The 72,089-nt window shown below is 33.6% G+C and overlaps 4 protein-coding genes and 3 long non-coding RNA genes across 8 annotated transcripts in view; 4 read left to right on the top strand and 3 right to left on the bottom strand.

The window, feature by feature from the left end:
• Positions 1 to 4,374: 4,374 nt before the first annotated feature.
• LOC128295180 (uncharacterized) lies at positions 4,375 to 5,840 on the bottom strand. Its single transcript, XR_008285515.1, has 3 exons — positions 5,760 to 5,840; positions 5,202 to 5,288; positions 4,375 to 4,581 (listed from the first exon to the last, which is right to left on the bottom strand). It is a non-coding gene; the product is annotated as an uncharacterized LOC128295180 (long non-coding RNA).
• A 13,296-nt stretch (positions 5,841 to 19,136) lies between these two features.
• Positions 19,137 to 20,816, top strand: LOC128295528 (uncharacterized). The gene is made up of 2 exons (XR_008286020.1): positions 19,137 to 19,224; positions 20,435 to 20,816. It is a non-coding gene; the product is annotated as an uncharacterized LOC128295528 (long non-coding RNA).
• Positions 20,817 to 25,161: 4,345 nt separating this feature from the next.
• LOC128295507 (uncharacterized) lies at positions 25,162 to 26,902 on the top strand. Its single transcript, XR_008285971.1, has 2 exons — positions 25,162 to 25,249; positions 26,452 to 26,902. It is a non-coding gene; the product is annotated as an uncharacterized LOC128295507 (long non-coding RNA).
• Positions 26,903 to 45,614: 18,712 nt separating this feature from the next.
• Positions 45,615 to 49,591, bottom strand: LOC108470529 (SNAP25 homologous protein SNAP33-like). The gene is made up of 6 exons (XM_017771877.2): positions 49,393 to 49,591; positions 47,693 to 48,253; positions 46,631 to 46,724; positions 46,332 to 46,459; positions 46,106 to 46,203; positions 45,615 to 46,013 (listed from the first exon to the last, which is right to left on the bottom strand). The coding sequence occupies exons 2-6, from the start codon at positions 48,182 to 48,184 to the stop codon at positions 45,914 to 45,916; spliced, it is 912 nt and encodes a 303-aa protein (XP_017627366.1). The 5' UTR covers positions 48,185 to 48,253; positions 49,393 to 49,591; the 3' UTR covers positions 45,615 to 45,913.
• A 1,318-nt stretch (positions 49,592 to 50,909) lies between these two features.
• On the bottom strand, positions 50,910 to 53,730 carry LOC108489720 (uncharacterized). Its single transcript, XM_017794470.2, has 3 exons — positions 53,261 to 53,730; positions 51,887 to 52,297; positions 50,910 to 51,628 (listed from the first exon to the last, which is right to left on the bottom strand). Exons 1-3 carry the CDS (start codon positions 53,537 to 53,539, stop codon positions 51,101 to 51,103), a joined length of 1,218 nt encoding a protein of 405 aa, XP_017649959.1. The 5' UTR covers positions 53,540 to 53,730; the 3' UTR covers positions 50,910 to 51,100.
• Positions 53,731 to 59,344: 5,614 nt separating this feature from the next.
• Positions 59,345 to 61,754, top strand: LOC108488411 (uncharacterized). Of its 2 annotated transcripts, XM_053031227.1 has the most exons (5): positions 59,345 to 59,614; positions 59,692 to 59,917; positions 60,812 to 60,968; positions 61,191 to 61,272; positions 61,431 to 61,754. In XM_053031227.1, the coding sequence occupies exons 2-5, from the start codon at positions 59,716 to 59,718 to the stop codon at positions 61,581 to 61,583; spliced, it is 594 nt and encodes a 197-aa protein (XP_052887187.1). In that variant the 5' UTR covers positions 59,345 to 59,614; positions 59,692 to 59,715; the 3' UTR covers positions 61,584 to 61,754. The 2 variants fall into 2 exon arrangements, with proteins under 2 accessions (XP_052887187.1, XP_017648182.2); XM_017792693.2 differs by having other exon boundaries at positions 59,345 to 59,917.
• A 2,106-nt stretch (positions 61,755 to 63,860) lies between these two features.
• Positions 63,861 to 72,089, top strand: part of LOC108455528 (alpha-N-acetylglucosaminidase-like) — a 10,983-nt gene continuing 2,754 nt past the window's right edge. The window contains exons 1-13 of the mRNA XM_053030748.1: positions 63,861 to 64,343; positions 64,448 to 64,527; positions 64,997 to 65,208; positions 65,310 to 65,431; positions 66,288 to 66,373; positions 66,683 to 66,777; positions 68,495 to 68,576; positions 68,857 to 68,963; positions 69,123 to 69,153; positions 69,876 to 69,993; positions 70,210 to 70,257; positions 71,446 to 71,554; positions 72,000 to 72,089. The exon at positions 72,000 to 72,089 is cut by the window's right edge and continues 14 nt beyond it. Of these exons, the coding sequence (XP_052886708.1) occupies positions 64,128 to 64,343; positions 64,448 to 64,527; positions 64,997 to 65,208; positions 65,310 to 65,431; positions 66,288 to 66,373; positions 66,683 to 66,777; positions 68,495 to 68,576; positions 68,857 to 68,963; positions 69,123 to 69,153; positions 69,876 to 69,993; positions 70,210 to 70,257; positions 71,446 to 71,554; positions 72,000 to 72,089 (1,396 nt within the window). The 5' untranslated portion in view covers positions 63,861 to 64,127. The remainder of the gene's footprint in view (positions 64,344 to 64,447; positions 64,528 to 64,996; positions 65,209 to 65,309; positions 65,432 to 66,287; positions 66,374 to 66,682; positions 66,778 to 68,494; positions 68,577 to 68,856; positions 68,964 to 69,122; positions 69,154 to 69,875; positions 69,994 to 70,209; positions 70,258 to 71,445; positions 71,555 to 71,999) is intronic.

Raw genomic sequence — 72,089 nt, 5'->3', positions numbered from 1 at the left:
GCTTCTACAATCAAGTACTTTTTCAGTTTTTTTAATTTGGCCACAAAGTATGTAACACTTTGTGATTCAGTCCCTTTTGTTGTGTTCTGTTTTGAGGGGAGGAATAATTGTGTTTTTAGCCCTTATTTGTTTTGTGCGCGTCCAATCAAGTCCTTTCTTTTTGTTTTTATTGCGAATTCGCCCCAAACTTTCTGTTTTAATTTCGATTTAATCTTTTTTTTATGGTTTAGCTATTTTGTCATTAAATTAGTTAATTTTATCATTTTTGCTCTTATTTATCTTCTTTGTTTCCTATTATTATTATTGTTACTAATATCAATCTATTACTATTATTAATATTACTATGTAGTAATGTATATTTTACATACATATATGTATATATATTTATATATGTTGTTAATTTATTACTTTATTTTAATATCTTTATTATATTTACTTTTTATATTTTAATATTATTATTATCATGATTACTATATATTAGTGTATATATATATATTTTTATATATATATATATATATATTTTTAATATATTTATGTATATACTTATGTAGCATTATTATTATGCTTTTATCCCTAATAATTATGTATTATGTAAATATTTTAATATTATATTATGTATATCTATATATTTTTCGTATATATTATGTATATATGTTTTCAATATTGTATGTTATATATATTATTGTGTATATATTTTAACATTATTAGTTATACATCTTTTACACTATTTTATATATATTTCTAATATCATTGTATATTTCTAACATCATTATTATTTATATATATATGTGTATGTATTTATATAGCGTATGAATAGTTTTATATTATTATCATTTCTAATATATATATTATATGTATTTTATATATTATATATATATTTTAATGTTATTAGTTACATATAATTCTTATGTTGTTCCATGTATATATTTTTATATCATCTTATGTACATATATAAATATTATGTTATATACATATATGTAATATGCTTTTTAATACCATATTTTGTATGTATTATTATTATATCTATTTTTATCCCATTATATTTATTGTTAATACTAGTACATATATTTTATTATATGAGTATATATATACTTTTATATATAGTATTATTTTCATACATTATCATATTTATTATTATACCTATTATTTTCACTATTATCACTTATTATTTTATTTTAATATTATTATATATATTCATATATGTTATGTACATATTTTTTTATATCTATTTTATACATATGTATATATTATATATATCTTAACATTACTAGTTATATTTTCACTATTTTATGTATATACTTCAAACACTATATATAGTATATTTCTAATAATATTACTATTTATATATATATATATATATATATATTTTACATACATGCTCTTAATATCTTTATTATGTATATATTTGTTGTTTTTATTTCACATTGGATACTATTATTACGTTTAATATATCGCATGCATTGTTATTGTTTTAATATTGTTGTCATATTTATTATTTGTTTCAATGTATTTCCAACTCGTTTATTTTTGTCTCCGCCTATTTTATATCATTCATTGTTCATTACTTTAAAGATTTTTATTCATGTTTTTACTAATTTCAATAAATAAGGCAATGTTTCGCATTTTGGAACATCGAAGAATTGTGCCCTAACTTATGGGGTTTCGGTTCTCTTGTTTGTTCTAAATAGCTAAATATCCTTTTGAGTTTTTAAATGCACGGATTTCCAATTTAAATCAAAAAACGACCTTGTGCTCGGGAATTCATGGTATTGTGTCCTAACTTACGGGATGTGATACTCCGATATCTCGAGATAAGGAAATCTTTAAACAAATCGATTTAAGCTAATTCAAGAATTTTAAAATCAGTATTAATAGAAAATATCGTATTTCAAGTCCCTTCCCGATTTTTAATTTTCGACATTAAGACACTAACTAATCAATTCGGTACCAATTTTTTGGGCGTGTCGAGGGTGCTAATCCTTCCTCGCACGTAACCGACTCCCGAACTCATTCTCTCAAGTTTCGTAGACCAAAGGCCCTGTTTTAGTAAACTAAAATTGATTTATTAAAACAAAGGTGATCCGATCACACCTGATAAAAGATTGGTGGCGACTCCCGTTTTAATTTTCACTTTCAAACAAAGTCGATCCCCATTTTCAAAAGAATGGTTTCGACAGCTTGGCGACTCTGCTGGGGACCTCGAGAGTCGAGCCTTAAATTGATTATTTTTTGTCTTTTGTCAAAAATCGAAAATCGATTTTAAATTTACTGCATTGCATGTTGTTTGTTATTTTCGCGACTCTCATCATAATATGCTTGCTTTAAGTGGTTTAATTCTTTGAGGTATCTTTGCATATCGCATCGCATTATTGGTCAATTTCACTCTCTTAAGTGGAAGTGAAAAACTACTCCTTCGTGAGGTCTTCACCTCCGTATAGGATAGTGGATCGCTTTCGGGATACATCCGTACCTGCGTCTTCGTGAGGTTTTCACCTCCGTATAGCCGTAGGGAAATGTATTCCCCTGAATCAAACTCGGTCTGTATGAACCTATAATGGGTGAGGAGTGAGGAATCTGTTGGTTCAGGTACCTTTACTTTAGAACCAAACTACATGTAATGAGCCCTAGGAGCCTACCCTAGGTAGAACCACACCAAACCCTAGTGGTTACCTGATTAGGTGCTTATTTACTCACTATTTGCTTTGAATTCTATTCTTTGTATATAATACTAACTTATTTTGATCATTTTCGCATGACATTTTATCATAAAAGGGTGTTGATTTATGTTCGGTTACTAATTAGAAGAGTTTAGTATGGAAAAAGGATTTCTTGATAGAATGGAGGATAATGCGGCCGTCCGAGTGTGGTCTGAGAGAATGCAACAGGAGAAAGGAGATAGTTTGACCGAGGGATATGAATCGGAGTTGTGGGATTTCACTCGCATCAGTGTGACTCAGAACGACCTGCAAGAGTTAAGGGATATATGGAATAGTTGGAATGGCGAAGTCAAACAACTCTTTTACTGTAACTACGGCGACCTACCCTATTTGCTCGATGTAAAGGTGGACAAGTACTTGTTCCGGGCCCTCGCACAATTTTGGAACCTCGCTTATAGTTGCTTCACTTTCGGAGGAGTTGATTTAGTACCTACGGTAGAGGAATACATGGCGTTACTTAATTGCCCGAAGATTCAGGCCGATAGGGCCTATTCAAGACCTGTTAATGTTCCTCCCTTTTTGAAGAAATTGATGAATATTACGGGGATGAGCGAGCAATGGGTTGCGGCCCGCATCAAGCAAAAAGGGGATAGTAAATGTATTCCTTGAAAGAATTTGAGGAATTTTATTCTTGCGCACCCGGATTCGAAGAAAAGGGTTGATGTTTTTACCTTAAGTCTCTACGGTTTGATCGTCTTTTCTAAAGCACTTGGACACATAGATAAAGCCGTCTCAGATTTATTCTAAAGGTACCACACCCGTCCCAGCAATCCTAGCAGAAACTTTCCGATCCTTGAATACATGCCGGAGAGCGGGCGAGGGAAGATTTATTGGTTGCGCACAGCTTCTTTTGGCTTGGTTCCACAATCATTTTTGGAAGGTGGAGAAGGTCTCCTATCGGGTATTCTCTAAGGATTATTAAGAGAATTAGTGGCCGCATCGAGGCTGTAACACCCCCATGCCCGAAACCGTCACCGGAGTCAAGCTTGAGGTGTTACTAGACTTATCTTACCTTTTAAACAACTCTAAACCACTTATTTTAATTTTCGGAATAAACTATTTTTCTGCGTCATGGTTGCTTAAAAATTCATTTCTCAAGTTTCAAAACTCAAAATTAAGATCCGTAAATTTTTCCTGAAACTAGACTCATATATATATCTACTAATTTTTTTTCTAGAATTTTTGACTTGGCCAATTATTACAGTTTATTAGTTAAAGTTTCCCCTGTTTCAAAACTCGACTGCACTGACCTCTTCTTACTACAAACCATGTTTCTTCCTGTACAAAATTCATATGACTAAGCCGTTTGTTTCTCTTAAAACTAGATTCAACAAGGATTCTAACCATATAAATTACACCTTCTAATTAGTTTTTTAAAATTTATGGTGAATTTCCAAATTTGAAACAGGGGATCCAGAAATCGCTCTGACCTTATTTAACTAAAACTCAGATATCTCATAAAATATAATACCTTTACCTTTTTTGCTTATTCCATAAGAAAGCTTTAATTTCATATATTATTCATCTTCAAACTATGTTTCTACAATTTTTAGTGATTTTTAAAAGTTACGTCATTTCTGTTACTTGAATCTGTTTTTAGGTTACTTTCACATTTTTTCATAATTTTCATGTGATAATCACCATTCAATCATACATATTAATAAACATGTATATCATCGGCTATTTTATTAGCTAATCATTAGCAAGTATTTACACATCATTCATTGTTCATATTATACCAAAAGTAGCTAAGTTTCTATACATGCCATACCCAAAACAAAACGTCTAATTATACCGAGTTATTTCTTTGATAGTGTGATCGGCCTCCAACATTTCCTTCGATCCCCGAGTGACTAGATAAGTACTATAAGAAGAAGAAAATAAAGAGATTAAGCACTAGGCTTAGTAAGCTTACAAGCAAATAAATCACAACATTCAACATAATGGATAATTATGCATAATATCATCTAACATCATAAATTTCTTTACTTCCTAATTTCTATCTTCTCCTTTATTCCCTTACCTTCTTTCTTACCTGAACTTTCCTTTTTCATAAGTATAATCTACTTTTCCTTTGATGTTAATTCACTAATTTAACTCGTATCCGATTCGTTGAACCACTCGGAATACTAAGGATACTAGGTCGCTTCTGCTCTATCAATATCCTCGCCAATGTCATGTCTTTGACATGGACTTACATGAATTATTCTGTCTCCAATGCCATATATAATATGGACTTACATGGCTCAATCTGTCTCCAAAGCCATATTTCTAATATGGACTTACATGGCTCATTTACATTACGTCTGTCAACCCTAATATCCTAACATTCCTAGGGTTCAACCGGGGCTTTCTAACACTTTTCTCCGTCACTTCACCTTAAATTCGACTTTAAATATTTTCATAACATAAATATATAAATGCTGGAAGTTGACAGTAATAATGTAAAATAAAAGAATATTGCATTTATTTACTGTAACTTACCTTGATACAAAATGTGACTAAACTTTACAATTTAGTCCTTTACTTTTTCTTTTCCCCGATCTACTCCTGAATTTCGTTCTTCTTGATCTATAATAGAAAATTTAACTTATTTAATATTCACATTTATTAAAACAGTCCTTGACCCAAACTTTTGCAAAATTATATTTTTACCCCTAAACTTTTACATATTTGCACTTTTTCCCCAAGGCTCGCAAATTAAACTTCATCCTATTTTCTTATGTTTTATGACATGCTGATCATTTTTCCCTTTTATGGTAATATCAAAATCACACTCTAACATATACTTATGACTATTGGTATTTTTTTTCCAATTTAAGCCCTTTTACTCGTTTTCACTTAAAACCGAGTAGCATAAGTTGTTTACCATAATTTAAAACCTCATATTCTATCATAAAACACCAAAATACACAAATTTCAGCCATGGGTATTTTTCCAAATATGAACCCTAGGTTGAATTATTGCTAGAATAAGCTTAATCAAGTTACCGGGACTCCAAAAACGTAAAGATCATTAAAAACGGGGCTTGGAATCACTTACTATGAAGCTTGAAAGTTGAAGAAACCCCAGCTATGGAGGAGAGAAAAAATCGGCAGAAACTAATTGAGAAGATGACCATTTTTGTGTTATTTTTCCCTTTTTAATTCATTTAATATCCAAATGACCAAATTAACCCTCCTTACTAAACTTTCAAAAATTCCTTCCATGTCCTAATTTTTGTTCATGAACTTAAAATTGGTCAAATTGTTATTTAAACCCTCCTAATTAATATTCCAAAGTAATTTCATACTAAAAACTTCTAGAATGCAAGTTTTGCAAATTATTCGATTTAGTCCCTAACCTCAACTTAAGCACTTTATGCATAGAATTTCATCACGAAATTTTCACACAATCATGCAATCATACCATGAACCTCAAAATAATAATAAAATAAATTTTTCTACCTCATATTTGTGGTTTCGTAACCACTATTCCGTTTAGGCCCTATTTCGGGATGTTACATTTCTTCCCCCTTTTAGAGATTTTCGTCCCAAAAATCTTGCCTGTGAAGAGATTTGGGTACTGTTTTCGCATAGCCTCTTCGGTTCTCATGTAGCCTCATCTACCCTATGTCTATTCCATAGTACTTTCACAAGTGCAATACTTTTGTTCCTTAATTGCTTTACCTCTCGAGCTAGAATCTTTCTTGGTTCTTCACCGTAAGTCATGTCCGTGAATCTCAACCTCTCGAGAAATCACATGTGACGGATCTGAGCGATAGCGACGTAGCATAGACACATGAAATACATTATGAATCTTCTCTAACTCAATCGGCAAAGCTAACCGATATACTAATGGTCCGACTCTCTCAATTACTTCAAACGGTCCAATAAAACGTGGACTTAGTTTTCCTTTCTTGCCAAATCTGAGAACTTTCTTCCACGAGGATACTTTCAAAAAAACTTTGTCACCAACTTGATATTCGATCTCTTTTCTTTTTAAATCTGCATACGACTTCTGCCTGTCTGAAGCTACTTTTAAACAATTTCTGATAACTTTCACTTCTTCTTCTGTTTCTTTAACTAGATCAACCCCATAAATCTGGCTTTCTTTAAGCTCTGTCCAATATAAAGGTGTACGGCATTTACGTCCATACAAAGCTTCATAAGGTGTCATCTTCAAACTTGACTAGTAATTATTATTATAGGCAAACTCTACTAATGGTAAGTATTTTTCCCAACTACCTTGAAATTCTAATACACAACATCTAAGCATATCTTCAAGTACCTGAATAACTCTCTCTGACTGACCGTCGGTTTGAGGATGGAAAGCTGTACTAAAACTCAACTTTGTGCCCAAAGCCTCTTGTAATTTCTTCCAAAGCGTGAAGTAAATCTTGGATCTCATGCGAAATGATCGATAATGTTACCCCATGTAGCCCGACTATCTACGAAATATAAAACTCGCCAACTTGTCAAGTGAATAATCCATCTGAATGGGATAAAATGAGCCGACTTCATTAACTTATCAATCACAACCCATACTGCATCTTTCTTTCTCGGTGTAAACGGAAATCTTGTCATAAAATCCATAGTAACTCGATTCCATTTCCATTCTGGAACTAGCATAGGCTGCAATAATCCTGAGGGTACCTGATGTTCGGCCTTTACCTGTTGACAAATCAAGCATCTAGAAACAAACTTTGAAATATCTCTTTTCATTCCTACCCACCAATACAATTTCTTCAAATCATTATACATTTTTGTACTGCCTGGATGAATAGATAAATGATTGCTATGTGCTTCCTGTAAAATCTTCCGAATAAGCTCATCATTCTTTGGTACACATATTCTGTCTCTAAAGATCAAACAACCATCAGAACCAATCCAGAAATCTGATTCTATGCTTGACTCACATTGAACTCTTTTAGCTTGTAACTCATTATCATCTTTCTAAGCTTCACAAATCTCTTCAAGAAGTACTGGTTTAGCTCTCAATTCAACTAAAATAGAACCATCATCTGACATGGCTAAATTGGTATTCAAAGCTCGCAATGTAAATAAAAGTTTCCTACTTAAAGCGTCAGCAACTACATTTGCCTTACCTCGGTGATAATCAATCACTAACTCATAATCTTTAAGCAATTCCAACCATCTTCTTTGCCTCAAATTCAAATCTTTTTGAGTCATCAAGTATTTCAAGCTTTTATGATCGGTAAATATCCGGCACCTTTCACCATACAAATAATGTCTCCAAATTTTCAATGCAAATACTATAGCAGTTAGCTCTAAATCATGTGTAGGAAAATTTTTCTCATGTGGCTTCAATTGTCTAGAGGCATAAGCAATTACCTTTCCTTCCTGCATGAGTACACAACTGAGCCCATTCAAAGATGCATCACTGTAAATCACAAATTCTTTACCCGGTTCTGGCTGTACTAAGATAGGAGTTTCCGTCAACAATGCCTTTAACTTGTCAAAACTTTGTTGGCACTTCTCGTTCATTCAAACTTAACATCCTTAGTAGCAGTCTAAATCAGCGGGTAGCTATCATGGAAAATCCTCCACAAATCGCCTATAATATCCGCAAGACTAAGAAAACTTCTAACTTCTAATACATTTCTATGAGGCTTCCAATCAACAATGGTGAAATCTTGCTCAGATAACCTTAATACCTTCACGAGACAATATGTCCAAAAGCCAACTTCTCGTAACAGAACTCACTTTTGCTGAACTTGGCATACAACTGATTATCTCTCAGAATTTGTAAAACTATTCTCAAATGCTCTGCATGCTCAGTCTCATCATGAGAATAAATCAAAATATCATCAATGAACACAACTACAAACTTATCTAAGTACGATCTGAAAATTCGGTTCATTAAGTCCATGAAAATGGCAGGAGCATTAGTCAAGCCAAATGGCATTACAAGGAACTCATAATGACCATACCTAGTCCGGAAAGCAATCTTGGGACATCGACTCTTTAACTTCAGAATCGATAGTATCCGGATCTCAAATCTATCTTGGAAAACACAGTAGCTCCTTCAATTGATCAAACAAATCATCAATTCTAGGCAATGGATACTTGTTCTTCATTGTTACCTTGTTAAGTTGCCGATAATCTATGCACAATCTCATCGATCCGTCTTTCTTTTTCACAAATAGCTTTGGTGCACCCCATGGTGAACTCTGGGTCTTACCAAGCCTTTATCTGTTAATTCTCGCTGAATCGAGCTTTCAATTCTTTCAATTCCAACGAGCCATTCTATAATGAGCAATAGAAATGGGCGTGGTATCCGAATCAACTCAATACCAAACTCAACTTCTAATAGGAGGCAAACACCGTAATTCTTAGGAAACACATTGGGAAACTCACATACCACAAGCATCGATTCAATTTTCAATTCGGATCTTTAGTGTTCAACACAAAAGCAAGATAAGCTTCATACCCTTTTCTCAAATATTTACGAAGCGACGTAATGTAAATTATGGAAATAAACTATCGACTCTTCCGATTAACCGAAGAATTTCACCATTTTCACACTTCAACTAAATGAATTTCTTTCCACAATTCACTATCACATCATGTGTAGTCAACCAATCCATACCAAGAATCACATCATACTCATCAAATGGCAATAGCATGAGATCAGCCGGAAAACAGTAGCCTCTAATCATTAAAGGACAATTTCTATATACTTTATCTACTAATACATGCTTGCCTAATGGATTCGATACTTTAATCACAAATTCTGTAGATTCTATAGGCATACTTATACTAGGCATCAATTTCATACAAACATAAGAATGAGTCGAACCCGGATCAATCAGAGCAATGACATTAATATCATGTAGAGAAAATGTACCCGTAATCACATCGGGGGAGGATGCCTCTTCGCGTGCACGAATAGTATAAGTCCTTGCAGGGGCTCTAACATCTGGTCTCACACCGAATCTCTAGAGGTACCTCATTACTTGCACCTACTCCGGTTGCCTTGGTGATCGCCTCTAGTAGGAGCATTTCGGATCTAGCACTCTGTGTTACCTCTCGGCTAGCCATACGGACATTCTCGTACAAAATGATCTGGAGCACCACATTTATAGTAAACATTTTCGCCACTCCGACAAGGACCATAATAAAGTCTACCACACCGTGGACACCACGATCTACCATGTCCGACATTACCTACACTCGTAGTCGAGGTGGTGCGAGCCGGATCCTTAAATCGCTACCTCTATTCGACTAGATTGCCTATTTGAAAAGCTAGATCTGGTAGAAAACTCTTTGGGCCTCTTGGATGTAGCCTGAAATGATCTGCTCATCTGTCTCTTCTTTGTATCTTGTGTCTCTGTCTCAACTTTGCCTTTTTTTTTTAATAGCTATTCTGCCTTACAGGCTCTCTCAACTAAAATAACGAACTCTTTTACTTCTAGGACATCCACTAACAGTCGGATATCATCATTTAAGCCATCCTCAAACCTTTTACACATGATAGCCTCTGTGGACACACATTCTCGAGCATATTTACTAAGCCTGACAAATTCGCGCTCATAATCGGTCACTGTCATATTACCTTGTTTCAATTCCAGGAATTCCTTTCTCTTCTGGTCAATAAACCTCTGACTGATGTAATTTTTACGAAATTCCTCTTGAAAGAAATCCCAAGTGACCCTCTCCTTTGGTACAACTGATACAAGTGTCTTCCACCAGTAGTAGGCTGAGTCTCTAAGAAGTGATACTACACATTTCATACATTCCTCGGGTGTACAAGATAATTCGTCAAAGACTCTAATAGTATTTTCTAACCAAAATTCCATTCTTTCTGCATCATCATCTTTTGTTGCTCGGAACTCTTTCCTTTGTTTCTGATTCTATCAATGGTGGCTTTTCTCTTACCACTGCATTGTGGATCGGGAAGCTTGAGCTACATGGGTAGCCCGAGAATCATGAGAGGGTGGAGGTCTAACTTAGGATTTAAATGCGAACGAACTCGGCAAACAAATCATTCAAAGCTCGGAAGAGAGCTTCTCGAGTCACTCCTCCCTGATCAACTATTACTGGCCTATTCTCAGATGGCGCTGCCCTTTCTGCGAAAGCAGGTGCATTACTTTCTACATCATCATCACCAGCTCGTCCGAGATCCATTACTATAAAACAAAATATTTAAAAATAGTCAGGAGTCGTCATACTATCAAAATACAAGTATGGCATGTATAGCTAGACTTTTTCTCACACTAACTGTTCCGAGAACCGACTAAACCTACTCTGATACCAATAAATGTAACACCCCCATGCCCGAAACGTCACCGGAGTCAAGCTTGAGGTGTTACTAAACTTATCTTACCTTTTAAACAACTCTAAACCACTTATTTTAATTTTCAGAATAAACTGTTTTTCTGCGTCATGGTTGCTTACAAATTCATTTCTCAAGTTTCAAAACTCAAAATTAAGATCCGTAAATTTTTCCTGAAACTAGACTCATATATATATCTACTAATTTTTTTTCTAGAATTTTTGACTTGGCCAATTAGTACAGTTTATTAATTAAAATTTCCCCTGTTTCAAAACTTGACTGAACTGACCTCTTCTTACTATGAACCATGTTTCTTCCTGTACAAAATTTATATGACTAATCCATTTGTTTCTATTAAAACTATATTCAACAAGGATTCTAACCATATAAATTACACCATATAATTAGTTTTTTAAAATTTATGGTGAATTTCCAAAGTTTAAACAGGGGATCCAGAAATCGCTCTGACCCTATTTCACTAAAACTTAGATATGTCATAAAATATAATACCTTCACCTTTTTTGATTATTCCATAAGAAAATATACATAATAATCTTTAATTTCATATATTATTCATCTTCAAACTATGTTTCTACAATTTTTAGTGATTTTTCAAAGTTACGTCATTTCTGTTACTTGAATCTATTTTTAGGTTACTTTCACATTTTTTCATAATTTTCATGTGATAATCACCATTCAATCATACATTTTAATAAACATGTATATCATCGGCTATTTTATTAGCTAATCACTAGCAAGTATTTACACATCATTCATTGTTCATATTATACCAAAAGTAGCTAAGTTTCTATACATGCCATACCCAAAACAAAACGTCTAATTATACTGAGTTATTTCTTTGATAGTGTGATCGGCCTCCGACGTTTCCTTCGATCCCCGAGTGATTATATAAATACTATAAGAAGAAGAAAATAAAGAGATTAAGCACTAGGCTTAGTAAGCTTACAAGAAAATACATCACAACATTCAACATAATGGATAATTATGCATAATATCATCTAACATCATAAATTTCTTTACTTCTCAATTTCTATCTTCTTCTTTATTCCCTTACCTTCTTTCTTACGACCTTTCCTTTTTCATAAGTATAATCTAATTTTCCTTTGCTGTTAATTCACTATAATTTAACTCGTATCTGACCCGTTGAACCACTCGGAATACTAAGGATACTAGGTTAGTTCTGTCTATCAATATCCTACCAATGCCATGTCTTTGACATGGACTTACATGAATTATTCTGTCTCCAATGCCATATATAATATGGACTTACATGGCTCAATCCTGTCTCCAAAGCCATATTTCTAATATGGACTTACATGGCTCATTTCTACATTCGTCTGTCAACCCTAATATCCTAACATTCCTAGGGTTCAACCGGCTTTCTAACACTTTTCCTCCGTCACTTCACCTTAAATTCGACTTTAAATATTTTCATAACATAAATATATAAATGCTGGAAGTTGACAATAATAATGTAAAATAACAGAATATTGCATTTATTTCTTGTAACTTACCTTGATACAAAATGTGACTAAACTTTACAATTTAGTCCTTTACTTTTCTTTTCCCGATCTACTCCAATTTCGTTCTTCTTGATCTATAATAGCAAATTTAACTTATTTAATATTCACATTTATTAAAACAGTCCTTGACCCAAACTTTGGCAAAATTATATTTTTACCCCTAAACTTTCACATATTTGCACTTTTGCCCCAAGGCTCGTAAATTAAACTTCATCCTATTTTCTTATGTTTTATGACATGCTGATCATTTTTCCTTTCTATGGCAATATCAAAATCACACTCTAACATATACTTATGACTATTGGTATTTTTTCTCAATTTAAGCCCTTTTACTCGTTTTCACTTAAAACCGAGTAGCATAAGTTGTTTAACATAATTTAAAACCTCATATTCTATCATAAAACACCAAAATACACAAATTTCAGCCATGGGTATTTTTCCAAATATGAACCTTAGGTTGAATTATTGCTAGAATAAGCTTAATCAAGTTACCGGGACTCCAAAAACGTAAAGATCATTAAAAACGGGGCTTAGAATCACTTACTATGAAGCTTGAAAGTTGAAGAAACCCCAACTATGGAGGAGAGCAAAATCGGCAGAAACTAATTGAGAAGATGACCATTTTTGTGTTATTTTTTTCTTTTTAATTCATTTAATATCCAAATGACCAAATTACCCCTCCTTACTAAACTTTCAAAAATTCCTTCCATGTCCTAATTTTTTTCCATGAACTTAAAATTGGTCAAATTGTTATTTAAACCCTCCTAATTAATATTCCAAAGTAATTTCATACTAAAAACTTCTAGAATGCAAGTTTTGCAAATTATTCGATTTAGTCCCTAACCTCAACTTAAGCACTTTATGCATAGAATTTCATCACGAAATTTCACACAATCATGCAATCATACCATGTACCTCAAAATAATAATAAAATAAATTTTTCTACCTCAAATTTGTGGTTTCGCGACCACTATTCTGTTTAGGCCCTATTTTGGGATGTTACAGAGGCGGGACGACATCTCCGAAGAGAGGTGGATAACTATTCTCCAAAATTTACGGGCCGAAGATGTTGAATGGAGGGCTCCGTGGTTGATTCTTGACGAGATCTTATATAGGTGCGGTGATTTTGACTGGGTCCCTCTGGCTGGAATATGGGGAGCCATTGGATACGCTCCACTGATGGTGTTAAGGCAGTATCGATCAAGGCAGTTTATACCAGTGACACAAGGGTTGGCACAATGTGAGTTCCCCTATAAAGACAACAATTATAAAAAGAGGGCTCGTGAGATATCAGATGCATGGAACCAAACTAGAAGAATGAAAGGATTCACTGCAGGCCCGATGATGACCCCCGAGTATGAATGGTGGTGGGATAGGAGAGTCAACGACAACATCCCTAGGCAGAATCAAGAGAACACACAACCGATAGAGGAGCATTTACGGGTCATCCCATCTGAGTTAGAGATCATTAAGCAAGATTTTGAGAAAAGAAACTCGGAGTTGGGGAAGAAGATAGAGCAGCTAGAAGAAGATAAAATGAAGTTGGGGTTAGACGTCGATATCCACAAGCTAGAGGTCGAGAAGTTAAGGAAAGGAAAGAACAAGTTCGAGGAAGATTTAGATAGTCTGAAAACCGATTACAAGAAGCTTTGTATAACGATAAAAACTGCCGGATTAGGTAAAACGTCGGAGCAATGGCGTCAAGAGATTAAAGAGGAAAAGACTAGAGCCGACCATTGGGAGAAAAGATTTCAAGATGCCCGAGTACGAGAGGACACTCTAAAGAAGAGCTTGTTAGAAACCCAAAACGAAAAGGAGAAGTTACGAGCTCAGGTGGCTGAATTGGAAAGATTACTTTAGCAACATCGTACCCATAATTCGATAATTAAGCTAAAGGCTAGTCTGAGCAGGATCGAAGAGTTGAAAGGAAAAATAGAAGAACTCGAGACAGTGCTGTAAGATAGCAAAATTCGAGTGAAACTTCTTGAGACAAACAATGACCATTACAGAAAACAGCTTCACCACTCTCAAAACCAGATTAGGGATAGAGACTATGTCATGGAAGAAGCTATAGCTCAGGTTTGGGAGATAGCTGATCACTTGCAAACCTTGACAGTTCAGGCTGATATAGTGAGCTTAAAGTACAAGTCGGAATCAGACCGAGGCCGAAGCTTAGCTTGGCTTCTTAGGAAAGTTAAGACTTTGAGCATTAGGGCGAAGTCGTATATGTAATCATCCGTTCTATGTAAAGAAATTTTTCTTCTAGTGAAGTTTTTCTAATGAAATTGAATTGGAATCAACGCCTCTTTTTGCATTCATTCATTGCATGTACATGTCCCATAATCATTCGCTAAGGTTAGAATTATATAATTCGCAATTGCAACACTTCAAATCTGGAACCACGCTATTCGTATAAAACGCGTCGACAAGCTAGAGCAATGGAGGCTGAGTTCAATGAAAGAATCGAAAGGATGGAAAGAGTCCAGAAGGAATTACAAGAACAACTGGCTAAGTCACAGCAAGAAACGAGAGATTTGATAGTAAGATCTCGAGAGTAATCACTTGAACAAAAGAATCAAATGGCTAGAATGATGGAGATGATATCAGTTTTGGTAAAAGGAAAATGACCCATGCAGAACCCCGACAGTATGGAACCTCAATCAAGAATTAATCATGACCAGGATCCACTCTATCCCCCAGGATTCACTCCACCACATGCCCACGTAGCACAAAGAGGGTATACTGAAGGGGAATCCACAGGCTTGGAACAACGACCTATGCCATTTGCTCATCTAGGGCAAAGAACATTTATGTCAAATCCCGGAGCAACCCCTACCAATCTTGTAGTTCCAGATTTAGATGATCCAGTCGAAATAGCCACGTTGAAAATAGATGATCACGAGGCTCAAGAGAAGTATAGGAGTTTGGAAGAAAGACTCAAGGCAATAGAAGGCACTAAAGCCTTCTCGGTACTAAGTGCTAAAGAACTCAGTTTGGTACCTAACCTAATCCTGCCTCCGAAGTTCAAGGTGCCTGATTTCGAAAAGTACGATGGGACAAGATGTCCAAAAGCACATCTTGTCATGTTTTGCCGAAAAATGACTGGTTACGTGAACGAAGATAAGCTACTTGTACATTATTTTCAAGACAGTCTAGTAGGATCGGCTCTTCGGTGGTACAACCAGCTCAGTAAGGAAAGAATCTGATCTTGGAAAGACTTGGCGTCGGCATTCTGTAAGCAGTACAAGCATGTATCAGATATGGTGCCTGATCAGATGACTTTACAAATGATGGAGAAAAAGCCGTCGAAACTTTTAGGCGATGCGATGCGAGAGATGGAGGGACGTCTCAGCCCAAGTGGAACCCCCACTAACGAAAACGGAGATAACCGTTCTCTTTATCAACACCTTAAAAACGCCGTTTTATGATAAACTAGTAGGAAGTGCCACGAAGGATTTTGCGGATATTGTAATATCCGGTGAGCTCATAGAGAATGCCGTCAAGAGCGGCAGAATGGAAGGTTCAGAAGGTTCGAAAAGGACAGTGCCCATGAAGAAGAAAGAACCAGAAGCCCACATGGTGGGAATGGAAAGCCGTTATGCCCCTAATCCATATCCAAACCAACCCCGACCTTGAAGTTATCCACCTCCAAATTTCTATTATCCTATTAAACCCCTTACTACCAAGCACCACCTCCTTCCTACCCCGTATACGCCACGAACAACCAAAGACCCGTCATCACATTCCCACAAAACACGGTACCCGTTCAAAGTTAGCCCAGAAATGAACCAAGACCAGCAAGGCCTAATCCCAAGAGACCGTAATTTACTCCTATCCCTGTGTCGTATGGGGAATTGTACCCAAAAATTTTGGAGAAACAGCTGATTTCTCCCTATTACATGGCACCCCTTAAACCTCCATACCCAAAGTGGTACGATCCAAACGCTAGTTGTACATACCACGCAGGGAACCAGGGGCATTCCACGGAGAATTGCCTAGCCTTTAAGAGGAGAGTTCAAGGACTCATTGACGCGGGTATCCTATGATTCGATAGTGCCAGTAACGCAACTGGAAACCCGTTCCCTAACCATGCTGAAGGGAATATGAGCATAGTGGGGACAGAGGACGAATGGAAAGTCAAAATATGTGTTTCAGAAATAAGGACGCCTCTGCAGAAAATCTGGGAGGTACTGGTTCAGAAAGGATTGCTTTGTCACCCCGATAGAATTCTCGGAGAAGAAGGTCAAAATTTTTCCAATTTTCATGGAATTGTAGGACACGAAATTCAGTCGTGTGAGGAATTTAAAGGTTGCTTCATGACCGGATGGATAATAAGGAGATTAAGGTCCTTAACAAGAGGGAAGAGACCAACAAAAGAGAAGTATGCACCTCTGACAACCAGTCATCAGGTCTCCATTATAGCACGGATCAACCGTTAGTAATTTATTACGACGCGACGAAAGAGCCGGTGAAACCAAAAATGATAATCGAAGTAACGTCTCCTTTCTCGTACAAGGACGACAAAGCCGTACCATGGAAATATGACATCAATATCGTCATACCAGAAGATGAAAAGCTTAAAGCCATAACTGGAGATGTTGGAGAGGTAGGTCATTTTACCTGAAGTGGAAGATGTTATTCGAAAGAGGTCGAACCAGTGAAGAAGAAACGTTGATTGGAAGCAAAAAGGAAAGCGATGATGCATGAGGTCAAGTCGAGCAAGAAATTCCACCGTGCAAGAAACTAAAAAGCTCGTGGATGAGGAGGAAGCACAGGAGTTCTTGAAATTTATCAAACACAGTGAATACAATGTGGTGGAACAATTGAATAAGCAACCAGCACGAATCTCAGTTTTATCTCTGATGCTAAATTCGGAGCCACATCGGAACGCTTTGCTGAAGGTGTTGAATCAAGCTTACGTGGCAAACAATATATCCGTGGAGAAGCTGGACGGATGGGTGAACAACTTGAATGCGAATAATTTCATTTCTTTTAGTGATGACGAAATACCATCCAATGGTAGAGGCTCCGTGAAAGTACTACATGTTACGACTCGTTGCAAGGGCTACATAATATCGAATGTGCTTATCGATAATGGCTCGGTACTCAATGTCATGCCTTTGGCCACGCTTTTCAGAATTATGATAGATCTGTCCTATTTAAAGCCCTGTCATTCCACGGTAAAGGCATTCGATGGGACAAGGCGTGAAGTTATGGGAAAGATTGATATCCCTTTAGAAGTGGGCCCTTACATTTACAATGTCGAGTTCCAAGTCATGGACATCACACCTTCAGATAAGCGCTTACAGGAAGGCCACGGATCCATTCTGTGGAGCGGTTCTATCCTCTCTCCATCAAAAAGTAAAGTTCATCATGGATGGTTGTTTGGTCACTGTCGAGGGAGAAGAAGACATTATCGCATCTATCTCTGCTGATGCGCCATATCTTGAAGTAAGCAAATATGCAGTGGAATGTTTCTTCAGATCCCTTGAATTTGTCAATGCCACTTTTGTCGCCGAGGAAATAAATTTGATTGCCAAAGCGCCGAGAAATACCAGAATGGGTGTCAAGTTGACTGTAGGAAGAAGAGCTCGAGCGAGAAGAGGTTTAGGGAGATATCTGCAAGGAATAGTTAGGGCTCTAAAACCAGTGCACCACAAGGCCCGATACTGTAATAGCCCGATTTTGGGTCTAGTCGGAACAGTGGTTTCGGGACCACAAACCCGACGAAAAAAAAAATTATTTTTATTATATTTTATAGTCTATAAATTTATGAAAATATTTCGTAAAAATTTTATTCGAAAATTTTGACGTTTGAGCACTCAATTTAGTCAAAAGGACTAAATTGTAAAAAGTGCAAAAGTTGAGTTCTTTATATATGAGGTGCCTAATTGTTATGAGTTTTAAATTGAAAGTCCTTATGTGACAATTATTCCTTTAATAAGTTAGTGAATGGATATTTGTTTGGTATTTTGAAATTTGGTTGAAATAAAAGGGTAATTTTGTAAATTAATTAAAATAACCTAATAAGACAAATGATAAAAGCTATCATTTTTTTCATTCTTTCTTCTTCAACCGTGGGAAAGAACAGAAAATAGCAGCCATGGATGAGCTCCATTCGCCAAGCTTTTATGGCTTATATAGGTATGGTTTTTGTCCGTTTTAATGATTTTCGTATTTTTGAGATCCCGAAGCTTAAATTTTCTATTTCTACCAATTGATTGAAGAGAAATTAGAGTTTAAAATTTACCCATTCATGATATGGTTGTGCTTTGATGATTTATAGTGGATAATGAATGTTTGATGTGTTAAATATGAGTTTTATTCAATGAATTTGGTAAAAATGTCAAAAGGGTTAAATTGTGAAAGTTACAAATTGGTCATAAGTGTGTGAATTAGTGAAAATTTGGAGTTGCCATAGAAGAGAAAAATGTTCAGCATGTCTTAAACCTTATAGAAATTGAATAAAAATTAATTTACGAGCATTGGGGCAAAAGTGCAAATATGCAAAAGTTTAGGGTCAAAATGAAAATTTGTAAAATATGATTTTTAGACCCATATGAATATTGTGACTGATTGGTAGGCTAAATGTGATGTTATAGAGGATGAAAATTGAGACTTGGACCTAGAACGGAAAGAAATCGATTTATGGACTAGTATGTCCTTTTCACATTTGTGGTATCGAGGTAAGTTCAGTATGTAAACAATACCATGCTATACATGTATTTAAATGTTATCATTACATGAATTGTACAGATATTAATGTGTATGTAATTAATAGAAATATGATAAGACAAAGCCTTAATAGACGAGAAAAATCCGTTTGAACCTTAGGAATAGAATAGGATCTGAGTGACATGTCACTAGGAATTATGAGTCTAGATGACTAGCTCGAGAGTGAGCATTGAAATGTCATGAGATATGAGGTAGCTTTAGCTACAATTGAAGCACTTATGTACAAAGGCTTTTCCGAGTATCTAATTAGTATTCCAAGTGTTCAACGGGCAATCCAAGGAAAGAGTTAATGATGGTCTCAATGAGGTAAGTCATTGGTGAGTATGCACTCGAGTTATGTTACGAGTTGTGCAAGTATGTATACTAATCCTATGAGAATGCCTTGATATGTGATGATCTATGATGCATAATATGTGTTCTTACCATGATGGATAAAATGGTGTTGTATTAATATTATGAACAATGATCATGAATGAGTAATTTAGCCTTGACAGATTTGAGTTACTGCAGTAGTGTAACTTTGAAAATACACTAAAAATAGTGGAAAATGAGTTAGAGGCAGAATAAAATATGGGATTAAATCTTAATGAGTCTATTTTCACATGAAAGAAACAGAGGAAGAAAAAGAATTCCATATTGTTTGATATTTGAATTCTTGTGAAACAGGGTCTGAATGAATTCGAGATCCCCTGTTCTAACTTTAGAAATTCACCAAAAATTGTACAAAAATTATTAAGAGTTATAACTTACATGAATGGATTCCTTATTGAGTCTATTTTTATGGGGAATAAACGGCATGGTCGTTGGAATTTTGTACAGGGAGAAATTCGGTTTGTAGTGTACAGGGGTCAGAGTGGTCATACCCTGAAACAGGGGAGACTTTAACTAATAAACTGTACTATTTGGCTTAACCAAAAATTCTGGAAATTTTATGAAAAAAAGGAAAATAAGTCTAGTTTCAGGGAAAATTAACAGAACTTAATTCGGTGTTTCGTAGCTCTAGATATAAATAATTTAGTGACCGTTTCTCAGAAAGACAGCTTGTAGTGAACTTGAAAATATGTTGTAAACATTGATAAAACAAGTTAATGAGTTGCTTATTGTTTTCATATGAACTTACTAAGTGAAAGCTTACCCCCCCTTCTTTCCCATGTTTTCTAGAGTTTCCAGGTTAGCTCGGGTTGGAGGCCGTCAGAGATATTATCACCCTATCGAGTTAACGTTATCGAGATAAGTAAACTCAAGTGATTCGAGTCTATGGCATGTATAGGGTTTTAATGTGAGTATGTAATATTATGATTTAGCCAAAGGCGTTGGCTTGTTATTAAGGTAGTATTAGTCATGTAAATTGGCCTATGTCGGCTAATGACATTATGGGCCCATATGATTATTCTTATGCATGTATGTTATTATCTCTTGTGATGTGGCTTACAACATGTATGCCTAGAGATTGAATTGAGATTCATTGATGAGCTAGTAACTAATGCAGGATTAAGTGATTGGTAAATAGTTAATAATGCTTCATGAATGGTTTGTGAGGTAATGATAGTTATGTCTAGTATGTGGTAATGATATGGGAAAATTCTATAATATTTATTGCATAAGAAAATAACTTGAGCATAACATGTTTGTAGATGTTTAAGAGCTCATTTATGCCACGTTGTATGTTATTGGATAAGTATGTATCTATGCATGTGGTGTGAGAGTGACAAAAGGCTTGATAATTAGCCTATTTTCGCCACACGGCTCGAGCACATGGGCGTGTGAAGCCATAACGCAAGAGATTTTTCTAAGTTTTCATGAGTTCTCGATTGGGTCCCGAACGCCCGAATGCATGTATTGGGCCTCGTAAGCTCGCATAAGGGATGATTGCATGTGAAAAGAAAGGTTTTAATTATTTGAGATTTCATGGCCTGTTTAGTATGGAAGTGTTAGTAAAAGTCGTAGCACCTCGAACCCCGTCCCGGCGTCGGATGCGGGCGAGGGGTGTTACATTTAGTGGTATCAGAGCATGGTTTAGTCGGTTCTCGGATTAACCTAGCGTAAGAGAGTCTAGTTATACATGCCATAGTATTGCTCGTGATAGTGTGATATCTTTCGCCCTAACAAAGCTGTTGATTAAGACAGAATGAGTTCCAACCGAGCAAATCTTGATAGAGATAAGAGTAAAGTTGAGATTATTGAATCATGCTTATGATATGCTGAAAATTTGGAAAGGTATGAAAAGAAATCCATGATTTTTTTTTATATGAACTAGTTTTCATTATGTGATACTCTTGAGATAAAGAATGTGAAATAGTGGAGTAAAACACAGTTAAGTTGTGAAAAGCGCTTTTATGCATGTTAGTATTCATACGATGTTAAATGTCCAACTTGATTTGGCCAAGTGTTTAGGAAAAGAAAGAAATTTGCTTGAAATGACAGAATGTATGTATGAATGCTTTTATTGCATGATTAATAATCAGTATATACATGAGGTTGACATTTATGTCTAGATTGATGAAGTCAATATGCAATAATGTTATGCTTTATAATCTCAGTTACAGAATCATAAATGTCACAATAGCATGAAAGTTGTAATGAAAGATCAAATTGGGTGGAACGCAGGAATGAGTACGATCGTCACTAATGAATTGTGGAAAAGACTATGGTTGGACCATGGCAATACATGAGATTTGTGTGCAGTGTAAGACCATGTATGAGACATGGCATCGGCATTGAGGCGAGGGCTAGTGTAAGACATGTCCGGGACATGCATCACCATGATGATGAGAGCGATGTAAGACATGTCCGGGACATGCATCGGCCTCGAGATGATAGCCGATGTCGACATGTCCGGGACATGCGTCGACTACGAGATGTGCTAGTGTAAGACATGTATGGGACATGCGTCAAGACGGTTACATGTGTCGATGTAAGACACATGCAGGACACGGCATCGACACGAGATGGATGAGAGCTAGTACAAGACCATAGTTGAACTATGGCATCAAGTAAGCGATGTACTCAAAACCATAAGACGTTCTCCAATTTGATAAATATTGGCAAGTGATTAAGACTAAATATGGAATTTGATAAAACATTAAGGGTAATTCGAGAAAAGAAATGAAAGTTTGAGTTATGATAAATTCACTTATGTTTAGCTAATATTCGCATGAAATAAAGTTACATGTATTCTTGAGATATGTGAAAATGTGTTTATAACAAGTTGGAAATTTGAAATGTTTGAATCAATATGCGTAAAGCTATGTTTTGTTGAATATGTATTTGCTTGAGAGTCAAAAGTTTAGAGGCTTTACAATCTTCGCCCCTTACCAGAATAGATTTATACGATGAGATTCTCGAGAGATATGTTGCATAAGCTTGCAAAAGTGAAACTGAAGAGTACAAAAATGGAATAGTATGAGATTAGCGAAGCGAAATTAGTTAGAGGAATAATGTCGGACTTGCAGTGTCCGAGTATGACGAATTCAATTAAACAAAAGTGATGGCTATCTTTCTCTTCGAGTATTCTATGTTTTCCTCTATTCGGGAATACGTATAGTTATCCCTTTCGAGTGGGAATTCTCTTGTGTGAGGATTTGAGACGTGATATTAGATGAAAAGTTCTATTGGTCCGATTAGTTATGATCTACATTTCCCCATCTCTTGATTTCTATTCGATATATTGGAATGAAGTTGTGGTAAAAATCTATGTAAGATTATTCGATGTTCTATTGATTATGGTTTATATATGCGAGAATTATATTATCTCTATTATGAGAAATTCTAAAGCATACAGACGATGAGTTTCCTTACGGTTTTCTCGAGGATTTTTGGATCATCTTTATTATTTTCTTACGGATTATATTCTCGATTTCGGTATAGTCTTTATATCTTGGAATTTCTTATATTGGCTTTTCTATCGTTCTTGTTTGAGAATTATCAAGCTTGGTTTATCTTTACGAGTAATCTTTGACTTGCGATATTAGAATCTGTTATGATTAAGCTTCGGCTCGACCATAGAAGTGTGGGATTCAAAGGTCGAGATTTCTTTAAAATCTCGGGGTAAAGAATGGTTATTCGCAAAAGTAAATCTGAGTTATGTGCATTTAAGTTTATTCTCGGTTCGAGAATACCGCTACGTGTTCTTTGGTAAGTAGTCGATGCGATCGAAATGATGGGGTTTTATTCTTGAAAGTATGTTATGGAAACATATTAGTTGGATTTCTCTTGTTCGAGAGATGTTATAAGTATAGTTATCTGATTAATAAAAAGACCACATCTATGAAGTTGGAATCATTTGATTCATGTTAGTAAAGTTTCTAAATAGTTGATGATCGAGTATAGAAATGTGGCTATAAGTGGTAAATTAAACAAGTCTGACATGATTCGACTTTTAATTTGGAATTGCAGGAGGATTTGATTTGGTTTCTATTACTATTAATTGAGTAAGATTTGATCTCGAGAAACTCGGGTATCTGAGAATTGAGTCTGAGTTCACATGATATCTTGTTTATTCGTTCAAAGGATGTCGAATTGTCTATAGGGTAAAGCCGAATATCAAATGTATTGAGATTATTATTGTCGATTATGATGATGGGAAGAAAATGATAAAGGATCTGTTATGAATTTCAGTATCGGGATGTCTCTCATTTCCGGAAAAAGGAGATGCAAGTTGAATTGTGAAATATTGATGATGGAAGTCTGCATGATTATTTTAGTATGTACAGATATATTATTCAACCGATGTGACTGAGTTGTATGTTTCTAAGTTTATAGTTCCAAGAATGTCGGTCTCGGTGTTTCAAATTGAGCTCGAGGTTTATACCTCAACTATGGAAAAGCTATAGCAAATCTTGAGTATGAGCTTGTGTGGAATTGTTTTTAAGTTGTGAGAAAAAGATATAAGTGACTCGTGAAAGTAGAGAACAACTTTTTTGGTAAGATTTTGGGACGAAAATCCCTAAAGGGAAGAAATGTAATAGCCCGATTTTGGGTCTAGTCGAACAGATGGTTTCGGGACCACAAACCCGAAAAAAAAATTATTTTTATTATATTTTATAGTCTATAAATTTATGAAAATATTTCGTAAAAATTTTATTCGAAAATTTTGACGTTTGAGCACTCAATTTAGTCAAAAGGACTAAATTGTAAAAAGTGCAAAAGTTGAGTTCTTTATATATGAGGTGCCTAATTGTTATGAGTTTTAAATTGAAAGTCCTTATGTGACAATTATTCCTTTAATAAGTTAGTGAATGGATATTTGTTTGGTATTTTTGAAATTTGGTTGAAATAAAAGGGTAATTTTATAAATTAATTAAAATAACCTAATAAGACAAATGATAAAAGCTATCATTTTTTTCATTCTTTCTTCTTCAACCGTGGGAAAGAACAGAAAATAGCAGCCATGGATGAGCTCCATTCGCCAAGCTTTTATGGCTTATATAGGTATGGTTTTGTCCCGCTTTTAATGATTTTCGTATTTTTGAGATCCCGAAGCTTAAATTTTCTATTTCTACCAATTGATTGAAGAGAAATTAGAGTTTAAAATTTACCCATTCATGATATGGTTGTGCTTTGATGATTTATAGTGGATAATGAATGTTTGATGTGTTAAATATGAGTTTTATTCAATGAATTTGGTAAAAATGTCAAAAGGGGTTAAATTGTGAAAGTTACAAATTGGTCATAAGTGTGTGAATTAGTGAAAATTTGGAGTTGCCATAGAAGAGAAAAATGTTCAGCATGTCTTAAACCTTATAGAAATTGAATAAAATTAATTTTCTGAGCATTGGGGCAAAAGTGCAAATATGCAAAAGTTTAGGGGTCAAAATGAAAATTTGTAAAAATATGATTTTTAGACCCATATGAATATTGTGACTGATTGGTAGGCTAAATGTGATGTTATAGAGGATGAAAATTGAGACTTGGACCTAGAACGGAAAGAAATCGATTTATGGACGAGTATGTCCTTTTCACATTTGTGGTATCGAGGTAAGTTCAGTATGTAAACAATACCATGCTATACATGTATTTAAATGTTATCATTACATGAATTGTACAGATATTAATGTGTATGTAATTAATAGAAATATGATAAGACAAAGCCTTAATAGACGAGAAAAATCCGTTTGAACCTTAGGAATAGAATAGGATACGAGTGACATGTCACTAGGAATTATGAGTCTAGATGACTAGCTCGAGAGTGAGCATTGAAATGTCATGAGATATGAGGTAGCTTTAGCTACAATTGAAGCACTTATGTGCAAAGGCTTTTCCGAGTATCTAATTAGTATTCCAAGTGTTCAACGGGCAATCCAAGGAAAGAGTTAATGATGGTCTCAATGAGGTAAGTCATTGGTGAGTATGCACTCGAGTTATGTTACGAGTTGTGCAAGTATGTATACTAATCCTATGAGAATGCCTTGATATGTGATGATCTATGATGCATAATATGTGTTCTTACCATGATGGATAAAATGGTGTTGTATTAATATTATGAACAATGATCATGAATGAGTAATTTAGCCTTGACAGATTTGAGTTACTGCAGTAGTGTAACTTTGAAAATACACTAAAAATAGTGGAAAATGAGTTAGAGGCAGAATAAAATATGGGATTAAAGCTTAATGAGTCTATTTTCACATGAAAGAAACAGAGGAAGAAAAAGAATTCCATATTGTTTGATATTTGAATTCTTGTGAAACAGGGTCTGAATGAATTCGAGATCCCCTGTTCTAACTTTAGAAATTCACCAAAAATTGTACAAAAACTATTAAGAGTTATACCTTACATGAATGGATTCCTTATTAAGTCTATTTTATGGGGAATAAACGGCATGGTCGTTGGAATTTTGTACAGGAGAAATTCGGTTTTAGTGTACAGGGTCAGAGTGGTCATACCCTGAAACAGGGAGACTTTAACTAATAAAATGTACTATTTGGCTTAACCAAAAATTCTGGAAATTTTATGAAAAAAAGGAAAATAAGTCTAGTTTCAGGGAAAATTAACGGAACTTAATTCGGAGTTTCGTAGCTCCAGATATAAATAATTTAGTGACCGTTTCTCAAAAAGACAGCTTGTAGTGAACTTGAAAATATGTTGTAAACATTGATAAAACAAGTTAATGAGTTGCTTATTGTTTTCATATGAACTTACTAGCTAAAGCTTACCCCCTTCTTTCCCATGTTTTCTAGAGTTTCCAGGTTAGCTCGGGTTGGAGGCCGTCGGAGATATTATCACCCTATCGAGTTAACGTTATCGGAGTAAGTAAACTCAAGTGATTCGAGTCTATGGCATGTATAGGGTTTTAATGTGAGTATGTAATATTATGATTTAGCCAAAGGCGTTGGCTTGTTATTAAGGTAGTATTAGTCATGTAAATTGGCCTATGTCGGCTAATGACATTATGGGCCCATATGATTATTCTTATGCATGTATGTTATTATCTCTTGTGATGTGGCTTACAACATGTATGCCTAGAGATTGAATTGAGATTCATTGATGAGCTAGTAACTAATGCAGGATTAAGTGATTGGTAAATAGTTAATAATGCTTCATGAATGGTTTGTGAGGTAATGATAGTTATGTCTAGTATGTGGTAATGATATGGGCAAATTCTATAATATTTATTGCATAAGAAAATAACTTGAGCATAACATGTTTGTAGATGTTTAAGAGCTCATTTATGCCACGTTGTATGTTATTGGATAAGTATGTATCTATGCATGTGGTGTGAGAGTGACAAAGGCTTGATAATTAGCCTATTTCTCGCCCACGGCACGAGCACATGGGCGTGTGAAGCCTTAACGCAATAGATTTTTCTAAGTTTTTCATGAGTTCTCGATTGGGTCCCGAACCGCCTGAATGCATGTATTGGGCCTAAAAGCTCGCATAAGGGATGATTGCATGTGAAAAGAAAAATTTTTAATTATTTGAGATTTCATGGCCCTGTTTAGTATGGAAGTGTTAGTAAAAGTCAGGTAGCACCTCGAACCCCGTCCCGGCGTCGGATGCGGGTGAGGGGTGTTACAGATACGGTTTAGGGTTCCAGCCAGACATGCATCAAAGAAGAAGACAGTGGAAGAAAGATCAAGAATGAAGGATCGCGAGAACCTTAGGCCGAGAACCAGAATGGGAGCCTATGGAATTCCCTCATTTGTCAAGAACATTTACGTCTGCGGGAATGATATACCCGAGGTAGGACAATGCATAAGACACAATGTTAATGATCGAAAAGGGTTTTCAGAACATCAGTATAAATGTCATTGAAAAAGGAGCTAACGCAAGTAAAGACGTCACAAGGATACGCCATTGTCCCCTGGGTTTCAGGTTGAGCAATTGGACTGCCAAGGACCTTCTTGTAGTTTATAAGTCTTCAGAGTAATGCTCAAATGTTAACATTCTATTATGTCCTTAGATATAACAGAGTTCTTTTGTAAGAGCCTGCATTCGCTCTTTATCATTCAAATGAATATCAATGAAGATGCATTTTGTCATAATCTTTCATATTATCACTAATTTCATAATCATTTTCTCCTTTCATAGCTAATCCTCACATTTGCCTCATGCCATGCCATAACATTTCGTTTGTTGGTTCCAATACTTGGATGCCCCTCTATAGTCTTCTTTTTCATTCAACTTTCAGGTGCTCAGATGTCAACAGCATGAACAAACCCGTTACGAGTCCTGAAATCGATTTTGAGAAGGCTGTTTGTTTAGGATAATTCGAAGCCGAAGAAAATGCTGAAGACTATGTCTCATCTCCTGACTTGCTAAGAATAGTGGAACAAAAGGATAAACAGATTTTGCCTCATCAAGAATCTGTTGAAACAATAAATTTGGGAACTGAAGAAATGAAGCAAGAAGTGAAGATTGAGACCTCAATTTCAGGGGGCACCAGGCATAATTTGATTGCTTTGCTCCGCGAGTATAAAGATGTATTCGCATGGTCATATCAAGAAATGCCAGGATTGGATGAAGATGTAGTGGTTCATAAGCTCTCGGTAAAACCAGAATGCAAACCCATTCAGCAAAAGCTAAGACGGATGAGACCTAAGATACTGTTAAAGATAAAAGAAGAGGTCAAAAAGCAATTCGATGCGGGTTTCTTACAAGCTTCCAAATATCCAGAATGGGTGGCTAACATAGTCCCGATGCCAAAGAAAGACTGCAAAGTACGAATGTGCGTGGATTATTGTGACCTGAATCGAGCAAGTCCTAAAGATAATTTTCCCTTACTGCACATTGATACGTTGGTAGATAACATAGCAAAACATTCATTGTTTTCTTTCATGGATGGATTCTTGGGGTATAATCAGATCAAAATGGCCCCTGAGGATATGGAGAAAACTACCTTCGTAACAATGTGGGGAACATTCTGCTACAAGGTGATGCCGCTAAAAAATGCTGGGGCAACATATTAGAGGGCTATGGTGACGTTATTCCATGACATGATGCATAAAGAAATAGAGGTCTATGTCGACGATACGATCGCTAAGTCCTGAGGGGAAGAAGAACATGTGGTGAACCTCAAGAAGTTGTTCGGAAGGCTGAGAAAGTTTCAGCTAAAACTTAATTCAACCAAATGTACATTTGGGGCTACCTCGGGAAAGTTGCTAGGCTTCATTGTCAGTAAAAGAGGTATCGAGGTTGATCCGGATAAAATAAAAGCCATTCAAGAGTTACCACCTCCGCGCACGCAAAAAGAAGTCAGAGGATTTTTAGGGAGGTTAAACTACATCGCCCGATTCATCGCTCAACTTACCAACCAATACGACCCAATCTTTCGGCTTCTTCAAAAACATAACCCGGGAGAATGGAATGAGGAATAAGATAAAACAATATTTGTCTAGTCCTCCAGTGCTAGTACCGCCAACTCCGGGAAGACCATTGATATTGTATTTGACTGTGTTCGAAAATTCAATGGGTTGCGTACTGGGGCAACACGACGATTCAGGAAAGAAAGAAAATGCGATCTATTACCTCAGTAAAAAAGTTTACTGAATATGAGGCAAAGTATTCATCCATTGAAAAATATTGTTGCGCTCTGGTTTGGGTAGCTCGGAGACTCAGGCAATACATGTTGTATTATACAACATGGTTAATTTCAAAGCTGGATCCAATAAAGTACATGATGGAATCACCGGTACTCTCAGGAAGAATAGCATGATGGCAGATCCTCCTATCGAAATACGATATTGCCTATGAAAGTCAGAAGTCGATAAAAGGGAGCGCAATAGCTGATTTCTTAGCTGCTCGAACGACACAGGAATATGAGCCCTTGAGATTTGATTTCCTGGATGAAGACTTGATGTACATTGTAGAGAAAGAATACGAGTCATCAAAAAGAAGTCATGGAAGATGAGCTTTGATGGTGCATCGAACGCATTGAGGCATGGGATTGGAGCAATCTTAGTATTGCCAGAAGGGAACCATTACCCACTCACTGCTAGGCTGAACTTTTTCTGTACCAATAACATAGCAGAATATGAGGCTTGTATCATAGGACTTCGTGCAACAATTGGACGAAACATCAAAACTTTAGAGGTATACGGAGACTCAGCCTTGGTGATATACCAAATCCGTGAAGATTGGGAAGTGAGAGATTCGAAACTGGTCAAATACAGTGATCTAGTGGCAGAATTGATTAAAGAATTTGAAGAAATAACTTTTAATTACCTCCCACGAGAAGAAAACCAATTGGCTGATGCCCTGGCCACTTTGGCTTCAATGTTTAAAGCAAACAGAGAAACATAAATAATGCCTCTTCAAATGAGCATATATGAAGTCCCTGCACATTGTTTCAGCATTGAAAAAGAGCCGGATGGACGGCCATGGTTCCATGATGTCTTAGAATATATTAAGAATCAAAAGTATCCCGAACAAGCAAATGAGAATGACAAAAGAACAATCAGAAGAATGGCAGCGAGATTCGTTCTTGATGGGGATATCCTGTACAAAAGAGGAAAAGATCAGGTGCTCTTGAGATGCGTAGATGCTATTGAAGCCAAAAAAATACTTGAAGATGTCCACGAGGGAATTTGTGGGACACATGCCAATGGTTTCACTATGGCCAGGAAGATTATGAGACTCGGTTACTACTGGCTGATGATGGAAAGCGATTGCATTATTTTTGCAAGAAAATGCCACAAATGTCAAATTTATGGCGATAAGATTCATGTAGCCCCTTCGCCCCTTCATGTCATAACTTTTCTGTGGCCCTTTTCTATGTGGGGCATGGATGTTATAGGGCCAATTTCCCCAAAAGCTTCTAATGGACACCGGTTCATTTTTGTGGTTATTGATTACTTCACAAAATGGATAGAAGTCGCCGTTTGCCAATGTGACAAAGACTACGGTTTATGATTTTTGAAAAGGAAATCATTTGTCGATATGGTTTGCCCGAGAGAATCATTTCAGATAACGCTTGAATCTTAACAACAAGATGATGAAGGAAGTGTGTGAGCAGTTTCAAATAAAGCATCATAACTCGTCACCCTATCGCCCGAAAATGAACGGAGCTGTTGAAGCAGCCAACAAGAATATTAAGAAGATTATTGGGAAAATGACTGAGACATATAAATATTGGCACGAGAAGCTACCATTTGCTTTGTATGCATATCGCACATCAGTACGGACATCTACGAGGGCAACTCCTTTCTCTCTAGTCTATGGAATAGAAGCTGTGCTACCTATCGAAGTTGAGATCCCCTCTTTACGAGTCTTAATGGATTTGAAACTAGAGGAGGCAGAATGGGTTCGAGTTCGATATGACCAGTTAAACCTCATCGAATAAAAACGTTTAAAGGCAATTTGTCACGGACAGATGTACCAGAAGAGAATGATCGCGGCCCATGACAAGAAAATACGACCAAGAGAATTTCACGAAAGAGAACTCGTGCTGAGAAAGATTTTTCCAATACAGAAGGACTTACGAGGAAAATGGGCACCAAATTGGGAAGGACCATATGTCGTAAAGAAGGCATTCTCAGGCGGAGCTTTGATTCTCATTGAGATGGATGGGAAGGAGTTACCTAATCCAGTGAATTCAGATGCTGTGAAGAAATATTATGCCTAAAAAAAAAGAAAAAAAGAAAAAAGGGGATCAAGGTGAAAACCCAAAAAGGGCATCTTGATTAACACAAAAGATTAGGATGAAAACCCGAAAGGGTATTCTAATGGAGCAAACCCGGGCTTAAAGAGCAAGGCGGTTGAACGGTAGGTTAAACAGTGAAACTACAGCATTTGAAGCATTTTTCAGTAGCTCGAAATCTTCTACGCAAGAAGCCATGCTAGAAAAGATTCTTGATAAGAAACGTGGAAGAGTTCGTGTGTTGAATATCTAGAGTATCTGTATCCATTGAATGCGATCCGTTTTCTCTTTATGACACTTTCTCATTATCATTGGTTAATTTTCTTTGTTTGCCACGTTTGAAATAAATAAATGTGAGGTATCCCTTTGTCCTTACCTGACCATTTTCATGCATCTCATTATGTCGTTTATTTTCATGATAAATAGTGAAATGACATACTCTAAACAAAAGAAATGTTAAGCATTACCTGGATAAGAACTTGATAAGTACAAGAGCCTCAACGTAAGGACAAAGTTCAACCAGGGGTAAAAGAGTGATATTTGAGAAATGTAGATTACTCATGAAGCTTGAGGATGGGTACAGGGCCTAAATAGAAAGTCAAGAGTCAAAGCAATGAACACAGATCATCAAAAATCATGACGAAATAGGACATAAGACAAACATGCCAAAGGCGCATAGCATAATCATGTAGGCATAAAGGCATTTAAGACAAACATATGCATATCATGATAACGTTATGCATGACATCTACAGGTACTCTAGTAGAGCGAGAGGATGTGATGATAGCTGTACTGAATCAAAGGAAAAGACACCTGAGTTCCACCAGTTGACATCTTTTGGTATTTTGATATTTTTTATTTCTGTTTCAAAAAAAATCAACTCATATTGCGAGAGGTGAGTTGAGCCTCAAGACACGTTGAGGTATTTTCAATCTATTTTTTTAAAAAAATCAACTCATATTGCGAGAGGTGAGTTGAGCCTCGGGACACGCTGAGGTATTGTTAATTTTTGTTTCAAAACTCAACTCATATTGCGAGAAATGAGTTGAGCCTCAAGACACGTTCGGTATTTTCAATTTCATTCAATTTATGTTTTCAAAAATCAACTCATATTGCGAGAGGTGAGTTGAGCCTCGGCACTGTTGAGATATTTTCAATTAATGTTTTTTTAAATTTATGCTTTTCAAAAATCAACTCATATTACGAGAGGTGAGTTGAGCCTCAGGTCACATGCCGAGGTATTTTCAAAATCTGTTTTGCAAATTCTGTTTTCAAAAATCAACTCATATTGTGAGAAGTGAGTTGAGCCTTTGCTCACGTGCTGAGCCATTTTTTTCAATTTCTGTTTTTAATGACTATTTCTACGGAATCAATTCTATTGCGAGAAATGAGTTGAGATCAGGATCACATGCTGAGTAAAGAATAAAGATTGGAGCTGATTGAAGACATCAGATTTTGTTCCCTTGAAGTCGCAGAAGAAAAGACCACAAACCTTATCTCACTGAAGCGATAGAAGAGCAGACTGAAGTTGTAGATCTCACCTTTCAGAAGTTACAGTGAAGCAGATCGAAGCCACAAATTTCATACCCTCAAAACTACATCGGAGTAGGTTGAAGCTATAAGGCATATGTCAGAAGATGCAGTGGATTGAACCAAAGCTACAAAATGCGGTGGACTAGTATGAGACTACCTGAATAAGAAGAGCACCAGAGAAATCAATACTTGGCAAGACCGGGCAAAATTGGCCTTTCTTTATGTCTTTGCTCTATTCCCGTTACACGATAATGAGCAAAGAGAGGCAGCTGTTATAGGCCAATTTTGGCCCAGTCCATTTACAAATAACCCAATTGTTAAACAGCTCAAACCCAATGGTCCATTACATACCCAACTCACAACCCTAAACCTAGCCCACTAGTACTAAACATTTTCCAGCAAAAAGAGAAAGGAAGAAACCTTAGCCACCTAACCACTTTCCCACTTGCCCCATTTTCCTCCTATTTTTGATATCCATTGTCTGCCACCATCACCTACAAAAGAAATAGAAAAAGAAATAATAGAAAATCATGTAAAAAATGGCTATAAAAAGCCATTCAAAAATCATGTAAAAAAAAAAAAGAGAAAAGAATTTTTGGCTATCAATACAAAGAGGATTTTTTTTTTTTGCATCAATACTAGTAGGTTAAAATACAAGAATAATTCCAAAATACCAAAACAAAGGCAATATCATCGAATCGGATCAAACCCTAAGGTGAATCTACTATTTTTTATTTTTATTTTTGTTCATTTTGAATCTTTTTTCTTTCCTATCTAAATACATAAATAGAAATAAAATAATATTTTCAAACATAAAAAAAAAGAGGAAAAATTACCTTTTCCGGCCATCGTGACGGTATTTGCAGCTTACGACGGTGGTCTAACGATCGGCCGGTGATCGGCCCATGGCTGGAAATCTCCTTCCCCCTCCCTTCTCTCTTCCTTTTCTCTCTTTTTTTTTTTCTTTCCCTCCTCACCAAATGATTTTTTTTTTGCAAATTTTAGCCCTTTTATAGCTCCCCAAAATGACGTCGTTTTGGGGTTGGCCTTTAAACCCCAAAACGACGTCGTTTTGGCCTAACCCGTTTATTGACCCCGCCTGCTCCAAGGATTCGCGTGTTTTTCATTGGAGGGGCTAATTGCATTTTTAGTCCCTCCGCTTTTTCATGCTTCTACAATCAAGTACTTTTTCAGTTTTTTTTAATTTGGCCACAAAGTATGTAACGCTTTGTGATTTAGTCCCTTTGTTGTGTTCTGCTTTTGAGGGAGGAATAATTGTGTTTTAGCCCTCATTTGTTTTGTCTTGCGTCCAATCAAGTCCTTTCTTTTTGTTTTTATTATTGAATTCGCCCCAAACTTTCTGTTTTAATTTCTATTTAATCTTTTTTTTATGGTTTAGCTATTTTGTCATTAAATTAGTTAATTTTATCATTTTGCTATTATTTATCTGCTTGTTTCCTATTATTATTATTGTTACTAATATCAATCTATTAGTATTATTAATATTACTATGTAGTAATGTATATTTTACATACATATATGTATATATATATTTATATATGTTGTTAATTTATTACTTTATTTTAATATCTTTATTATATTTACTTTTTATATTTTAATATTATTATTATCATGATTACTATATATTAGTGTATATTTTTTTATTTTATATATATATATATGTATATGTTTTAATATATTTATGTATATACCTATGTAGCATTATTATTAGTCGTTTTTATCCCTAATATTTATGTATTATGTAAATATTTTAATATTATATTATGTATATCTATATATTTTTCAGTATATATTATGTATATATGTTTTCAATATTGTATGTTATATATATTATTGTGTATATATTTTAACATTATTAGTTATACATCTTTTACACTATTTTATATATATTTCTAATATCATTGTATATTTCTAACATCATTATTATTTATATATATATGTATGTATTTATATAGCGTATGAATTGTTTTTATATTATTATCATTTCTAATATATATATATATATTATGTATTTTATATATATATATATATATATATATATATATATTAATGTTATTAGTTACATATAATTCTTATGTTGTTCCATGTATATATTTTTATATCATCTTATGTACATATATAAATATTATGTTATATACATATATGTAATATGCTTTTTAATACCATATTTTGTATGTATTATTATTATATCTATTTTATCCCTATTATATTTATTGTTAATACTAGTACATATATTTTATTATATGAGTATATATATACTTTTATATATAGTATTATTTTCATACATTATCATATTTATTATTATACCTATAATTTTCACTATTATCACTTATTATTTTATTTTAATATTATTATATATATTCATATATGTATATATTATATATATCTTAACATTACTAGTTATATTTTCACTATTTTATGTATATACTTCAAACACTATATATAGTATATTTCTAACAATATTACTATTTATAAATATATATATATTTTACATACATACTCTTAATATCTTTATTATGTATATATTCGTTGTTTTTATTTCACATTGGATACTATTATTACGTTTAATATATCACATGCATTGTTATTGTTTTAATATTGTTGTCATATTTATTATTTGTTTCAATGTATTTCCAACTCGCTTATTTTTGTCTCCGCCTATTTTATATCATTACATTGTTCATTACTTTAAAGATTTTTATTCATGTTTTACTAATTTCAATAAATAAGGCAATGTTTCACACTTTGGAACATCGAAGAATTGTGCCCTAACTTATGGGGTTTCGGTTCTCTTATTGGTTCTAAATAGCTAAATATCCTTTTGAGTTTTTAAATGCACGGATTTCCAATTTAAATAAAAAAACGACCTTGTGCTCGGGAATTCATGGTATTGTGTCCTAACTTACGGGATGTGATACTCCAATATCTCGAGATAAGGAAATCTTTAAACAAATCTATTTAAGCTAATTCAAGAATTTTAAAATCAGTATTAATAGAAAAGATCGTATTTCAAGTCCCTTCCCGATTTTTAATTTTTGACATTAAGACACTAACTAATCAATTCGGTACCAATTTTTTGGGCGTGTCGAGGGTGCTAATCCTTCCTCGCATGTAACCGACTCCCGAACTCATTTTCTCAAGTTTCGTAGACCAAAGGCCCTGTTTTAGTAAACTAAAATTGATTTATTAAAGCAAAGGTGATCCGATCACACCTGATAAAAGATTGGTGGCGACTCCCGTTTTAATTTTCACTTTCAAAAAAAGTCGATCCCCGTTTTCAAAAGAATGGTTTCGACAGTTAGGACTGTAAAGGAGTTCCAAGATGTTTTTCCAGAAGAGCTTCTAGGATTACCTCCGAACCGAGAAGTTGAGTTTGGAATAGATTTGTTACTTGGAACGGCGCCCGTGTCCATCGCACCGTATAGGATGGCACCGAAGGAATTAGTGGAGTTAAAGGCTCAAATTCAAGAGTTGTTGGATAAGGGCTTCATTAGGCCAAGCGTGTCTCCATGGGGAGCACCGGTGCTATTCGTGAAAAAGAAGGATGGTACGATGCGGATGTGCATTGATTATCGCCAGTTGAACAAACTGACGATTAAGAATAAGTATCCACTGCTAAGGATTGATGATTTGTTCGACCAGCTTAGAGGAGCTTTTGTATTTTCCAAGATCGACCTTCGATCTGGATATCATCAGTTAAGGGTCAAGGAGGCAGATATCCATAAGACAGCATTCAGGACTCGGTATGGTCATTACGAGTTTCTAGTTATGCCATTTGACCGATTTAACGCCTGCAGCATTTATGGATCGATAAATCATGTGTTCCAACCATTTTTGATCGGTCAGTAGTCGTCTTTATTAATGATATCCTGGTATATTTCAAATGAAGCGAAACATGATGAGCATCTCCGTATAGTCTTGTAAGTGTTAAGGAGAAGGACTCTTTGTGAAGTTCAGCAAGTCGAGCTTTGGTTGAGGAGGTAACCTTCTTAGGACATGTGGTCTCTGCTGAGGGATTAAGGTGGGCCTCGGAAAATTGAAGCGATTTTGGAGTGGAAGCCGCCTAGGTCGAGTGTCGAAATACGGAGTTTTCTAGGATGGCAGGATACTCTGAAGGTTTGTGGAAGGTTTTTCGTGATGGCAAGACTTTGACAAAACTCATAAGGAAAGGATGCAGTTTGTATGGACTAAGAAGCGCAGGAAGCTTTTGAAAAGTTGAAGAAAGTTCGATCAAGCACTGTGTTAATTCAAATGAGTCCGGGAAGGATTTTAGTGTGTACAAGTGACGCATCACACGTGGGTTTGGGCTGCGTGTTAATGCAAGAGGGTAAGGTGGTTGCATATGCATCACGATAGCTTAAGCCTCATGAGGGAACTATCCGACTCATGATTTAGAGTTGCCAGCAGCGATATTTGCACTTAAGATTTGGAGACATTACTTGTACGGAGAAAGGTGTATTATATACACTGACCATAAGAGTCTTAAGTATTTGTTGACTCAGAAGGAGCTGAACCTTAGGCGAATGAGCTGAACCTTATGTAAAGGAGATGGATTGAGTTACTTAAGGATTATGACTGTTCGATCGAGTATTACCCAGGCAAGGCTAATGTTGTAGTCGATGCTCTAAGTCGTAGAGCTGTATCTGATCTGAGAGCAATGTTTGCTCGTCTGAGTCTATATGATGATGGAAGTCTGTTGGCTGAGTTGCAAGTGAGGCCAACCTGGGTGGATCAGATTAAGGAAAAGCAGTTGAACGATGAGTCTTTGGTCGCTCATTTCCAACAAGTTAAGGAAGGGGAAACTTCTGAGTTTGGGTTAAATGGCGAAGGAGTTCTGTGTTTCCGAGGAAGAATTTGTGTTCCGAACGACTCTGATTTTAGGCAGACAATATTGAAGGAAGCTCATGAAGGACTTTGTGCCATGCATCTTGGAGGGAACAAGTTGTATCACGACTTGCGAAAATTGTACTGGTGGCCTAGACTTAAACAAGAAGTAACGGAGTTTGTAGGGAAATGTCTGACATGCCAGCAAGTGAAAGCTGAGCATCAATTACCTTCTAGATTGTTGCAGCCAGTGAAGATACCACTTTGGAAGTGGGAGAGGGTAACCATGGACTTTGTGAGTGGGCTTCCCTTGACACCATCGAAGAAAGACTCGATGTGGGTGATTGTGGATAGGTTGACCAAATCGGCCCATTTTATACCTATTCGTACTGACTTTTCACTTCAAAAGTTAGCCAAGTTGTAAGTGGCAAAGATTGTGCGACTTCATGGAGTCTCAGTTTCAATTATTTCTGATCAGGATCCCAGATTTACATCTCGGTTTTGGAAAAAGTTACATTAGACGTTGGGGACGCGATTGAATTTTAGTACAGCTTTCCATCCCCAGACTGATGGTCAATCGGAAAGGGTTATTCAGATTCTGGAGGACATGTTGAGAGGATGTGTGATTGACTTTCGAGGTAGTTGGGAGGATTACTTACCGTTGGCAGAATTTGCATACAATAACAGTTACAAAGTAGTATTCGAATGGCACCGTATGAAGCATCAGATGGACGAAGGTGTCGTACACCTAGTTGTTGGACTGAACTAGGAGAGCGACAAATTCTTGGACCAGAGTTGGTAGCTGATACTGAGGATAAGGTCAGAATAATTAGGGACCGGTTAAAAGAAGCATCTGATAGGCAAAAGTTGTATGCAGATTTGAAGCTTAAGGAGATTGAGTACTCAGTAGGTGATATGGTCTTCTTAAAGGTTTCTCATTGGAAGAAGATATTAAGGTTTGGTAAGAAGGGCAAGTTGAGTCCGCGGTTTATTGGGCCTTATCGGGTTTTGAAGCGAGTAGGCCCAGTGGCTTATCAATTGGAATTGCCTCCAGAGTTAGACAGGATTCACGATGTTTTTCAAGTCTCTATATTAAGGCGTTATCGTGCTGCCCTGCTCATGTCCTGCCAGTTGCAGAAATTGAAGTTCAGACTGATTTGACCTTTGAGGAGGAGCCTGTACAAATATTGGCTCGAGATGTTAAGGTTCTCAGAAGGAAATCTATCCCATTAGTGAAAGTACTTTGGCGTAATCATGGAAGGGAAGAAGCTACTTGGGAATCAGAACAGACTATGTGTCAACAATACCCTCAACTAGTTGGATCAGGTAAATTTCAAGGATGAAATTTCTTTAAGGAGGGTAGAGTTGTAACGCCCCAATTTTCGGGAATTCTGTGAATGTTGGCATAGGTTTAATTATGTTTGTGGGCCTCTAGAAGGCCCAAGCTTAAGATAAAACCCGGCAATTTTAGTTAATTTTTGTTCCATAAGAAAAAGGGGGTAAAATTATGAAATAGAACCTATGTGAAAATGTTTGAAAATGCTATAGGCTAAATTGAAGTGGCTAAATAAATAGGAGTTCAAAATAGGAGGATTTGCATGACAAACCTCCCATTTTACATGAAGTGGCCAGCCATCATGTTGTTGTAGACAATATGAGCACTTGATATCCATAATTCATGGTACAAATTGATAATGGGTTAGGTAAATGTTCCATGATAATGGATTAGGTAAATATTCCATGATAATGGGTTAGGTAAATGTTCCATGATAATGGTTTAGGTAAATGTTCCATGATGGGCATTTCATGTCTTTTGTATTAAAGAATTAAATGGATGAAATATGAAATTTTATTAAAAGAAAAAGGGGTGAAAAGAACAAAGTTTTGTCCATCTTTGTTCATCATAGCCGAAAGTTAGAGAAGAGAAAGGAGAGGAGAAAGCTCTTGAATGTTCGGTCACTTGGGGAAGAAAATTGAAGGTAAGTTCATGGTAGTTTGCTTCTATCTTGATGTTCATGAGTTCTTCTTGATTCTACCTTAACTCTTGAAGCATATTTTGGTTTTTAGTTGTGTTGTGAGCATTTAGTCATGAATTAAAATGAAGGAAATGGTTGTTGTTTTTTTATGTTCTTTTGATGAAAAATGGAAGATAGGTGAAGTTGAGCCAAACAAATGAGCATGCATGTGCCTTAGATGCTAAGGGGAAAAATCGGCTAACATGTTGTGCTTTAAAATGATGAAATGGAGATTATACTTAAGTAAAATCATATATATGTGATGATTGATTGGTGATATACATGTTTAAATAACAAGCATGCAAGTTAGGTGTGAAAGAGTGATTTGGTAATAAATCTGCTTGGGGCAGTAGCAGTAACGTGAATTTGAAAAATCACCATAAATTGTGGGAGATGAGTTAGAAGCTGCATAAATTATTTAATTAAAGCTTAATGAGTCTAGTTTCAAATGGAATAAACGAGAACATATTTTGAATTCTGTACAATGAGAAATTTGATTCGTAATGAAGAGTGGTCACATTAGTCAAACAGTGAAACATGGGAAACTTTAAGAAAAATCTGGTATTGATTGGCCATACCAAAAATTTTGAAAATTTTATAGATAGAAGATATATGAGTCTATTTTCAGGAAAAATTAACGGCACTTGATTTGGACTTTCGTAGCTCCAGTTATAAATAATTTAGTAACTGTTGCTCAGGAAGACAGCTTGTAGTGAAATTATGATTATGTAGTAAACATTGACAAAAATTTGTTAATGAGTTGCTTATTGTTTTCTTATAAGCTTACTATGATCTGTAGGTGTGGTTGGCCGAATATTGTAAGGGGTTAATACGTAGTTTGTATTTGAATAGTTAGATTAACGTGTTAGTAATCCAATTGTAAGCGGTTCGTGTGTGGATCTCACAAGATATCGTCGCAAACAGGTGTGTAACTGACACCCTCTCATAGACTAGATTGGCAAAAGCCGAAAAGTCGAAATGCCGAAAAGTCGGTATTTTGGGAATTTTGAGTGTCGAATGCTCGTAAGATAGTTGGGTTTGTATATTTGGTAATCTAAAGTAATAAACTGCAGTACGCGCAATTTCGTACATTTTGATAATTTGGGCTTAATGGGCCAAAGATCGGGTTCATGGGCCAACGGGCCCAATTCGGTAAGTATGCGCGGTAAGTGTTCTGATAGTACGTAAATAGTTAGGATATGCATGAAAACCCTAAAAGTAGCTAAATTACTATAATACCCCTATGTATGAAAAATTACTATTATACCCCTAGGTGCAAAATTACCGTTATACCCCTAAGGTTAATTTTGACTGAAAAGCATGACGATCTGATTCTCTATGATGTATGCCATGATTATATATCTGTTGCATAGGGACATGGGTTATACTATGGAGGAAGCGTCCTGGTGGCTATGCCACAAATATCTGATCTGGTGGCTCTGCCACATATATCTGTTCTGGTGGCTCTGCCACAATATCTATATCTGGTGACTTCGTCACAATATCTGGCAGCCTCGCTGCGATTTCTGTGGTGTGTAGCGGTTGGGTGGGTTGAGTAGTCTCCCCACATAGTGTAAGGCTGGTACGGGGGTGTTATGGATGAATCTGGGTTGGGTTTCTGCATAAACATGTAATATCTGTTCTATTCTGTTATGGGCCTATGGGCTTTATTCTGAATTCTGTTCTGGGCTAAGGCCAACTTATCCTATTTCTGTAGTTTGAGCTGATATAGGCTATGGTTGGGTTAATTTACACACTGAGTTTCCCCAAACTCACCCCTTTTATTTTCATCCACACGGTAATCCCCAACCATAGTGGGCTTGGAGTCGTGAGGAATTTGAGTGGCCACCGCTCGAAAGTTTGATTTTCTTCCGTGAATTGGACATCCTTTTATTTACGTTTGAAGTTTTGGGTTTTAAATGTAATAAGGCTGCTTAATTATTTTGATGGTTTTAATATGTATTACTAAGATAGGTATTACTTATTTTAACTGTTGAAATTGGATAGCTTTAGGGCGCGTTTTCAAAAACAACAATTGATTTCAAAATAACACGACAACAAGCAAAGCTTCCGTAATGAAAGTATTTTCCAAAATTAATCACTTTTCCTAAAAATGACTTAATCAAATTGGTTTCCTAGAAATATCCATGACGTTAAGGTGTGGCAATGGCGGTATGCATGTCTAGGATTGGATCCGAAGGGAGCTTGGTACTTAAGCAGTCCGATGGACTCACCACCTCTTTTCCGATTTCCTACCTGGTGCACAGCTTCCATTCACTTTAACCTATAATGAAATTATCTTTTAAAACACTAAGTAAGTTTTTCTGGATCAACAATATAAAATGTTTTGAACGCTTCGATGTGGCATGTCGGATCCGGTCATAACGTCTGGGCTGGGTTTGGGGTGTTACAGGTTTAGTGTGGAAGATGGCTTCTAACCCTTTAAAATGAAATTTTTTTCATTTAGGCTCTTTAAAATTTATAAAATTAATAATGATAAAATTACAGTTTGGCCTTTCAAAAATAATAAAATTTGATTTAATTTTTAAAAATTATAAAAATATAGACTATTAAATATTATATAATTATATTAAAATTTATAAATGACAATACATCTCTACGTTAAACTATAAATTAAATAAATTTTAAAAACATTAATTATGAATATAAAATATTTTTTAATGCAATTACTATATATGTATAATAAATATTTAAAGTTAATAATTATTTTTATTTACAAAATTTTAAATTTAATTGATTATATAAAGTATATAATGATGTAATATATTAATTTAATGATATGAAAATTAAATTAAGTGTAAAGAATTCACCTATGGTTAAAGAAACATATTTGTATGTACTCATTGTACCCATAATTTATATGAAAAGTGAAACGAAAATCTGTTAAAATATTGTCTTGTTAGTTTGAGACATTTTCATAAATACAAGCTTGAATTACAAAACTAATCAAATAAATATTATATATCATAAGCACTTTTTAATTATGTTATATACAATAATTCTATTAAAATACAACATTTATATAAAGATTTGTGTACATTTGTATTTTGCCATCACAATGTAAATGTAAAATTAATCATTACATTTGAAATATAATTTATAAAACATCAAATTTATTTGAATTTGTTTAAGCTTGCTCGACCTGGTCCAATAGAATTTGAGAAAATTTGAGTACGAAAAAATCCAAATCTAAAAGTGTTTAAGCTGAGAAAAATTTGAGCCCGAGAAATTTTGAGAAATTTGAAGGCAACTCGATTCAAGTCTTCCCGAAACATCCCACTTACCACCTTTATATTTATGTAACAAAAAGAAAATGTAAATTTATTAAATATATATTTAATATTAAATAACTGGTGTAATGCACGGATAATACAGTAGAATTGAATATTGTAATATTTATAGAGTAATTTATACTTGGCTTTTTCATATTAATGTATCATCTCTATTTGAGAGCATAAATAGGGTTTCCACACTCATGTTTCCCAACTTTGTGTTAACTGGCCGTAGTCCTTCGTCCACCCTTTCCTACGTGGGTTTCTACGACGTTTAACCTTCTCGAGTTTTGCTTGCATCATTAACCCTAAAATAATGTTTGAAATTGACCAGAATCCTTTTTAATTGAAATGATTTTTACAATAATGCAAAAGTTGCATTACATAGAAATTTAATCATAGTAATTAAATAATTCCAACACCAAGATCTCAACTCAAATTAAAACTAGGAACTGTATCACCAAACTCTAAATCCAATCTAACAAAAGTAGAAATATTAAAACATATATTAACAATAGCATAAGGTTTTCTCTTGTACTATCTACCACTAATGCTTTAAAGGAGTGCATATATTCGTAAACATTTGAATGTGGGCTCTCCATGAATTCTCAATCCAATAGCATCATTTTTGCCTAAAGTTTGCCATACTGTTTGCAATCATATTCGCTGTGCGTAAAGTTCACGACACCTTTATATTACATTCATTTGTTAATTGTTCTTTGACGATTCTTACCAAGCTCGACCTGACCTCCTCTGTTTGATCGTTAAGCATATTAACCGCAACCAATCTGTCACTATTCACCATCAATTACTTAATACCTCTCCTTCGTGCTATATCCAGACCATCCATAATAGCCCAAAGTTCTGCATCAAATATATTACATATACCTCTGTTTTGACTATAACCAATTATCCATTTACCTTAGTGATCTTAAAACAGTCTGCCAACTGAGGCTCTACCTATCATCAGATCATCAGATGCTTAGCATCATCTGTATTCAGTTTAAACCACTCTTTGGGCAGCAGTTGCTAACAAGTCCGATTATTTTCTTGATCAATCTTCTGATTCCTCCTTCTACTAGTCATAGTAATTGATTTTGCATAAACTAGAATTTCAATTCCTCCATTTAAAATCACATTATTCCTACATTTTATGGACTTAGAGTTTTAAATATTTGATTTTGTCTCATTTATTAAATAAACAATAAATATTAAGAGTTAAATTAATATTTTTAATGTATTATATTATCTATACATTTTAAAATGCTTGAATACTCAAATGTGGATGTCTAAATATCCTTTTCTTACATCCTATTTATTTAAAATTGACTCTATTATCACTATTATATTATTCTAATTTTTAGACACTTATCACTATTATTATTTTATTTTTGAAAATTTCCTTTTATCATTTATAATAATCTTAAATAAAAAATTGATTTAATCCTAAAATTAAATCTAGAAATCAAGATCTTTAATCAATTTGATACTAGAATAAAAGACCAATGCAAAATTCAAACTTTAAATACAAAATTAGATATCGTGAAAAAGACGTGAGCATATACGATTAATCCACTATATAACAGTTATTTTTATAATTTTTATTATAACAGTTTTTCATTTATAAAGTTCATTGTTGAATCAATTTTTATGTTTTAGTTTTACTTTTTATAATAACTTTTTATCTCTAACAACAATCATAAAATATAAAGTATATTTTTATTAAATTAATTCTCTATAACAACCTCTTTTCTAAAATTTTAGTCAAATTAGTTTTATTACTAATTGAAATAAAAATTATAATTTTAGTTAAGTTATTATTTCAATAAAATATTTAGGGTTAATATATTATTTAGTGCTTGAGTTTAGCTACGATATTCAATTTGGTACATGATTTCTTTTTTCTAATTTGGTATCTAAGTTTGGCTTCAAGATTCACTTTGGTATATGAGTTTTTTTCAATTTGATCCTTGAAATTTTTTTGTCTCAATCAAGTACCTAAATTTAGCTTCAATATTCAATTTGGTACCTAAATTTTTTGTTATCCCAATTAAGTATCTATGTTTTTTTTTACTAAAACACACATGTTAAATATTCATTGGGCCACACGATGCCATTTGATCTTGATACTAAATTGAATATTGAAACCAAACTCAAATACTAAATTAAGACAAAAGAAAACCTCAAATGCTAAATGTTTAAATTTTATATAAAATAATACACTAATCATTCTTTATTAAATGAAGACAATTTTAATAAATAGAATTACATTAGATACAATATAAATCTCATTAATTAATATTATTAATATATTATAATTTTTTAAGTTGAAAATTTTTAAAAATAATTTGACTGTTAAATGTTGCAACAACAATATTTTTATAACATCCAAAATTTTGACAAAACAAATAAACTATTAAAGAAAATTAACTCTATCCAACATATAAACCTATCCAAAGAGACATCAATCATCTTGTAAGCAACCAAGGAAACACATCAAGATCACTTAATAGCCTCTACACATCAAGTTATAACCTGCGTTTGACACTCATGTTGCGTGGGACATAAGTACAAAGGTATAACCTTCCAAATACCCTTTAAATATATATTATATTATGAAAAGAGATATATCCATATCCAACACTCACCTCAAAATCCGAGTGACAAAAATGCCAAGTCATGGAACATAGAGAAAACTCATAAAGCAAATAAGTAGCAGAGAGCTGGATTGTATTAATAGACTGTGAGAAACAAAAACCAGGTGACAGTCTTAAAGCCCAAGTTGTGTGTGCATGGAATTACGCTAGACAGAAGGCTTTGACAGGATGGCAAGCAAGAACAAGCAAGTCCAAAAATCGAGATTTTCAATAACAAAGATCTACTTTCCAAGTAATCGACGAGCACGTTGGTTTGCACCTCGGACTCGGAAATTTAACTCATCCACATCATCTTGGAGACCATTCAGATTTTTGTTTTGCCTGCGATAATGGTTAAGCCAAATTATTTTCTAATGTAGTTATATAACCAAAAATACCGGGCTACCAGGTGAGAACATTAACAAGAAACTAACCTCTCAATTTCAGATCCCATGTCAATGGCCATATCCTTCAGTTCTCCTAGTAGATCACTTAAATCGGAGAGGGCAACATCTTGCTTTGATTTTTCAACCTGTTACGACAATCCCAGAAATATGCAACAAAGTTGCCTTTTAGAATTAGTGCCTTGTTTCATACACTCACTAATCATATAATTTTTTTTTTTTTATATTTTTGGGAAAAAACAGGCGCAGCACACACCTCAACTTTTTGAAATGTATTTGTGGGCTCCAGGGGAGGTGTTTGAGACTTTGAACCTCCACGAGGAACAGGAGTCAATCCAAGCTTCTCCCTTTGTTCCAAATGGGCACCCCTTCTTTGTGAATCATCTGTATTTTGAGTAAGTTACACATTCAGTTCAGGAAAACAGGACAAAATAGACCAATCAGAAACAACTCCGAAATCACCAAGAACCTCTAATTATAAAAAATTACACATTCCGACTTATCATATAGAGTGAAAACAAACATAATTCATGGAGGGTACAGAAAGAAGATGACCTCTTGTGACAAGGGGGCCAATGATTGCACGAGTCTTCTTTGGCTTCCAAGTTTTAGAGAACATACCTCCAAGGCTTCCAAGAAGCTTCTCACCCTGAAATTTGAAAGAACTATCATTCGAAGCATCCGTTTAATTGCATAAGATCAATGCAGAAGAGGTTAGTTTAATTGAATTATCATTCAAGAAGAAATGAAAGATGAAAATGCATAGAAGGAGCAAATTTTAATGGAACACCAATTATCAATTCTAAAATGTAGTTAAACTATTATGTTACCAATTCCAAAGACTAGTTTCCTTCCTGCATTGGATCAAAGATTTTCCCTTTGTAAACTGTCTGAAGGCTCACAACTCATGAACTGCATAGCACAATAGATCAGAGAGATTGCCAGTGGCAGCATAAGACAGCAGCTTTTACAAACTGCAGAGAGTAAGTTCAGTGAGTGGTCTTACTAGTGTCAAGTCAGTTTCTTACAAAGTAGCCTATTGGGAGAGGAATAAAGGGTTTCCAGGTTCAGGAAGTTTCGGAACTGATAGTATAAACATTTCATAGTATGAGTGAAAACTGGAGCCTACTTAAGGATTTAAATTTTATGCGACCCCTTATGATCGTCACGCTTACACGAACAAATCCAAATATCTTGTTTTAGAAAAATGTAAACTGTGAAAAAGAAGAAATCATAAAGCTTTTCAATCATCTAGTATATGGTTTTCATCTCGAAAATGAATAGATGGTTTGTAATGAAGTAGTCTCTTGGAATAGGAATAAAGGGTTTCCAGGTTCAGAAGTTTCGGAATCAATGTCATAAACATTTCATAGTATGAGTGAGATGTCTAGGGGAATACTACAGGTTCAGCCCTATAAATGTCTAAATTCGAGCACCATTTAGGATTTAAATTATAGGTAACTCCTTATGATTACCACGCTAACAACATGAACAAGCCCAAATATCATCATATTTCAGAAAATATAAACTGTAGGAAAGAAGAAATCATATAGTTTTTCATGTTTTTTTTTTCAACCATCTAGCAGCAAGTTTTCATTCCAAAAACGAAAGACATACCATACTAAGGTCATGGTCGATGCCAGCAGCCGCATCATGTGTCCTGGTAATTTGCTCACCCTGCTGATGTAAGGTAATCAAAGTCTTGGTGGCACCTTCTCTCATTTCTTCTGCAATCTTCACACAGTTATTGACAGTCTTTGTAGTCTCCTCAGCCTTGTAGACAGCATAGTTCTCCAATTCTTGCACTGGTTGGTTCTCAATTCCTCCACAGTCACGGAAATCATTCTTATACTTGTTCTGCAATGCTGAAGTTTGCCAATACGAAGAGGAAGAAGAAGAGTTTACTTTCTCTTCATCATCATCAAACGGATTGGTCCTGAAATTAGGACTCAAGGTAGGCTTAGAAGAAGTTGTTCTGGTAGGTTTAAGGGTTTGCATGTTGTCCAATTCATCATCGGAATCAAAAGGGTTGGTCTGAGGAGCAATACGCCTGGGATCTACAGAATTGAGCTTCGCAGTCTTCAATGGAGATCTCTTTAAACCCGACATTCTTTTAATGAGTTAAAAAAGTGCTACTTGAACAAGCAGTTGATAGGAAGAAGTCAAATTTTATTTAATCTGCAAAGCAATCAACCATCACAAATTACAATAGAGCAGCAAGGAGATATGGACATCATGTGACAATCAAATCTGTATATGAGTGTCGAATGTGAGTATTTATTTTACATGTGCATTTCAATCTTTTCAAGTCATATACCCTTACTTATGTCTGAATATGTGCTGGACAAGGATACTTCAAGCAAACAACATAGCAACAAAGAAATATAGACATATAATATACTACTCAGACTCGGGTTCGAGTGATGGACACAGGTATTTGTCTCACACATCTATGTTCAATTTTTTTTGAGTCATATACCCATGCTTATGCCCGGATATATCTGGAGAAAGATACCTTAAGCAAAATGAAGAATCGGATCAACATAGGAGATATAAGACAGAAACACAACAAATTCAGTAAGTAACAATATATCCATTAATTTCTAATACCAAAGGTGAAGTAACCAGGAAGATAATGGAACTCAACTTCCAAAAATTCTTTAAAAGAAGAAAAGGTTAACTTGATTAAGCAAATTTCTTTCAACTCTTCCTCCTAAAAAAAATATTACGAGAGGGGAAAGGTTATTTATGTGATACTTGATAAAAGAGACTTGAAGGGATCCAACAGGCCAAATGCCACAAGACTAAGAACTAGAACTAGATCATGAATCACAAACAAATTAATGCAATCAAGAACAGCAATACCCCATAATTAAAATCCCTTTTTCATGATCGAAGACGAGTTAAACTTAGTTTACTTGAAAATTTTCATCACTTTATAAAGTACCCAGAGATCAACAAAGAAGGAAAAAAGGGAAAAAAAAAACTCCCTCAGTTTCCACGGCAGGCAACCAAATATCGAAGCAACAGAGAAACCCATGAAGCAAACATCAAAACAAATAAAGAAAAAAAAAATCTCATAAAGAATTCAAGATATGATAAGTAGGAGTGCTCAAATTTTGAAAAGAAAAAAAGGACATAAAAAGACAAAAATCAGAGAAAATAAAAAGAGAAAAGGGAAACTGGGTTTTGTTTGGTTAACCTGAAAGTTGGATTTGTTTGAATAAGAACATGCGAGGAAATTAAAACAATCCATATATAGAAATCAAGACAAACAATGAAAGAAAGAAAGAAAAAGAACAGAACTGGGGGAGTACCGGCAGAAACGTAAATGCAGAAAAAATCTTGAACAAGTTAAGAGAATGAAGTTCAAAAGCTACAAAAATGAAAATCTAGAAGGAAAAAATATTGAGTGTGTGCAATTTTTTTTTTTTGGAGGAATCTTAAAGAGGGGGAGACGCATGAAACGCGGCCGAGAGCCAGAAATTTGAAAACTTGTAAGAAAGTGGGCAAATTGTAATTATCAAATTTTGTTTTGATTTCTTTTTAAAGAAATTTGTTTTGATTTTAATTAAGGGCAAACTACATCAACTATCCTTAATTTTGTTTAAAATTACATTTCAGTCACCTAACTTTCAAAAATAATATAATAATCACCAACGATATTAAATTGTTACATTTTGTAATTTTAAAATTTTAAGATTTTTTAAAAAATTACTAAATTTTATTAATTTTAAACATTTTATGTTGTTTTTGTAATTTTATAAAAAATTCTATTTTAATCTTTTTGGAATTTTTCTCATTTTTAAGTTTTTACAGATTTTTCAAATGATAATGTCACCCTATGACATGTGACATTGTATGATTGGCTAAATATCTTGGCCGTTAGTTTTTAACTTCTAAAGTATTAAACAAGAAACATTTGATACCGTTAAGGATTGAAGTAGGCCAAAAAAATTTTAAAGACTGAAGTGGGACAAGTGGTATATTTAAAGGACTAAAGTGTGCATTAAGTTAATTTATAATATAAAATATCCTACTTCTTTTCTAAATCCATCCTTTCTTTTCAATAAATTGTTGTTAGATTGATTGATTGGTTTTTAAGTAACTTTCAATTTTGGAATTTTGAATATTTTAAATATATAATACTGAATTGCTCTTCATCTTCTTCTTCTCCAAATTTTATTTTTTCTTTCTAAGTTTTAAGTCAAAATTTTACTTTTAGCTATAAATAAAAATATATATATTATTTTTAATGATATTGAAAGAACATAACCAATGTTGATTTGCATGAAAAAAAGAGAAAAAAAAGGCAAAGAGGAGTGTAAAACAACAAAACAAATGAAAAAATTGAGTAGTGAATGGGTATTTAATATTTTCTTTTATGTGTGAAAGTTCAAAATTGTAATTTTTATGAGATTGGATGTAAAAAAAAAATAGCAACAAAATTCTAGATTGTTCCTTGCTGCAATTGATTTTTATATAAATATTTTATTTATTTTAAGACTTCTTTTATTTCTTTTTCAATTATTATTATGAAAATTTTAAAAATATCAAAATGATTTTTTAATTATAGCTCAAGTACTAAATTAAATATTATAAATTTATCCCATAATTTTGCCATAATAATTCAATTTTAACTCTAAATTTATTTATTGAAACATTAAATCATTATACATATGCCATATATAATATAATTATTAAAAAGTAAGAAGCAAGCATATTCTAGTTGAGGTTAAAGGTCAAATTTCAAAACAGCGAAATCCAGCATACCCTACCTACCTGTTGTAAAAGTTCAAAATTCAAAACATCCTCAACCATATCAAAAGAAGCGTTTCATTGCACCAAAAACTTCTTCATTTATGAGCAAATAGAGGATTTACAGCAGACGAAGTGTTCTATTCAGACAATAGACCAAGTCAGGGTGAGGATGCCACATTCAAATCGGATTGACAACCACAACAATCAATAAAAATTTTCCATGCATTGATTCTCCATCTATGTCCTTTTGTGGCGGTTCTCATTTTAACTAGTGGTAGCCGCTTGCTTCTTTACCATGGTGGCATGCTTCTGCCCGGTAAGATGGTATTTGAAGACCTTTTCACTATTGCATACAACGTTGCAGATAGTGCATACTCTAACATCAGCAGCAGCCGTTCCACCTTCCACGACTTTCCGTTTCTTAGTCTCCAAATCCTCCTTGGATGCCTCAGGCTGTGCTGCCACTGGGTTCTGTACACTAACTCCTCTGTCGCTACTGCTTGCTGCCAGGTTTTCTACTGGTTTAATCATCTGATTCATTTCAGCCGGTGCACCCATGGAAGGATCAGAGGTTCCTTTCTTTGATTTTTCTAAATTCTCCAGCTTCTTCAGGTGTTTCTTCCCGGACAAGTGTTGTGCATAGGCATCGCCGCTGTTACAGTTGATTTCGCAAACTTCACACCACGAAGATTGAACAACCTTAGATGTCTTCTTGCCTTTATTCCAAAACTGATCATTAGCTTGGACCGTAGCAAGATAAGGTCCAACCCCATCAACAGCTATAAGTCCAGCCTGCATGATCACATATACAAGAAGGATCGTATTTAAACCGAGCTTACAAAGATAATAAATGGACTAACCAAATAGGTTCCAATTGGAAAAGAGAAGTACAAGAAAGTGTAAATGAATATGGTGAAAATAAACCAAGCTGGAACTTCTTGCATTTACGCATGAAGAAATTCAGTGCAAGCCCAAAACAATATAAATAAATCGAAAAAGCTTAGCATTCAACTCTATTAAGAAATTTCCAAGTGAACTAATTAATGTTACCTGAGCTGCATGTCTCCTCCCGGAAAGATGTTTAACAAACACTTCATGGCTATTACAAGCAACATTGCATATCGTGCACATCCGAACAGAGTTAACAGCTGCCCCAGAATCTAAAAGCTTTTGCTTCTTCCTCTCCAGCTCCTCAGCATTTGCTGCACGGGAAGCCCCGTATATCATTGCATTGGAAGATTCTGGGAGTAATGCAGTTGAGGAACTAATCTTTTCTTGCAATTTCCTCCGGTGCTTCTTTCCAGTAATGTGCTTCTCGTAAACATCTTTTGTTTGGCATTCAATGTTGCAAACCTCACATCGCATTGGTTGAATCGGTGCAGTTTGATTTGATGCGCTTATTACATTATTAACCAATGACTGATTTGACCCATTGTTGGAATTCGAAGATGCTACTGACAACTGAAACCCCAAAATATATGAAGTATAAACAATCCAAATGACTGAAAGGCATTCATCTATTCATCCAATGACTATACTATGATACTTTATCATTGAGTAAACACAAATATCTTAAAACATAAAACTCAAAAACTTCATTAATAGAAACATTCCTCTCTCACTGACTATAACAGGAGTAGAAGTCTATGTTCATCCGACTTTTCATTTCCCTCGAAGCATCCATGTCTAAAACTTGGGTTCAGCACATTTCTAGACACATACCCGAATCCAATATTAACAACCAAGTCCATAACATAGCTAGAAGCAGATCCAGAAAGAAAACATCACCTCTTCTGAAAAAATGTTACACATTTAATCAACTGTAGATAAGGACAGCAAATGAAATGATTGATATATGTATAATATATATACATATATTCTATATTGCTTCGACTTTTCATTTTTCTTTTAAGTATCTGTAGCTGCCACCCAAGTCAAACACATTTTCATGCACATATTCGTATATGTAGTAGCAATTGAGTCCAAGTAACATAGCTAGAAGTTGATTCAGAAACATCACTTACCAAGTGAAAATATCTTACACATTTAATCAACTGTAGATATTATACACACACACACATACATATAAAATCCAGAAAGCATCAATTCATAGCCTATGAATGATTTTCAGTTATGAAAACTACTCAATGCTGGACCAAAAATAGATGAAATTTTCGAGGCTAATTTTGAAATAGAACTGGATAGATTATATTTTCAAGAATGATTCTCGGTAATGAATTTATGATTAAAGCAAATCATAACAACAAAAATCCCACAATTAAAATCTAAATACCAAACGAAGAAAAACAAATTTCCTATAAAAATCCAAAAAATTGACCCCAAAAAAGTAAAAAAAGAAATTCAAAATTAACATTAAAGGAAAAAAAAAACTACAGCGAAAGAAATGACAAGAAAAAAACTAACAGTAGCATCATATCTAATAGGATCAGCCTGTCTAGTGATCCAACTCTGAGAAGCTCCATTTGGGTCCTCATAAATTTGAGCTTGCGCTTCAACAGCAACATGGGTTACGCTGAACTGAGGTTTATAGGCATAAGGGTCGGTTCCTGGAGGATACAAAAATGGCTCAGAGGGAACAGTTGGTGGTTGAGGATATAATAATACAGGATTGGGAGTGGGATTTGAGGAATGAGAAAGGTATGCGAATGAAGATTGTTGCAGTTGTTGCTGCGATTGGTACATTTTACGTGAATTTTGGGATATAATTCTTAGGGTTAGGGTTAGGGTTAGGGTTTAAGCTCCTTTTCGTTGTTGCTATCGTGGACTTGTGCATTTTTGAAATTGAAAGGAGTGGAAAGAGTAGTTTTCTTAATGGGTCTTTTGGAAGTTTAACCAAACCGGGCCAACAGAAATAGATTTGTTATCGGCCGCGGGTAGGAGATTTTGTACCTTCAGCTAGTTTGGTCCCAATTATTATTTAAGTAGTAAAATTTTGTTTTTATTTGAATTTAATTATAAATATCAAAATAATAATATTTTTATCGAAAAAATAACAATAATATTTTTTATAAAAAAATTTAAAAATTAATATTATTTGACTGAAGGGTCAAAATAACTCTTGATATCAACAAGTAATGGGTACAATAGTAAAACACATTACACATTTAAAAGTGAACTCAAGTTTAAACCCTAAAAATGACATTATTAGAAAAAATAACCATACACCCCCGAAAAGATTTGTATTTATGAACTGTAAAATGAACATTAAAAATACTGATGTCAACATCAATACCCAATCAAGGGAGGATGGACATGATGGGTTAATTCTACATCAAGGCTTTTTCACAATGTCAAAAGCCGAACAACTTAAGTTAACATTGAACATGGTTGTCCAAGAGTTTGTGGCGAAGACCCGGAAACTTATACAAAAGAGAAAGAAAATCAAGATGCACATTTTAAGTTTCAAGAAAATCAAGAAGTCAAATCTCGGTTCAAATCCATCATATATGAATATTCAAGATTTAAGAAAATCAAGATTTCAAATTTTAGAATTTTTATTGCAAGAAACCAAATCTTGGAGTTGAAACAACATGAATCATATTAACAAGTTTAAACAAGTCCAATCTTGCAACAAACGGATCAAGCATTCAAATTCTTGAAGACCAGCCCATAGAAACGTCCGCAAGCCCATCTGAAAGTTCTACTAAGCACTTAATTGAAAATTTGGCCACACATTATGAAAGTGGACCGTTTGAAGTATGTTTTATTTTTCAACCCGTTTTGAATTTAATGTGGATCGCTTGTAAAATTCAGCCCAAGCAAGCCCATATGCCTGTCTTCGCCAAATTCCACTTTATAATCCATTGTTAGGAAATATTTTTCGTCTTTTGTTACTTAAGAGAAAGTTTGTTAACCGTTGTTTCCAATAAGCTTGAATTTTGTAAAAATACTCTTTTGAGTTTTCTTTGCAAGATTTTATGTTGTTTGTTTTGGAAGTTGTTTATCACAATCTTCTTAATTTGTTAGGGTTTGTCTTCAAGCTTCAATTTGCTAATACCTTAATCTTGGGGAGGAGATTAGAACTGTTCAAATGGAATTGTTGAATATTTGATTCAAAGGCTTCTTAAGTCACTTATCCAACTATCCATCTTCAACTTTCAGCCAAAAACCATTCTTTCCCATTTTTACTTGTTTTGTTTGTTTAATTGTTTCTTGAATCTAATTCAATTCATTCACAATCTTTTTAGGTTCAAGATTTCAATTTTCCATTCGATTTTGGATGATTTGCTCTCAAGATTACATCTTTGAATGAGATCTATCTTCTTTCTTCAAACCGATTGCTTTTACTCGCCTTATTGGTTTGTTTTGCTTTCATCTTTAGTTTTATTAATCTATTTGGATTGTTTTAATTTCAGATCAAGGTTCGACCACCCTTGTTATTCAAGAGAGGTTTTTTTTTTACTTCGAGAAACCCTAATCAAAGTTAAACCTTAATTCCTCTCTTAAATCGAACCATAATCAAAGTTAAACCTTAATTCCTCTCTTAAATCGAACCATTCTTTCCCTTTTCTCTTTATTTTTGTTTTGATTTTCATTGTTTGCTAATTCTATTTTGTTTTTTTCTTTCAAGTCAAATCCACATCAAACAACTTGAATACGATCTTGACCTCTATCCTATATTAGATACCTTAGTCATTAAAAAAATCTTAGTAAAAAAATTGAGAAATCAATTAAACCCTTATAGAAAATATGCACTCAATTGAGCCTTTAGTAATAAAAAAATTAATTAGGCTTGTTAATGAAACTTTCATTGGTTGGTTTGACCACTATGAACATTATCATGACTAATGAAAACAATGAGAAGGTGACACATTGCATGTCATGTGGATAAATATATGATATCTCAAGCTATACATTAGAAAATATTTAAAAGGATTAAAAAATCTTAATAAAGTTAATAAAAATCTCTAAAAATTTATTTGAATTTGAATATCTATATGTTAAGACTTATTCTCAATGTTTTTATTAAAAAATAGTATATCAAACTATAAATAAAATTTTAAAATATTATAAAAACCTAAGGAACACCTTAATTGATAAATGGGTGAGAAAGCATCCCAGAAGACAAAAACCAACTTTACAGCAAACAAACAATAATCTTTTGGCCAGTGATAAATAATATTATGTTATGCAGCCCTATTCCCGGGGTGAATTATCTGAAATATTACAAAAATCTGGTAAATTTCAAATTAATATATATTTTTTCTAAATTTTCAGTATTTTTGGGTAATATACCCCTATTCCCAACATCCCAAAAATGAAAACAACATGCTGCATAAATCATACATTCGCCAACATGGACTGCTAAATTTGTTTTGACAAAATTTTCAATAATTTATGTTATATATTTTTAAAATTTTAATATTTATATAAAATTTTATATTTTTTGATAATCACATCGGAATGAATTTGAATGAATTAAATACATATATATTTTTTATTTTTAAGATTTTATATTTAAAAAAATAATATTGATGTGATCACACAACATACTTGTTTATATGGTGAGCTATATGTTAACTTCTCATTATTGTCATCAGTCATATTATTATTTATTAACGGTGAAATCAATCAATAATAATTTTATTAACCAAATAATTTGATTTATATTTTCATGAGTCCTAATTAGGCAAACAATGACTTAATTAATTTTTTTATTTTTCTTTAAACATTTAGCCATAGAATCAGTCTTTGGTGTTGACTTGTCCCAAGCTAGGGCAAAGAAGTAGAAAAAAAAAATGAAACTATAGATGAACTCAATCCTAGACACATAATATGAAATTTCTTTGCTAATTTTTATTTTCTATATAAATGTCTTTTTTTATGTAAAAAATTCACAAGTCTCTCCTCTTGGACAAACGCTTATGTTATACATTTTGCACGTGTTAAAAAGTAGTTACACATTAAATAAATAATAATTAAAATAAATTTAAACTTAAACTTAAAATTAGAAGGACAAGTAAAAATTAAAATCTCTTCAAAATTAAATGTGCTTATAAGTCAGGTCAGGTTCGAGCTTGAGCTCATGCAAGGTATTTAAATCAAATTTTCAAGTTTAAGCCTATCTCGAATTAAGAAATAGACTTAATTTTTGCCTATATCTAACCCAAATTAGAAAAAATAAACTTTGACCCAATATGGCCTACCTATATTTAATTTTTAGATTAATTTTAATTTAAAGACAAATTAATATATATATATATATTACACTAAATGCACTAAAAACACTAACATAAATATAATAAATGTTTTATTATATTAAATATAATTTTAAAATTTTATATTTTAAGTTGGTTTACTTAGTTGAGTAGTTTTTGGTGTTTTGATAATAAATTTAATTGTTATTAGATTAATGGTTCAATATAAATATATATTATTATTTAATTAATATAATTAATTTTATAATATAATATTTGAATTGAACTGGACTTGGACAAAATACCTTACCCAATGTCCAATCCACGTAAAAAAATGGACATTAAATTTTACTTAAATTTATTATTATTATTTTTTAACTCTCGTATCATTTAAGCGAGCTTTCGGAAGATATAGCTAGTTGTCTTCATAATTCGTCTACATAATTCGAATCACCTAGCATTACGGACCCTCCATTTCATACCCCCTAACAAAACATTTTGGACACCCCAAATACTGTACATATGATAATACTTAGCCTTAGCCTTTAGGTTTTGACTGGCAAGAGAGGAATCATTTGCTAATAACCTCCGACCTTGTTTTATATAAAAGTGCTTCATTCAATTTACGCCTATTTTAAAAATATTTTTCAAAAGTGTTTTGAGGAAAAAAAAAAATTTTGAGAGAGAAGTTAAAATTTTAACTTTTGAAAAAATACTTTAGAATTAATTTTAGACTTAGGAGAAATACTTTTTTTTTAAAAGTAGCTTATTTAAGAATATTTTGTCACAAAAATATTTTTGAGAAGCATTCTAATTAAACTAGGCTTTAGTAGTACATAGTGTAGCTCAATTATGCTGGTGTACACTTAAAAGTGATGAGCGGGTTACAACTTTTAAAAATAATTTACAATTAGAAAAACACGATTCAGATTAAAATTTAAATTTATTAGGTCTTATCTAGAAAGTAATTTCCTATAATTTTTACAACACAAGAGATGATTTAAGCTTAACCTCACACTCATATAACTATAATGAAATAACTCTCTTGCTAAATGAAATCTTAACACTCACAAACGTTTCTCCAATCGATAAAATTGTGCTCTTACGAATTGGGAAGGGGGAATTGCATAAGCAGAGTTTGAATCTTGATAATTAGAATGTCACTTTAATCACTACTCCCTTATGTTATTGATGAGAATTAAATATATAGTTTGTTTATAAATAAGATGTTTACAAAACAAAATACTTGTATTAAAAAATTAAATTGAGAAATTGGTTTTGTTGAGTTAAGTTTGATTTTGAGTAAGTCAAGTTATCTAATAAGTTAAATTCGAGTATTTTAGTTTTTTTCTCATATAGTTGGTGAGTTTGATTAAATTTTTAAAATTAATATTGAAAAATTTCAATTCAACATTGAGCTTGAGATCAATTATAAATAATTGAGTTTAAAATTAAATATTTAAATTAAAATTATTTTTGTATTAAATAATCAAATTTAATGCAACGAGTTCAAACAATTTATTTATTTTTCATCCCAAATTAAAAGAATGCAACCAAGGCAAGAAAGAGGGAGTGAGTATGCTTGTGAAGGTGGGCCATTCATGTCCAAATAATTTCCCAAACTTGTCCATGTGAGATTATATCCTTTCTTTCCAAGAGAATAAGCATATATTGCTGCATCAAAATGGGAGACCTTTTTAATTGATTCCATGCTTCCTTCAACATACACAACTAAAGCTTTAACTTTACCACCATTTCTTCATAACTCTTTCTCACCATTGTTTAATTATTAACCTAATGCGGTAGCTTCTTTGAAAAATGAATTTGTTTTTATTTTTGTGGATAATAATTTAGAAATTTTAAATTTTTTATCTAGATCTTCGATATTGTTAAGCATAAACGATTTAGATTATGATTGTGATTTGACTTATTATATTTAAATCTTTACAAGTTAATGCTATTTAAATTGGTTTTAAATAATAATACTCAGATTTAATAAATTTAGTTATATGATTTAATAGATTATGATATTTGTCATTTATATTTTGGATTTTACTTTTAAAATTTTCATTTTAAACATAGGAAGTAGAGGTTGTCTAACGATTAAATCCCAAATTGATGTCAAGTGCTACTACACTTGTAGCTCAATTCAACGACCTTTATAGATTCATGTATTTTTATTGTTTTTGTTTTATTATATATGTTTTATTAATATAATGGTAATTCACATTATATTTTAAAGGAAAAAGTGTAAATTTAACTCTGAATATAAATAGAAAACGAATATGAAACTGATTTTGAGACATGGAATTATTTGTATTGTGTTTGTATTGTTATTATTTTAGTGTCCTGAGAAAAGAAAGAGTTAAAATAAAACATATATTATTTCCCATAAATATCAAAGCATGCATGAGAGATTCTTTGCTTTTATCAAAAGCTGCGTTCAAAGTTATACATCACCTAGAATTATGGTGGCCCTTTCAGAAAAATCTTATGGTTAAAGACAAGACAACAAAAGCATACTTTCTTAATCTCCAAGCTTTTTGCCCCAATCAACTACCCAATTTTGGATCTTGTCTTATTTATAACCAAACGGTTCCCAACATGATAGCCAAAGAAGGTACGCGCTGCAATTCATGGGTTTTGTTGCTTAAAATATGGTGGAGTAAAGGTGTAAGAATGTCATTGCTTTTGCAGATAACAAGGTTTCTTCCTCGGAAAATGAAAATGGTAGAGCAGTATGAGAGAGAGTTGGCCGTGGGAGTGGCGGCGGCTGCGTATGTGGTCAACGCCATTGAAAAAGACGAAGCAAAATATAGGATCAAAATAGAAGGGAAAAAACAAGATACCATATCGAGGGTGGGAAATTCTGATAGAGTTAGTAGGCGATACTCAAGCAAGGAAGTGATAACAAATACAGCAGGTATGGTCTTCATTAATGCCCGTATTTTTGCAGGTTACAACTTATGCGTTGGGTGATAAGGGTGAGTTTGGACGGGGATTATGTGCAATGAGGTGTATTACAATATTATTATAGTATTTAATCTCATCATCATTATTGTTTTTATTCTAATCGTTACTAAACGCATTGTCCATCTAAACTTAACCTAAGTTTCAATATGATTTTTCAAAGCGGTTATTATAAAATAGTCAACTACTTTTTTCATATTAATTTTTAGATTTATTTTGAAGAAATGAGTTTTATTTTAGCTTTTAAATATTATTTTATAAGTTAATAAAAATAATCAACAATTTTATATAATTTTTTAAAAAATTTATATTTAAATTAATTTCACTATTTTAAATATAAAATATTTTTCACCAAAAATATATAAAATGTTTATTTTATATCATAAAAAATAAATTAATTATAAATTAAATAAAAATAGAATTGATTTGGTTTTGAGTAATTACAATTTTTAACTTGTAATTCATAAACGGTCCAAACATCTGTTGGTTTTCATTTTTCTTACTTATGGATAATAACCAATATTTAACACTATACCTATTATGGAATCGCTTCGAAACATTTACTTACTCATATTGATTTTAGGTAGGGTATTTAGGTAGTAAGATTTTTGTTCATGGGCAGCTAATTTATAATCGAATTTATTTTTCATTTTACATTATTTTCATAATCTAATGGGTTTGAAAGCCAATCAGGATATTAAGTCTGAAATTAGGAGTTAAACCAATTTTTCTATTTCTTAATAATTTATTTAATTGAATAGAATAAACCATCTTAACTAAAATTGATGATTTAACTGATTGGACCATCTATGATCTTTTTTTCAAATAAATATTTTTGTTTTCTTAGGTGAAACATCCAGTAGAAAGTCAAGGGAAAGTAGTAAAGGAGGTGGTTCATCGGCTGGAGACCAAAGGTGGAAGGGAAATTATTCCCAAACCAATAATGCTTTGGAGACTAAAGCTGATGCTTGGCAGAATGCTGAGTTGCACAAACTTAACAAACGGTATTCACTAATTTATTTTCAATTTTAGGCTTTTTGTTTTAACTTAAAGATTCCTTAAATGAGTTATTATTATTATTATTAATTATTAATTATTTTTTATAATTTAGTTGAGTTTTCAAAGCATTTAAACATTAAAAAATATATAATAATATCAAATGCGACTCACCCAATTCAATTGGTTGAGCTAAAAGAGCATTCACTAATATATATGATAAAGCTCAGGTATGAGAATATGAAAGCATCAATTCATGAATGGGAGAAGGAAAATAAGGTGAGAGCCAAAGTCAAGATGGAAAGGAGAAAGGTTAGATATGAATTTTGAACTTAATTCATCTCTTTTTGGTTAAAGATTTTCAATAGGAGAAAAGTGTTGTGATCCCTACTTGAGATTCAAAGAACACATACTCCTTACTGCTTGAAAACTGTTTTGCTGAATCCAATGATGGATTGGTTGAAGTACAGAAAGAATTGGAGAAGAAAATAAAGAGGAGCCATCAAGTTTACCAATTGAAGATATCAAGAATTGATGATATCGCAGGTGGAGCAAGAGCTCAAGTTGATGACAAAAGAAGAAATGAGGAATTGAAGATCAGAGAAAAAGCAAAGCAATTATAAGAGCTACGGGAGTCGTTCCTTTTACATGTTTATGTTTCTGAATTACATCCAAATAGGAAAAGACATTTGTGAATCAACAACAAGATAATGTAACTTCAATTTCATACCTATTCCTTTTAGAGAAGAAGATAAAAAGATTATCCAATGTTCAATCTTTCGAGTTACTTCAAATTTGATTAGTTCGGGTATTCGATGTAAACTATTAATGCATTTTATTTTTCGATAAATATGAATCACAAAAAGACTTAACAATGTAAGAATGGTAAACATGCATTTCCATTCATTTAACAACTTTTTATCATTATAAATAGCTACATCTACGTCCTCCCATACTTATGATTCTAATAGTATGGCACAACATTTCAGCATGTCTAGAAACCATAGTTGCATGCATAAAGTCTTCTTAAAAAAACCCCAAAAAACCATACAATTTGTGGATTAACAGTTAGAAGAAATTAACAGGGTTCATTGTCAACAAAAACTTCTTAAGGTTATTGCGAATGAGTTTTTGTATCACTACGTAGCATACATTTTGAGCATTACACTCTTCGAATAACACGACACTGAAATCTTCCTTGAACTTTAAAGTATTGGTTAGGTCCAAAATAATACTTAGGTATTTGTGAAATTTAACAACATTCATATATATTAACATTTGTTTTTAATGTTATTATGCTTTTTGAATAAATCATTTTTCGATACAATTTTTAAACTACCCATAACTTGCAAATTTATAAATTGGAGGATAGTATGTGCTTAAACGTTTTAAACCCATGACTCCTAAGTTATTATAGTAATATCGATGTTAATTAAGTTAATACTTAGATGAAAAATAAATTATTAAACGTAATATTTAATATTACTTCTTACTTTTAGTTAATTTTAATTAAATTAATTTTTACTTTTTATTTTTAATTAATTAGAATGGCACATTTTCTCTTGTTTTTGGGTAAAGAGAGACATATGGATAAAGAGAGATGTTTTAAAATTACAGGGATAAAGAGTAATATGTTGCACATTCTAAGAGGTTGGACATGTCAATTGTTTTTAATGTTGTTAAGCTTTTGGATTAAACCATATTTAGGTATTAAAATAGGAAAAACAAGTATTGTTTAATACAATTTGATATAGTTTTTAATGTAGTTAAGTTTTTGGATTCAATCACTAACACTATTATTGATTTAACATTATTTTACGTCTATATATTACATATATAAATATTTATACTTATCTAATATGAAATATTGATATATTTATTTTTTAAATATATAATTAAATTAAAATAAAAATTTTATGTATATATTTAAACCATAATAAAATTTTAAATATATAATTACACTAAATTAAAATTCATTACTATTTATCTTTTTATCTCTAAAGGTCGTAAGTGGTGTCATTCATTCGGCATCAAGGAAATTTAGACACATCCATTCAACAACCATCCCACCCAATTCTTAAGGGAGGTTTGCTAGAAATTCTCAAATTAATTCAAAGCTTTTTGTGCTTTACTTCGTTCAGGAATCAATTTTTTTTAGGTTTACTTCGAGTTAATTGCTTAAGGCTTCGATTTGATCTCAAGTTTCTACATCAACATCCAAAATGCTTTGCTAACAATAACATGTATTAGATGCTAAAGATGAAACAAAGAAAATTCCACTAAAACATCATGATTTTAAATATTCAATTTTACAAATTTTTTGAGATTTTATATAAATTTTAATAAATATATTCTTTTACATAAATTTTTTCCAATTGAATGTATCATAATTTAATATGCTTAAAACTTATAATTGAGTTAATATCATGATTTAACAGGACACTAATTTAATTGAAAAATAATTAAAAGCTATATTTTACTAAATAAATTATATTATAAAATATTTTTATATAAATACGATTTGAGCTTAAATGCTATAATTTTTAGATATAATAATAAATTTAATTCCTATTGTCTACATATTTTATTAATTTGATTATTATTTTTAATTAAATTTGATTTTTAATTTAAAAAATTAAAATTAATTATTAATCTTCTAAAAGAGTCAAACAAAAATACTAATTAAAATATTAAATTTTTAAACATAAAATGCTGTATAATAATCTACATACTTCATGCTCTTTCTCTCTTTTTTAAGTTAAACTTTTTTTAAGTTTATGAACTCTTTTAAACTAATGAAGAAAATGTAAGTTGTCATGTCAACCTCTTAAAAAAAAATAATAAAAATATATTGGCAAAATTAAGAATAATTTTAAAATTTTCTAACTTTGTTTACCGTTTCATTTACATAGTTTTTTTCCTAGGTGTGGCATAATCTATACATTGCCTTTATTGTTCTTGGGCGTTTGATGCCCGTTCTCTCTCTAATCTATTTGCAATTAATTTGTCTCTCTCAGACTGGCCGGCCGAGAATTTGTCCGATGCTGTTTGCTGGATCCCCTTAATCTCATCTGCTTCAATGATTCCATTTCAGTTTTATAAACAGAATCGCCTCTCTCTCAACAAGTCTCCATTCCAAGGTTACGATCCCTTTCCATCTTTCTTCCATGGATTCTTCGCTCGCCGCCATTTCTCTCCTCCTTTTCTCGCTTTTTTCCATGGTTTATACCTCCACTATCGGCGTCCAATATATCTCCAAACTTCTCCAAATTCAAGAGCGCGAGAGAGCTCCTCCTTCCTTCCAAGTCGCGGCGGCTCGTGGCGTTCTCCATCGCCTGCTTCCTTCTCACTCCTCCGCTTTTGAATTCCGTATCATTTCTAAGGTAGTTTTTAACTTTTGTCTTTTCGTTTCCAGTCTGTTTGGCTGCGTCTATAGCGAATTGAAGGGTTAAATTAAACTCTCTTATTGGCTGCCTGTTTCTTTTAGGAGAAATGTGGTGGTGAAGGAGCTTGTTTCATTATCAACAACCATCCTTCTTCTTATAAGTCCGGAGCTCCAGAGATTTTGTACGTAAATATTTTTATTTGTTTCACTACTTCTTGTATGTATCTATGTCAATTTGCATGTACGATATTTATTACATATTTTATTGATTATAAACTAATCTTCGCTGAATTGAGTTGTCCCGTTTATGAACCTTATCTGATGTATGTCAAATGGCTTCGTTTTTAACATCATAACACAGTGGCCCTTTCCTTTTTAGTCTTTAGACCTCAACATACTACATAGCAATTTCAACTTTCAAGACCTCAAGTTTTAAGTCAACATATGAGCTTCTCCTGGATTTTCACAGTGTTGTTAATTTAGCAGAGTGGGATCATAGAGTTTGTAGGCAATAAAACTTTCTCTACAATGTTTTGCCCGTAATTGAAATATATTTCAGTTCATTGTATTACACGACACTACTGTATACAGGGATGTCTATGTGCAATATATAGTTACTTTCTTGTTACTTCTTTTGCTGTTCTGGAGCAGAATAAGTGGTGTCACTGGGGTGGAAGTTTTGGCTGGTCTACACTGGTACTTAAAGTATTGGTGTGGTTCACATATATCTTGGCAAAAAACTGGTGGTGCACAACTATTTTCAATACCTCCGTTAGGCTCTCTTCCTCGTGTTCAAGTTGGTGGAATCTTGGTCCAGAGACCCATTCCATGGAATTACTACCAAAATGCTGTTACATCAAGCTGTGAGCTTCTGCTTCTATCTCTTAATAAGTTATTAATGCCTTGGAAAATATTTTGAAATATTTTTTGATGAAAAATATATGCATTTGTTTGCTTTTGGAAGATACTTTTGCTTGGTGGGATTGGGAAAGATGGGAACAGGAAATTGATTGGATGGCTCTCCAAGGTATCAACTTGCCACTAGCATTTACTGGCCAAGAAACCATTTGGAGAAAAGTTTTCCAGGTAATTTCCTTATATAAAGTTTTCAAAATTTGACTAACTTAGCAAACTTTATTCTTTTTTCCTGTCTTTTCACCTTTTCTTTCTTGTGGAGAAACGCTAGTCACATGCACAACCCTCCACCAGCAACTCTGTTCTCCATGCTCATGCATGTCCTCTTGAAAGATTTCTGGCATTGATGGGGATAGGATGACACTTAGTCTGCATCCATTTACTGGCTATATTGATAGTGTTTTTTTTCTTTTTTATGCTGGAATCACAAATGGTATCTGCATTGAGGTGGATGACATAATTGAGCATGGCTTATATGCTTGTTCCCTGCTCTTTCTGAACTTCTAGCTGAACCTTCTTTTAAATATTCCGGTACATAATACTAGTCTTTTAAAGTTTGTACAAAGTTCTATAGCTAGTGGTTAGATTGTGAATGCTAAATGTTCTTTGCATATAGATATAGTTGTCACTGACACTATCGAGGTTAAGACAAAGTCCTTTATATATATATAGTCATAGATTGCTTACTTCTGCTCAATATGCATTAATGCTGACCGAAAGGTGTATAATCAGTGCGCTAGTAGTACCTTTGTCATTCATTAATTCTTTATGTTCCCGGAAGTACTTATTATTAGTTTTATCTTCCACATACTAATAATGAGTTAAAATTATTTGTTTTTATTACCAGTAACAACCCGGGCTGTTTTACTTTTAAATTTTCATTAATAAAATTGGAGTTGGCCTCATTGGCTAGTTAGTTTGCTCTAGGAATTATTTTTGGATAACCATCATTGTTTCCAAAGTCATGAATAATGTTCTTGAGTTCTTTAGATTTTAGTATTTCTTATGAACTTTTTATCTGAAGCAGAAATTCAATATAACCAATTCTGATTTGGATGACTTCTTTGGGGGTCCTGCATTTCTTGCTTGGTCACGTATGGGAAATTTGCATGGGTAAGTAATTCGGAAAAATTTTAGAACTCTTTTTGTCTTTGGCTTGATTAATTTGGGTTGCCAACATTGTAAGTCTAATATTAAGGCATTTTAAGCTCAAGCTAATGGAAAGCATCTTTACCATCTTTACCTTCCTTTTTAGAGTATGGTTCCTCATTCCCCATCATTTAGATCATTAGAATAAATGCTGTGATACTTTTTCTGGAACGTTCTTTTAATGGCATATTGCAAAAACCCTAGGTAGAGAAAATTTGTATTGTTATGATAGTGTTGTAGTTTTGAATCTAATAAGTCGCAATTCAATGCCAGATGGGGTGGACCACTGCCAGAAAGTTGGTTTGATGGACAATTAACTTTGCAAAAGAAAATTCTTGCCCGAATGTATGAACTTGGAATGACTCCAGGTACCAGTTGCCATTCCCATCCATTTTCATCTTTCAGAAAAAAAGAAACAAGTTACTTTTCATTATTGTTCATTTTTCTTTAATGAATTAAATTTGTGAATGATGGAAAGGATGGAGAAAGAAAAATGAAGAGAAAGTTATGTATTGCTACTGATTATACATTTATTTATACAGGTGAACTCTATATACAAGGAAATGAATATTTTAATTAATCCTAATGGATCCCCTAATTGCTTATTGATTCTTTTCAGATCTCTAAAATTACATTAATATATAGGTAACACTCCTCGAGCTAGAGCATAGATATTAATCATGCCTAGCTTGTTACATAAGTAGTTAACTTGATTTCCTTTAGTGCCTTTAAGAACAAATCAATAAGTTGCTCTCCTGTCTTCACATAGCTAGTAGAGATTATATTATCTAGAATTTTCTCATGAATGAGATAGACTTGAGCCATTAGTTGGTTGCCCTTGCTTTTTCTTCATCAACTTAAAATCCATGTTGTGACACCAAAAATTCGAAAAAAGTGACTCAATCTTGGCAAAAATGGCATTTCTTGAAGTTGCCAAATAGTTTTTCTTGTTGGTTGTACTTCAAAAACATCTCTAAGATGCTGCAAATGTCCCTTAAGATCTTTGCTATGGGTTAGGATGTCATCAAAGTAAACCACGCCACACTTGCCAATGAATCTTTGCATCAAATGGTTCATCAACCTCATGAAAGTACTTGGGCCATTTGACAAGCTGAATGGCATCACCATCCATTCATATAACCCATGCTTGATTTTGAAGGCAATTTTTCACTCATCGCCATCATTTGGATTTGATGGTAACCACTCTTCAAATCCACCATTGAGAACACCTTGGATCCATGTAACTCATCAAGCATGTCATCCAGCCTTGAAATGGGGTAGCGATACTTAATTGTTATCTTGTTGATAGCTTGACTATTAACGCACATCCTCATAGTCCCATCCCTCTTTGGCACCAGTTGTAGTAGATACTTGGCTTTGGCTACTTATATAATTTTATTTATCTCTAAGAAGAGATAGAAAGGAGGGAGAGAGTAAAAAGAAGAAAAGAAAATTGTGTATTCCTTCTGGTTGTGCATGTATTTATACAAAGATAAACTCCATATACGGAATGAATAATTATAATCAATCCTAATTGATCCTATAATATCTCCCTATTGATTCTTTTCAGATCCCTATAATTATGCTAATATAAAACTAACAAATTGCTTTGCTCAATTTTCTGCTAATCTAGATTACGGAAAGCAAAAATCTTCTCTTAAGAACATAGTCCCTATTGTTCCTCAAAACGTACTATCATCTTTTCTTTTTGATTTTTGAATGAACGAAGAAGTCTTGATAATTTTCCATGAATTGTTCCATGGAAAAGTAGCCACTCCTTGGATTTTTGTTGACTGTAGCAAGATGCTCCCATCTATCAAGTAGGTATATTTACTTGGTTTCATCTGAATGAGGTCAAGCATTAAAAAAGATCAATTGTAGCATTAAACAAAAACAACTGATGGATATACAAATTTATAACAACTTCTTAGTAAGAAATAATGGAAAGCTTGGTTCTAATTACTGATTTGGAGTTTTGGCACACCTGCCATGGATCTAGGGAAGTTTTAAAACACTAATAACCTGTATCAATTTTTTCTTCCTACTTGATTTAACAGTTTCAAATTTTGTGAATACACTTTGCAGTCCTTCCAGCTTTTTCTGGCAATGTTCCTGCAGCATTTAAAGACATGTTCCCTTCAGCAAAGATAACACGCTTGGGTAATTGGTAAGTTACATAGCACTGTGAATTGGACAAATTAATTTGCTTTTTATGTCTCTCAATTATATTTTTGAGTTGTCAACTTTTCATTAACTCATATTTTCTCCAGATGCATCTTGGCAATAATATTTGCTTTGAAGTGTTGCAGGCTTGCAGCCTTAGGCTGTCTATTTTATCTAACTGTATATAGTAGGTGGAATTTAGACTTTCTTGGTCAGTTTGAGAATTTTTACAAAATTTAACAGAGGATTGGAACTTCAATAATTCATCTCAACTGGTCTTCCAGGTTTTCTGTTAAACCCAACCCTAAATGGTGTTGCACTTATCTACTTGATGCAACTGATCCCTTGTTCATTGAGATTGGGAGAACTTTCATTGAGGAACAACTGAAAGGTGTGCTCCTTCAATTCCTTGTTATTTATGTTCTTAAGCTTCATTTTTTTTCGTCTTTATCTTGCACTTGGAAGTTATTAGATGTTACTTTCCTTTCTATGAATGTTTTTTGCAATTATTCTGAACATTTTTATTGTTTGGGCTTACATCTTTGGTCAGAATATGGAAGGACAAGCCACATCTACAATTGGTAAGATTTTCATTTTTGAGATCCATATTGTTGGATTGTAATCAATAATCTTTGATATAGTGGTCATTCCAATCTGTGGAAATCGCTAAATTACTCCCTTACCCTTTACGTTGGCTTTGGTTCTGTTTCTGGAAGGCCTGATTTACTAATTTATTGCAATGAGCAGATGAGCTTCGTTTTATTATATTTCACACGCTTTGTTTTATTAGAAAATTACTTGAGAAAGACAAACAACCAATACTTGCTATGCTTACAGAAGTGTTTGATGCATTTAATGTTGTTATCTTAAATCTGTTCAAATCAATGGGCTCTGGTAAATTGGGATTAAAGGAAGCAGTTTATGAGGTCATTGTGGTTCCATTTTATTCTTTTTTGATTTAACATGTGAATTTCACTAGCATGGTGTGGCTTAAAATTTGTGAGTGGTGATTGTTATTATGCTTTTGTTGGCTCAGTGAGCTTATTTTCTATCAGTCTTGTTTTCACTTATTTATTCAATTGTTTCTTCCTCTCTACGTTTCTAGACTTGGCCTGATCCTCTGCTATAGGATTAAAATTTAAGACCACAATGACACTTGTATGGAACCTTTCATTCTATTTTTACATGTTTTCTTGTCTATAGAAATGATCTTCCATTGCAACTTTAGATTCAAAATTTTAATCAATTTATTAGCCCTTTTTTCACATCTCTACATTGTTTTCATATGTGCCTAACCATGTAGTGACACGTTTGATGAGAATACCCCTCCGGTGGATGATCCAGGGTACATCTCCTCATTAGGTGCAGCGATCTTTAGTGGAATGCAGAGTGGTGATGACAATGCAATGTGGCTAATGCAGGTCAAAAGATCATATCTCACTCACTTTAATATATAAAATGAGGAACCTCCTTTATCAGGAACATTCAAAAAAGTCCCAATCTGTCCATCTTTTTTCTATTAAATTCTTCATAAAGGTCATTCTGCACACATGACTATGCCATTGCATTCCTGACGACCTTATAGAGTTAATTACCTTTTGTCCTGATTTTCAAACTGATCAAAATTTATTCCATAGGGGTGGCTGTTTTCATATGATCCATTCTGGAGGCCTCCACAAATGAAGGTTATATCTATAGTTTTCTTTTAATTGTCTTTTAGTCACTACATTTCCAATCTCTAAATTCATCAGCTCTTTGTCTTATATGTCAATTTAGTTTTAGTATTTTGGTCCAATCATCTACAACTTGAATCAAAGTTGATGAAGCATTGTGGGAAACATAATTAGTATAAAGAGAGACAGGTGGGAGGGGAATGGCCCTGAAGTGTGTGGTCCTTTGTTTTGTTATGTTTCAATCATACATGCGATAATCAAGTGAATAATGCAAACATATGTCTGGCCTTAATATATGTTTAATCCAAATACGATAGCATTTAGTCACACTTCAGAGGTTGAAGGGAACTTACTTCACAGCTCACTAGATAGGTATATTGTATGTCAATGAAGTTTTATTTCCTTCCATCACCCAAATAGCAACTAATTTTGAACTTCTTCAGTGCTCAAAACAACATTCAAGATTTTCCTTCTAGATTATAAGATTTAATCTATATTTGTATTAAGTAAAATAAAAGAAAGGAAAGTTAAGGCAATGAAAGGAAAGAATTAAGTATTATTTTGTTTGGATTGTTAAAATTAACAAAGGAAAGGAAACTTTTTTTTAACAATATTTGTTTGGTTAAACAATGAACAAGAAAGGATTAAGTATAATATTTTTTTTACAATTATATCCTTTTCATATATAATTTGTATAAAAGATGAAGAGGATAAAATAGGTAACTTATCTCTTAAAAAACTTTTTTTCTTTTATGTCCCTAGCTTTCCCCCCAAATGGAGGTTAAAAAGTTAAGCCTTTTAGGGGAAAGCAAGGGATTCTCAGTTTCCCTTTCTTTCCTTTGCTTTAAATAAAGAAGTCAATCCAAACAAGGGAAAAGATCTTCCTTTCCCTCACTTTCCTTTCCTTTCCCCTCTCTTAGCCTAATACAAATATAAGGTTACATAATTAGCTTTCCCTGAATCTCTAATGATATTGTGGCATTATTGTTCAGAACTGAAGGATGTAAATGTTTTTTTCTAGTATGAAATTGGAAAATTTATGTACTTGTGTGTGCATTAAGATGAAATCATATTTTTGATATATGTTCAAAGGAGCATGTTCATACATTATCATGCATTCTAGCATTTTGTTTTGAAGAGAACAAAAACTAAAAGATGAATGTCTTGTTCATTGATTGGTAGTAACCATGCTTTTCTCAGGCACTTCTGCACTCTGTTCCCCTGGGGAAGCTGGTCGTCCTTGATTTATATGCTGAAGTGAAACCCATCTGGATTTCTTCAGCACAGTTTTATGGTGTTCCTTACATCTGGAAAGTTATCGTTGCATCACTTCTCTCTCTCTATCTCACAGACTCACATTTGTACAAGCAAAAACTAACATGTTGATGTATTCCTGTGTCCACAAGTTTTTATCAATAATTTTTATCCTTGCATAGTAGGAAACTATTAAGGACACGAGAATAGGATCAAGTCACAAGGCAATTGATGGGGATGTTGAAATCAATTGTCTTCTCTTTATCTAGTTTCCTGCAATGACCTATTGTGATTCATAGTTTAGCTTATCAAAGGGATTGAACCCATAGGCCTTGTTAGAGAGAGATCTAGATCTCTTTGGGGTTTTTGATAGAAATTTTGCTTATTTCATACATCCCTTAAAATTATGTCTCTGTTGCCTACCTTAAGGCAAGCAAAATTGAAGTATGGAACTTGTTCTCTTCTGTTTCTTATCTGATCTGTTGGCATCCTACTTTACAGGTGCATGCTACACAACTTTGCAGGAAATATTGAGATGTATGGAATTTTGGATGCAATAGCCTCTGGCCCTATTGAAGCTCTAACAAGTG

This window comes from Gossypium arboreum, chromosome 7 (assembly GCF_025698485.1).
Source record: "Gossypium arboreum isolate Shixiya-1 chromosome 7, ASM2569848v2, whole genome shotgun sequence".
NCBI classification, from domain to species: domain Eukaryota; kingdom Viridiplantae; phylum Streptophyta; class Magnoliopsida; order Malvales; family Malvaceae; genus Gossypium; species Gossypium arboreum.
This window is presented reverse-complemented; position numbering and strand designations above follow the sequence as displayed.

Coding starts and splice junctions, on each gene's coding strand:
- LOC108470529 (XM_017771877.2), bottom strand. CDS start 48,184: ATGTCGGGTTTAAAGAGATCTCCATTGAAGACTGCGAAGCTCAATTCT. Junction 46,460..46,630: donor TGGCCCCCTTGTCACAAGAG/GTCATCTTCTTT, acceptor CTCAAAATACAG/ATGATTCACAAAGAAGGGGT. Junction 46,204..46,331: donor ATACATTTCAAAAAGTTGAG/GTGTGTGCTGCG, acceptor TTGTCGTAACAG/GTTGAAAAATCAAAGCAAGA.
- LOC108489720 (XM_017794470.2), bottom strand. CDS start 53,539: ATGTACCAATCGCAGCAACAACTGCAACAATCTTCATTCGCATACCTT. Junction 52,298..53,260: donor CTATTAGATATGATGCTACT/GTTAGTTTTTTT, acceptor TTGGGGTTTCAG/TTGTCAGTAGCATCTTCGAA. Junction 51,629..51,886: donor GGAGGAGACATGCAGCTCAG/GTAACATTAATT, acceptor GTGATCATGCAG/GCTGGACTTATAGCTGTTGA.
- LOC108488411 (XM_017792693.2), top strand. CDS start 59,404: ATGAGAGATTCTTTGCTTTTATCAAAAGCTGCGTTCAAAGTTATACAT. Junction 59,918..60,811: donor AGTGATAACAAATACAGCAG/GTATGGTCTTCA, acceptor TTGTTTTCTTAG/GTGAAACATCCAGTAGAAAG. Junction 61,273..61,430: donor TCAAGATGGAAAGGAGAAAG/GTTAGATATGAA, acceptor GTTGAAGTACAG/AAAGAATTGGAGAAGAAAAT.